The sequence below is a fragment of the Pongo pygmaeus genome, chromosome 14 (assembly GCF_028885625.2).
Source record: "Pongo pygmaeus isolate AG05252 chromosome 14, NHGRI_mPonPyg2-v2.0_pri, whole genome shotgun sequence".
Classification (NCBI taxonomy): Eukaryota; Metazoa; Chordata; class Mammalia; order Primates; family Hominidae; genus Pongo; species Pongo pygmaeus.
Genome location: NC_072387.2, coordinates 78,050,226 through 78,122,314, shown reverse-complemented (window position 1 = coordinate 78,122,314; position 72,089 = coordinate 78,050,226). Strand labels below are relative to the sequence as shown.

At 34.3% G+C, this 72,089-nt stretch overlaps 1 long non-coding RNA gene across 1 annotated transcript; it reads left to right on the top strand.

Annotated features, from left to right (window-relative positions):
- The first annotated feature begins 26,431 nt into the window (after window positions 1-26,431).
- Window positions 26,432-30,523, top strand: LOC129011479 (uncharacterized). Its single transcript, XR_008493336.1, has 3 exons — window positions 26,432-26,836; window positions 30,025-30,075; window positions 30,184-30,523. It is a non-coding gene; the product is annotated as an uncharacterized LOC129011479 (long non-coding RNA).
- Window positions 30,524-72,089: the final 41,566 nt, after the last annotated feature.

The following is a 72,089-nucleotide window of genomic DNA, read 5'->3' as shown; positions in this document are numbered from 1 at the left end:
AGTACAGTAAGAATATATTATAAATCTTACGAGACTACCATCATGCATATGATGAGTTGTTGACCAAAATGTCATTATGTTTTGCATGACTATACATGAATGCCACTGATCATCTAGTCATACTCAGTGATTAACAGAAACCTATGCAATATTGATTTATCTGATATTATAGGTGAATCTCAAATGTATTTTGATGAACCAAAGACAAGAAACTAGCTTAATATAGATTTTTATTTATATGAAACTCTACAAAAGATAGATGTAAACTATAGTGAGTTAAGGCAGATTAGGGAGTGTTTGTGGTTTGAGTCAGGCCCTTAAGTTGGATGGATACAAAGGAGTTTTTGGCATGATGACAATTTTTTGTATTTTTTATGCTAATTTATAATTGTTTCAGTATTGAAACAATATGTAAAATGATTATATTGTTGTAATATATAGTAAACATTAATAAAGCTGATTACAAATTCAAGGCATTTTAGATAAGCATATTCTATAGCTTATAAGTAAAACAATAAAAGGGTAAGTGTGTGTGCGTGTGTTTGTTTATAAAATTTGAGCACCTGTTAGCAAACAAGTATTATTGAATAATTCAAGAAAACAAATAAAGATGCACATAAAAATGTTAAATTTATTTATGGCAATAAAGAATATTTTATTATCGGATGCACATGCTAAAATTAATTTAATGAAGTAAAAATAAATCTAGATGTTATTTAATTATTTATGGATACATTGTCTGAATTACTTTCATCACAAACTAATTTATTATGGAAACTTAAGCCAATTATTTATCGTTAGCCTATACACAAAGTCTGCAAATTACTGAAAATACTGCAATGAATGATAAATCTGAACAGTAAATGAATGAACCATTAACACTTCATTTACTTTGGACAATAAATTTTATTCAGAGCAACAATGAGCATATGTCCTGTAAATGGAATAAAAATTATTTTCTACCCTGGATTTAAAATTCTATCCTTTCAAAAAGAGGGTTATATGTGAAAGTTTCATTTTCTTTTTTTTCATAATATTAAATTTAAGGAAGACTAACACTGTTATTCGTGGTTAATTATTTGATTCCTATTTTGTTATGCCCAGTACCAAGAGCAAGCTCCAAAAATGTGAATATAATCCCCATTAATTCTTCAACTGAATGCCTACTAAAAAATAACAGAGACTGGAAAAACAATTGTAACAAGTAATACTCAGAACAATACTAAGATTCACATAGAGTTGAGAATATTTTATTTTATTATTTAACAGACAAGATGGAAAAACTCCTAACAAACAGGCATCACATAGAGTTCTCAGAATGGTATTTAAAAAATAAAAGAATAAAATTAACACCAAAAATCTATTTTGGATCTAACAAAGCTTAAAATAAAGCCCTGAAGGAAAAAACAAACAAATTATTTCCAATGATTGACCTCAGTCTAAAATCCAAAGTGTAGAACCTAAAAACAATATATATTACCATGACTATGGTCCAAAAAAAAAAAAAAACTAGACATGAAAAGAATTATAGAAATATTGCTTAGTGTAAGAGAAAAAAATAGGTAATAGAATTAGACCTGGAAATGACAAAGATGATAGAATGGGTGGTCAAGGGCATTAACAAATGGTCTTATCAATATACTTATGTTCGAGACTACAGAGAAAACCATGAAAAGCAGAGAAAGAGAAGGTTAAAAACACACACATAATAAACTATAATTGAAACATATAATATCTGAGATTAAAAATACAATAGACATATTAACAGAATATTAGACATTGTAGACAAATACATAAATTTGAAAACACAGAAATTAAATTATTCTAAATGAAACATATATAAATAAAAGACTAAAAAAATTAAGCACAGCATTAATAAGCTCTAGAAAAACACCAAGTGGCTTACTATTTACCTAATTTGAGCCTCAAAAGGAGAGAAACCATTTGTGGTAGAGAGGGCTAGAAATATATTTAGTAGGGTAATGACTGACAACTTTTAAAATGTTGTGAAAAGTATAAATCCAAAAAGCCCATGTAAATAAAGAGTCATAAATAAAACCACATAGGTACATAATAAACAAATTATTTTAACCAGTATAAAGCAGCCACATAATGAAAAGACATATTACTACAGGAACAATTTTAAGAATGACACAGCCTTTTATTATACAGTGAAATTCAGAATATATTGAAGTAATTATTTACTTAACTGTGTATCATTTATATGGAATTCTATGCACAACAAAATATAAAAAAAAAATGATGAAATACCTCCAGATATACAAAAACAAACAATTCATGGTCAATGTTAGAAACAAAATGCTTGTTCCTCGGTGCCACAAAGAAATAGCAAAGAATATAAATATAATTTTCTCAGCAAGGCAATTTTCACTTCTATAGAAGGGTGCGACTTGCAAATGGAGCAATGGCAAGAGCACACCTGAACAAGGGAGGGGGAGGGGTTCTTATTCCTGATGCAGGTAGTCCCTACTGCTGTGTGGTTCCCCTATTGGCTAGGGTTGGATCGCACAGTCTAAGCTAATTCCAAATGGCTATTTTAAAGAGAGCAGGGGTATGAGCCAGAGAGGCACGGTGAGTAGTTTGGCAGGAAGGACGGTTAGGAACAGGGAACTAAAGGTGACTTAGGTCTGAGCAGGTGACCAGGGGTGACTCAGGTCAAAGCAGGTGACCAGGATGAGTCAGGATGGAGTAGGTGACCAGGGGAACAGATGTGAACTACTGATTAAACTGGTTGAAAAGGTTGTTTACTGAAACTACGAGGAAGTTAAACTTTAAAATGGAGGACAAAGAACTGAACATACTAACATACTGATTCTTTGAAGAGAAATCTAGAACTCACTGTATCCAATTGTCAACATACCAGTACTAAAAGAAACACCAAATTATTAGATAAATAGAAAATAGGGTCCAGATTTATATCTATACAAATTAATCAACAGCAACAAAAATGATAAATATGTGGGTAAAAGTAATTTGCTTTCTAAAAATTTAAACTCTCATGTAAAGACATTTAGAATAAAATTAAGAAGCTTCCAGCTTCAGAGAACACAGAGTGAGTCCACAGACCTCTCCCCTACTAATAATTACAAATAGTAAACCCTGAACAAAATGTACAAAAGACTAGAAAGACTGTGAAAGGAGGGAAAGAATACAGATTAACTAGTGACTTCAGTACTTGAGGGCTTTCTTGACATACTTTTACATTTGTATGTTGGTACATTTTTACTTCTTATATATCCCAACCTAGGATATACAACAGTTACAAATGACTTCCTAGAAACAGCAACAGATTCAGAAAAAACCAACAATACAAACAAGAAATTACTTCATTCTCTAACCAAAGTACAGGGATTGGGAGGTCCAGGAGAACAAAACACTTTTGACAATATTTGCTCTATATGCTTCCCATTTTCCACAGGGCACTGCTGTCATGGTTACTGTAAGACAGAATCCTGCTGCCAATTCCTGCCCTGTACTAATGAATAAAGGTAGTGCTCCCCCATTACCAGATAGTGTTGCAAGTATTCTGAGATGAAGCTCCAACAACCACCTAAAGTAAACAACTTCAAACAGGGACCACACCCTAGCCTCTTTCAAACAGAGTGGGAATAAGATTACAGAAAGGACAGAGGAAAGAAACTTTAAATTTAGTTTTGAAATTCTTTGCATTGCTATTCTAGTCTTCCCAGCAGTGTGCTACTCAAGTGTGAATAGAACACCTGAGAAGTGATCCACACTGTCATTCAGTTCTCAGAGATGTTTCTATGTAGTTTCTGGTCATTTTAATGCCTGGGCCACATGAGAAATGGACTAGGACTTCATACACAGATTTAAACTTGAGCATTGTCAACAAATTAGGATGGGTGTGCATAATGAACAAATAAATTATACTCTTATACTCAAAACACTTCCATAAAAACATGAAACAAATAATAATATTTAAGTAGCCCACAAGAGGAAATGAAAGGGAAAACAGAAAGAAAATCTCTGAAAACAAACAAAAAAATTGATAAAATGGCATATATAAAGCTTACAGCAATAATTACATTAAATTAAAAAATATAAATAATTACATTAAATATAAAAAGAAAAGAGATTTTCTTAATGGAAAAAAAATATGACCCACCATATGCTGTCTACAGGAAATTAATTTCAAATAGATTCAAAGTAAAGACAGATGAAATTGATGGTGTAAGATAGATGATAAATATAAGGCATATATAAATAAAAGAAAAGCTTGAGTGACTTAATATCAGGCAGTATATTTTACAGACACATCTTAAAGTTTTATTAGGGTAACATCATTTTTATTTTAAAAATTCCCGTTAATTTGAGTCACTCTAAGAAAACCTTTTGATTTTTAAATTTTAAATCAATGAAACTTGTCTTTACGTTTTAGTTAAAAAGGACCAGACAAATCACTTAAAGTAAGTATTATCTTGTTAGAGGATAAACAATCCATGTTTTCCATAATACTGACATTAACTTTAGGGGAACATTCAAGAAAACTGCATATTATTCTTATCTGCACAGTAGAAAATGATCTATGGGCATTGAGGCAATATTTAGTTGAAATTTTGAATTCTCTAGGAAATTTCCAGATATATTCCAATATATATTCCATTAACTGGTTTCTCTTGAAAAAACATAAGCATATTAGCAACATATAATTTTCTTGTTAATTAAAATTCAAATTGATTGAATAAAATGTCAGGTTTCCTATTTGACAGCACTTTCTCAGCATATTTCACTATTATATATACTCTTACTATGATTTGTGTAATGTATACATTGCAGCATATCTATCATTATCATAGGTTCTAATGTCCTATCCTAGTGTAATTTATAACAGTAAAGTTCTTTTCACTCTATAGGTATCTAACATGCTTTAAATTTAGAAATCGTATGATTACATAATACATTTAAAAGGCAAGGCAATCATTTGACCGACTTTTTATTGTAGACATCACTCCATAAGAATTTTTACCCTGGTAATCATAAACATGAAGTCACACTTCTGTCTTTATTCAGAATCCCTGAAACTTGTTACAACCTGATGGATTTTTCTTGCCTACTGTACAGAAGGTGACTATATACAAAGACAGCAGATATTGCAGTAGAGAAAGAGATTAATAATCATAGGGCCAGCCAAGTGAGATGAGAGAGAGTTTTCAAATCCCGAGAATTCAGTGGCTAGGTTTTTTCAAAGATGGATTGGTTGGCAGGGGGGCGAGGGAATAGGAAATCCTGACTGGTTGGGTTGGGGATGAAATCACAGGGGTGTTGAAACTGTCTTCTTGCATTGAGTCAGTTCCCGAGTTGGGGGTCACAGAATGAGTTGAGTCAGTTTCTTGGAATGGGTTACCTGTTAAGGTGGCATCAGTTGGTCCACCAGCATAAAAAGTCTGAAAAATATCTCAAACCCCAGTCTTAGGTTTTACAATAGTGATATTATAAATATGGACAATTAGGAAAGTTATAAATTATATGACCTCTGGCTACATGACTCCTAAGCAGGAAGCAAGTTAGGAACAATGACTAGTTATTATTTATCTATGCCTAGGCCTTACCAGAAATCAGGCGCCTACTAAAATTCGAACCTTATGGTCTTTCATTAGTTTTACAAAGGTAAGTTTGGTCCCATAACAAAGAGGGGGATAGTTTTGGGAAGAGATCATTATTGTTCTTGCTTTAAAGTTAAACTACAAACAAAATTTCTCTGATAGTTAGCTTGTCTTATATGCAAGATGAACAAAGGCAGTTGGCCTGTGAGGTTAGAAGCAAGATGGAGTCAGCCATGTTAGATTTCTCTCACTGTTACAATTTTGCAAAAGTAGTTTGAAAGTCATCATTAATTGATTTACCAAGAAATGAGAAAACACAGAATTGGATGATTGGATGTTCAGAGAATGGATCTTGTACAAATCTATTAAATACTATGCAATCTCTCTGATGAAGTAGCTCATTCACATGAATTTGTGAGAGATGACTTCTAAGATAATGGTTCTGAGATCTTAGTCTACATTAGAATCTCCTTAGAGGCTTTTACATATCAAGATGCAAAGACTTTTATATCAGATGTCTTATTTAGTGAATATGTGATAAGAACTAAGAATACGAAATTTCAAAAGTCTAATTGCTAAAAACTTTTATAAAAATGTCATAGATGATACTTTAGAAGTTTAACATTATATTATACATATATATTTTTAATATCACAATAAAGATTAGTGAATCAATGATGATCCTGTATGGGTATACATAATGAGTTGGAAATGTTATAGCTGCTAGCAACCTTCTCTGTAAATACAAATATAAACAAAGTAGTGATTTATTTCCATGTTTGAGAGAGATTTGAGGAAGACGTAATAGCAACTTGCCCTCCTATTTGCTGTCAATTATCTTTAAATGTGACTTTAATCTTCTGATAAGGGGTTGATATCCAAAATAGATAAAAACTCAAACAACTCAATAGAAAAAAAAAATAATTCAAATATGGGAAAAGGACCTGAATAGAAATTTATCAAAAGAATATATGCATGTGGCCAAAAGATAGATAAAATAATGCTCAACATCACTAATCATTGGGAAATGCAAATGTAAACCATAAGAAGATATCAACTCATACCTAATAGAATGACTATCATCTGAAAGACAAAAAATAACAAGTGTTGGTGAGGATGGGGAGAAAACAGAACACTTATACACTGTTGATGGGAATGTAAATTAGCGCAACCATTATTTTAAAAAAATGAAGATTTCTCAAAAAATTAAAAATAGAACTACCATGTGATCCAGAAATTTGACTTCTGGGTATTTATCCAAAAAATTGAAATTAATATGTCAAAGAGATATGTATAATCTCATGTTCAATGCAGCATTACTCACAATAGCCAAAATTTGGAAGCAAACTATGCCTCCATCAACAGATAAATAAATTTTTTTAAATGTAGTGTATTTACACAATTGAATACTAGTCAGCTGTTGGGAAAAAGCTGAGTGTTGGGAGAAGCTGAGGCAGGACTTGCATGTCTGACATAATGTAAAAGAGTCTTGGAATATGTCCGGGGTCCAGAGCCTAAAACCCCTTGTGGTCTTTGGAACACCAAGCTCTGTGCTAAATTGTGGAAGGCTACCCTGACACACCATAATCTAAGCCCAGGGCATAAAATCCCCCATGGCTTGGATAGAATCCAGGGCTCATGGCTCTGGAATGTTACTAGACTTGCTGGCTCCTTGCTCCTTGCTCTCCAGGATCGATTGTATCTTGAGTTAAAAGAACCTGCTCTCCATTATCTCAAGTAGAAGAGCAAATGCTAAACCATCACAGCTGTAAATCATGTGCTTAATACAACGCACCCTTTTGACCTCCACATTCTCACCACCTGTTTCTTTGTTGGATTACCAATAAATAGCATGGGCTCCTAGAACTCAGGGCCTTTGCAGCCTCCACAATCACTATGGCCCTCTGGTCCCACTTCTCTCTCTCTGTCTTTTCTCAATTCTTTGACTCCGCCAGACTTCGTTGCCCCCACGACCTGGTGTTGGGTCTGATCACCCCAAGAGTCAGCCTTAAAAAAAGAAAACGTGAGCTTATCACCTTTTTAGTCAATTCAGGTGCTGCTCTCTCCTCTGTTTGTTTCCCCTCATCTAATGTTTCTCCTCCTCAGAGGAATTTTTAGTTTCCAGGGTAAAAGGGGAAGGAAAGGAGAGAACAGCATAAGAGGCTGGCAGAGGCAGGGAAAGACCAGCAGAAAGGATAAAGAGAGAGAGACAGAGAGGGAAGAGAGAGAGAAAAAGGAAAAAGAGAGAGAGGGTAAAGAGGGAGAAAGAGAGAGAGAGAGGAAGAGACAGAAAAGAGGGAGTCAACGAGAGAAACAAAGTCAGAGAAAGAAAGAGAGAAGTAGTAAAGAAAAAAAAAGTGTACCCTATTCCTTTAAAAGCCAGGGTAAATTTTAAACCTATAACTGATAATTGAAGGTCTTCTCTGTGACCCTATAACACTCCGATACCACCTTGTTGTCAGTGTAAACAAGGGTGTAGCCCCAAAGCCCTGAGGCCACTGACAACCTGTACCCTGCCTATCAAAAATCCTTAACCCAATAACCTGCAGATGACCCAAATACATTCAATCTGTGGCGACAACTGCTTTGCTAACAGAAGAAAGTATGAGGCTATTCTGTTAAAAAAAAAAAAAATGATTCAACATTAACCAATAAAAATTCCCTTAACCCAGCAGGTTTCCTAACAGGGGATCTAAATCTTAATTAATTACTATACAAAGGTCAGAACAGACCTAGGAGGAACTCGTTCAGGATAGGACGATAGATAGTTCCTCCCAGGTGATTGAGGGAGAAGGACACAATGGGTATTCAGTAAGTGATAAGGAAACTCTTGTAGAAGCAGAGTTAGGAAAATTGCCTAATAACTGGTCTGCTCAAACGTGCAAGCTATGTGCACTCAGCCAAGCTTTAAAGTACTTACAGAACCAGGAAGAAACCATCTATACCAATTCTAAGTTGATTTGGACAAAACAAGGTCTTATTAGTAGTAAAGAATAATTGAAATCCAAAACTTACAAAGTTTTCAACAAAAGTAAAGTTTGCTCAAAGTTAACAGTGTAACACGTATTATCCTAACTTCTAATCTCGTGGCCTTAGACAGTCTAGTCCACATACATGAAGGAAGTTCACTTTGGAAAAGAATGGTAATTATCTTTGAAAAAAAAGGGGGGGGGCAGAATTTAAATAAAAAGGAATGTTATATGGTAAATTCTTGTCCTAAAATAAATTAACTCGTTGTTTTAAAAAAGGGACGTTTGCAACAAGTCAGAAAGTTGAGGCATGTCGAAGAATTGTCTGTGAAAGTCATGAAAAAAAAAGTTATAAAAGGAAATTTATGCAAGAAATGTTGTATAATTTAAAAGTAATTAGGCATCCTGAATGTAAAACTATTGAAGAAACAGTTTATGTGCAAGATGTGTAAGGAAAGTAAAATATAGTTTTGGTAAAAGGATTATAAGGAGGCATATGTGGATTTTTACATACATTAAAAGGTTAAAATATATATTTTGTTTTAAAGTTTCAAGCAAGTTTTAAAACATTAATTGTAAAGGAAATTCTGTGTGTAAACATATTGGCTACATTTAAAGGGGTATTATCCAGTTTTTCTGTGAACTGGACGTTAAAAGCACAACAGATTTTTCTTAAAGCATTAACCTTCTCTTTAACAAAAATTATAAAAGGTTTAAAAAAGTCTGTAAAAATCTTACCTTATGGTCAGACATTAAAAATTGGATAAATATGTCTACAAGGTTTTATTAAAATTAAGTTTAACATTAATGACCCACTAATATAAAGGTGAAATTTAGCTTATTTGGTATAAAAATCATACAAGAAGCATTGTCAAATATAAAATGGGGTTTGGCTTTCTTTGGTCTAAAAACTAATAATAATAGGTTCTAAAGGAAATTTCTCAGTAAGAAGGCACCAACGACTATAAAGTTTGCTGCTGATGTCCCCACATTTAAAACAAAAGGTCAGTTTCTTAGAAATTATATACTTGGTTTATCCTCCACCTTCCTTTCCCTCAAAACTAAAAGTCTTTTAGCACAGGTACCACCACTTGATTTTCTGGTAAACCAGCACCAGCCTAAGGATCATGTTCTCATCAAAGGGTGAAAAGAAGGAAAACTCGAGCCAGCCTGGGAAGGACCCTACCTTGTGCTACTAACCACTGAGACTGCTGTTTATACAGGAGAAGGGGATGGACTCATCACACCCAAGTCAAGAAAGTGCCACCCCCTCCAGAGTCATGGGTCATAGTCCCAGGGGAAAACCCTACCAAACTAAAGCTAAGAAATTTAACTCCCTTTCATCGATTCTAGTACTCTTTCTTCTTTCCTCGCTCTATTGCTGACCATCTAGTTATTAACATAACCAAGTCAATTTTGCCTCAAACTATTGCATTTAATGCTTGCCTTGTTACACCCTGTAGGGACGTGCCAAGTCAAAGACAGCTCTCTACTTCAGAAAAGCACCTCTGTCTCTCCTGACTCTCCTCAGACTGGGCATTAGTGAATTGGGACCATTTAACCAGGGAGATTTCGATAAAGACCCCAGTGTCAGCCAGGAGTCTTGGCCCTGCCGAAGTAGAGCTTTTATGCTGTAATTGGTCCAACATTCTGTGGACCACTAAAGAGCAAGAATGGACTTCCCCAAACAGTTTTTGTAATTTCCTAAAACCATTCATTCATTTTACTAAAGGGACAGCCATCCCCACTAACTGTCAGCTAAACCAGTGTAATTCTACACAGGTTGTTATCTCAAACCCTCAAAGTTCTTCCCCTTTTCTAAGCCAGTTCCCTTCTTTAAGCTGGCTTTATGGTATGGGGGCTGAGGTTTCAGGGACAAACCCTATTAGATGCTTTGAAATGCATTTCTTTGATTCCCCACCAGCTGCAACGTCCTCTATGCCTTCTTCCAAAACCTCTCACAATGGAACAATTGCTCCTCCTCCAACTAACAAAAAGAACAAGATAACTATCTTAGAAGTTAAAGACTTAAAACAAACTTTGGCAATTAAGACAGGACAGCAAGATGCAAATGCCTGGTTGGAATGGATCAAATATTCCATCTGCATGTTAAACAAGAGCAATTGCTATGCTTGTGCTCATGGCAGGCCAGAGGCCCAGATAGTCCCCTTTCCACTAGGGTTGTCCTCCAGTCGATTGGGCATGGATTGCATGGTAACTGTTTTCCAGGATTCTACAGCCTGGGGTAACAAGTCATGCCACACTCTCTGTCTGCTATATCCTGAAGTCCGGCACCCTGCGGGTCAGCCCCTGAGGGCCATCCAGCTTCCATCTCCCAACACTAAGTTCACTTCATGTCTCTCTCATGACAGGGAGGAAACTTAGCATTCCTTGGAGACCTGAAGGGATGCAGTGAGCTTAAAAATTTTCAAGAGCTTATCAATCAGTCAGCCCTTGTTCATCCCCAAGTGGATGTGTGGTGGTATTGTGGTTGGACCTTTACTGGACACTCTGCCAAATAACTGGAGTGGCACTTGTGCTTTAGTCCAATTGGCTATCCCTTGCCTCTCACCCTGGCATTTCATCAACCAGAGGAAGGAAAAATAAGACATCATTAAGCAAGAGAAGCCCCTTATGGGTCTTTCGACTCTCATGTCTATTTAGACGCAACTGGAGTCCCACGGGGAACACCAGATCAATTTAAAGCCCAAAATCAAATAGCTGCAGGATTTGAGTCAATATTTTGGTAGGTGAAAATTAATAAAAATGTAGATGGAATAAACTACATCTACTACAACCAACAGTGATTTATTAACCACACTAGAGATGCTGTTAAAGGAATAGCTGAACAATTAGGGGCTACTAGCCAGAGGGCTTGGGAAAATAGGACAGCCTTAAACATGATATTAGCAGAAAGAGGAGGAGTTTGCATCATGATTAAAACTCAATGTTGCACCCTCATCCCAAACAACACCACCCCATTGGAAGTATAACAAAGGCATTGCGAGGTTTAACTGCTCTGTCCAGTGAGTTAGCCAACAACTCAGGGGTAAATGATCCCTTTTACAGAATGGCTAGAAAAGTGGTTCGGTAAATGGAAAAGAATAATAGCCTCAATTCTTGCTTCCCTTGCAGTCGTAATGGGTGTACTTATTCTTGTCAGGTGCTATGTCACACCATGCATCCATGGGTTGGTACAGAGGCTCATAGGAATGGCACTTACTAAAACCTCCCTTAACTATCCTTCACCTTATCCAAAGAAGCTTGTTCTTTTGGAAAATCAAGCAGAAGAACTAAGCCAAGACATGTTTAAAAAGTTTGAAGAGAAAAATCTGTAAGAAAATGCAAGAGGAGGGATTGTTAAATATAAGTTCTAAATTTCTCTTCAAAGAATCAATATGTCAGTATGTTCAATTCTTTGCCATCTACTTTTAAACTTAACTCCCTCGTAAAGCAACCTTTTTCGATTACCTACTCCACCCTGACTCATTCTGATTACTTACTCCACCCTGAATCCTTTTGATTACCTGCTCCACCCTGACTCATTCTGATCACCTGCTCCACCCTGACTCATTCAGATTACCTGCTACCTGCTCCACCCTGACTCATTCTCCACCCTGCATAACCAATTATTTTTTCCCCACCAAAGCACTCACTCCAGTCACTCTCTTTAAATTAGCCAATCAGAATTAGGGTTTAGCCTGTGGGGTTTTGCCCTAGCCAATAGGGGAATGACACAGCAGCAAGGGCCACATATGTCGTGGATAAGAACCCCTCCCCCTCCCTTGTCCAAGTGTGCACCCACCATTGCTCCATCTGTGAGAGCACACCCTTCCATAGAAGTACCTTGCCTTGCTGAGAATCAAAAAGAAAATTTTATATTCAAGTGCTATTTCTTTTGCAGCACCAAAACTTTATCTATAACAATTTATATAAGGAAAAATACAATTATGTTTACCACTATAGTTCTGCAAATGCTGACAATTTTGAATTTTATTACAATTGATTTTGTCACTAAATTTCAGATTCTACCATTACATTACTTTGCCAATAGCTTGAGTTTTATTTCAAGTAATACAGTATTTTATTTGCTGCTTCCATGTAGACATTTGGGCCTTCAGTATGTAGATTCAGCACTTGTAAGTTAAACTTTCACTGTAGCCACATGTGTGCTATATCTTTTCCAAGAACACAAAAAACCTTTCTACACATATGTAGAAAACTTATTTTAGTCTACCTATATGCACCATGTTTAATTACAACCAATGGAATAATTTTCCATGGGTTTTATTCATTTTTTAAATAGCTTGAATGTTAACAAATTATCTTAATGGGTAACATCTATACACATTGCAGACAAAATATTTGTGCTTAATCAAACTGAATGAACCTGTTTTTTTTTTAACTCATACAGGTGAAAAAAAAATCTTTAAAAAGTACTGATCAATGATGACTAGTTAGACCTACTATGATGTAACAAAAGTTTGTCATTTAACCATTATGTTGTGGAACTACCATCTTTACAAGTACTGCTTGGCTGACACCCCCCACCCCCTGCCAGAAGAGCTAGAAATGGTGGTGATCACTAACTCTGCCTCCCTTGTACCAGAAATATATGCACTAGCTTCTTTTATTGAATTAAGAATTACTAATAAAAAAAAAAAGATAATTGTTTCAGGGACAGTAGTAATGACCTGTAGGTTGGAGTTGACTACAGACTTTTGAGTGGCAGAGAGTGTCATCTAGAGTTTTTTAGAGGCAGCAGCTCTTTTCTATCCAAACCAGAGCTATTTTTTTTAGAACAGTTGGGGAAGCCTAGGCTCAAACCTAGCATTTCTTGCTGTTCTGAACTCTTTTGGCTCCTTTTCTGCTTTATCTGGTGGAATCAGTTTCTTTTACACACAGCAAATAATTTATCCCATTTAAAACAGTTGCATTTTGTGATAAACCACAATGTGTCATCTAAAGCACAAAAAACACTATGAATAAAATTACCAAGTGTTTATATTTATGAATGTAGTAATCTATTAAAAACAACAAGCCTATAATCCAAATCAATGATACATAAATTTATAGATCTTCTTTATTAAATTTATATGGGCATATCTAGTACTGTTTGCTACATCAGCCTTCTATCCTGAGATTATTGGGGAGAGATAATGTGAAGAAAAAGGGAAAATTTTCATGGAAATAATGTGTGTGAATGCATACTAAAGTGGTGGTGATATGTATACCCGAGTTCAGATGGATATGTTTTTACTTTTCAAATGTCTACAGAATATTATCTGTCACTATAATCAATGTTTTTTAAAAATAAGAGTTTAGATTGGACATTGAAAATTCAATACACATACAAAACTGAAGTATTTATTTTTTAGCAGCTTTGTAGAATTAGGTATTCTCTTGCCTTCAGTGTCTTGTCAACCCGATTTCCTCAGCTGTTCTCTCAGAGGAAAGAGTTTTCCCTGGTATGTGTTAATTTCAGATATTTACAAAGCATCACAATGCTTTGGTGCTGATCTTGGGATTTGGTAATTAACAACACATAGAAATTTATAGACAATCTTGACATTTGAACGTTGTAGGGAGTCATTTTATTCCACATTTTTCATATAGACTTGCTATAAGGTTATCTTCTTTTCTTTTCTCACATCTCCATGCCACTTTGGCTTTGTAGGGACAATATTTGAGATCAAAAATATTATTACTATGAATTCTCCTAGAACTAAAGTAACTAGATGTTTTCTTAAAAATATTTCATTCAGAACAAGTAAATATGCATTGCAGAGAAAATTGTGGCTTGAATTGCAGGAAGAAAGGCAGAAACACAAAAAAATAATACTTTGTAGCAGTGTTTCAGTTTTTAAAAATTGAGCTTGTATAATGAGAAACAGTAATGTAATGAGTGGGGTAGATGGAAGAAAGCCATTCTAGGCTATAATCCTAAAAGGCTTTTGGATTAAATAGGTCTACATTCCGACCTTTGCTCAGTAAACAATTCAGTCTTATAAATGTTCACTCTTGTTGGTGTGCTTTACTTCCTTTCATAACCTGTATACGAGAAATAAATGAACAAACAAAAATCTGTCTATCGGTGTTGCTATGAGGACCAAGTGAGTTTGCAGGTGTGAATTGCCTAGCAAATTGAAACATTTCCTTGAAGGATTGGGACAGGTTATATTATTTTTCAATAAATATTCAGTCTCCCTTTTCTTGTCAATGAAAAGTCTAGATTTCATCCTTGACCATGAGTACTTTGGCAATGGATGTTAGCTGCTTTGACTTAATATCTGAGTAGAGGCTTCAAATGTGCTCAAGATGTTTTGGATTACGCTTTCAGTACCCTGTCCTTCACCACAAAAAGAACATATCTATATTAGTTGAGGTTCTCCAGAGAAAGAGAACCAAAAAATATTTATTTTGAATAATTTAATCATGCAGTTATGGAGGCTAAGTCCCACAATCTGTCATCTGCAACTGGGACTCCCAGGAAAGCCAGTGTGGTTCAATTTAGTCCAAGCAGGAAGGCCTGAGAACCATGGTAGGCAAAAGTGTAAATCCCAGACTAAAAGCAGGTGAAAACCTATGTCCTTATGAGGCAAACAGGCAGAAGACAAAAATAGCAAATTTATCCTTCCTTCACCTTTTTGTTCTATTGAGACTCTCAATGGGCTGGATGATCCCCACCCCTCCCCTGGGGAGAGTGAAATTCCTTGAGTCCACCAATTCAAATGCTAATTTCATCAGGAACCACCTTCACAGGCACACCTATACATGTTTTATTTGGGGGACACCCCATGGCGCATGGAAATTGACATGTAAAATTAATCATCACAGTGCCCAAATACTCACTCTCCGCTTTATAGTCTGGAGCCTAAAAAGAGAGACAGGTGGAACAGATTTAAGCCAGATTGTTTTCTTTCTCCGTAATTTGTGCTTGAGGTCTCTCTCTTGACAGTGGGTATGAACGCTAGGCCTGCCCTGACAGGACTTCAGAGGATTTGGTTGTGGATGTTACAGTGTGCCTTTCACAGTATCCTCCTTTACCCTGGCAGAAAGCCTATTCCTCAAGTGTCCAACATGGGGCTCACGAGGCCTATTGATCACCGCCCCTTCCCCCGCTCCCTGCATGGACTGGAGACCATTGTTCAGTCACAGCAGTGTGGGAATCATGTTAGACACTTGGACAATAGGCTGTCTGCCAGTGTCACACTACTGTGACTGAGCAATGGTCTCCAGTCCATGCAGGGGGCAGGGTAGAGGGGGATGCGGTGGTGATCAATGGGCCTAGTCCAGAAGACTCTGTCTATATGTCCCATAGGGAGGTCACAAAGAAGTCCTTATTGGGGGCAGATATCTGGACTGACCACATTCAGTAACTGGGAGGGAGCTGAGAACTGGAAATTTGGTGAGTGATGTCTGTGTTCTGCTCCTGGTACAAGACAATTAATCTGATACTCAAAATAGATGCCCAGGCAGCATAATATTATAAGTATTCACTGTAAATCCATAGCCTAGCAGAAAGCCACAGCCAACCTGCAGATTTAAGAAAAAGAATTAAGAGTTTGTTATTCAGCCGGGTGCGGTGGCTCATGCCTGTATTTCCAGCAGTTTGGGAGGCCGAGATAGGCAGATCACGAGGTCAGGAATTCGAGACCAGTCTGGCCAACATGGTGAAACTCCATCTTTACTAAAAATACAAAAAATTAGCTGGGCGTGGTGGTGGTCGCCTGTAATCCCAGCTACTCAAGAGGCTGAGGCAGGAGAATTGCTTGAACCTGGGAGGCAGAGGTGGCAGTGAGCTGAGATTGCACCACTGCACTCCAGCCCGGGTGACAGTGCAAGACACTGTCTCAAAAAAAAAAAAAAAAAAAAAAAAAAAAAAAAAAAATTTGTTATTGTAAGTCACTAAGATTTTATTTTATTTTTATTTTATTTATATTACAAAATGTTGACTGATATAGGGGCCAATAAGCACTATATTTTTCTTGCTCAAGTTTCAGAGATTTTTCTCAAGGCCAACCCAGCAGGAGGATCCTTTATTTACTTAAATAAACCGTTAGAGTCCAGTTATGTTTTTCTATTATGGAACAGGTTAAACATGTGAATCGAACTTTGTTTTTTAAAAGCTCTGAAACAAGAGACTTATAACAAGCTTACTAATGAAAAGGTAGCATTTGCTGTAACTTGACTGTGTAAAGTAAGGCCTGATGAAAATGAAATATTAATATGCAGGTTATGTTAGATGCTGCTTCGGAATTTCAGAAAAATGAACAGTAATCAAATGAGGGTGTCACATAATACACAGCAAGCAGAGAGCCAATTATGTAAATGAACACCCAAGGTTAGCGTGATACAATGCTCTTTAATTTGACAAATATTAAAATCAACTTGTTCTTAATGTAATAGATGGCTGTGACAAAAGTTAAAGAGCACCCAGTGTTTTTGTAATCCCCTGTCAAATTAAAAATGCTAATGTGAGTGAGCTGCTTTCATCAGTACAATAGTTGAAAGGCCCAAAATGTACAACATTTCCTGGGTTTCAGTAACATTAGACTAAAACGTTTCTGAGATAAAAGTCATAATGACCAGTGTACATCTACTTCCAACAACTGAAAATACATAACGGTAAACTCCTGTTGCCTCAGTACATTTACAAAATAAGAAGAGCTTCTCCCATTTAGCTGATTTTCTTTGAATAAACTGCAGACACATTTTCATAATTATGTGAATTTTATTCATGACTCTATAAAAATTATTCGGCAGAATCTATCTTCCTTTTTTATTTTCTTACTTACTAGTCTACTTTCCCAGCTAGTCTACTTTCTTTTCTTTATCATTGCTAATAATATAAATAGAGAATATTGATTTAATTTTCTGAATAAACTAAATGCATATGTATACTTACATTTATTAATGTGTGTGTGAAAACATCATCACATATGAAAAAATATATAGCCATATGATTTTCAACACCAAAAGAATACCATATTTACAAAATCACTGGGGTGTTTAATATTATTTAATTTTTTTATTTTAAATTTGATAATAATTGTGCCTCATTTGGGGAAGGTAATATTTATTTTTAGTGTTTAGTGATTTATATCTGAAATTTATTTCTTTCTATAGAACTATGAATATATGATTCTCCTAAGCTTTGATTATTTTCTAAGAAAAAAATTACAAAATTATTTTCACCTTGACAGTGTTCCACTAACAGGTGTCAAATTGTTTTTATGTTAGCCTGCAATTTTCACCAGAAGAAAAACAACAGAATGAGGAAAAGAAAGGGTTTAGGAAAGTAACAAACTTACTTACATACTTAGACTTTTATCTCTAGAAATCATTATAATTAAACAAAAAGTGTGTGACTTTTCTTTAAATTAAATGTACTCATTTCGTGTCTTTGAACCTGATGATAAAAATAGATAGTGGATATTTCAGAAATATATTCTTAATAATTAAAAAGATGAGCTATTAATTATTCCTTAGTTTATGTACTAGGGTTTTATGAGACTGGAGACTATAAAATCTGTGTAAACTGTTTAAGTGAAAGAATGTAAAATTTCAAATACAAAATTCTGTATACAGAGAATACAATATAAATAAAGCATAGAAATGGTTCATGCAGAGTCCTGAAGTCTACAGTTTATTTCTAAGAAATCCATTCTTTTTTATATATAATAATTGACAAAGCCTTTGTTCATATTAATAAATACTCCCTTTTCAAAGAAAGAATAGCATTTTGAAATAACAATGTGTAAGAGACACAAAACAAGGTTAAATATAAGAAAGAATATATGCAGAAAAATATATATTAATTGACCATTCAAAAATACTATAATGCTATACTCCAATAAATTTTGATTATAAAAATGTTTTCAATATAAGCATTTATGACACTCAAGAAGTTAGGCAAAATAGGTTAAAGTACATCATATGATTTTGCCATTTTTGCTCTTTGCATTGTATTACATACAGGATAAAAATATTTATTACATTTTAGATGAAAATCTATTGAAACGCCATACCTAGTTTCTTCCAAACTCTGAAGACATTAACGGAAAATAAATCTCAATTAATGATGTTCAAGAGATGTATTAGTAACAGGAGCTCATAGGATCTCCCACCTACACACTTCCTTTTGAAAATCACAAATTAAATTATGTAAACGAAATACACAGGTTTTCTTTGATGATCATCATAAAATAATATGAAAGCCTGTATGAGAACTTCAGATATTTAGAATAAACAGTTTCTCATTGTTATATTAGGTAATAATAATATGTTTTTTAGTAAAAATAATGTAAGTTTTAACTTCAGCTATTCTATGTAGAATAACTAAAATTTAGAAAGAGTAATGATTTGGATCACAGTTTTGTAATCACAATGTTCATTACTTAAATACAATAAGATAACAACTGGCTAATAAAATACTCAAATTACCTCTATAATTTTGTGCAGCGATTGCAAAGAGTATGCTATAAAAGCTCTATGAGCTCTAATGTCAAATATGATAGCTAGTAGACACATATGATAGCCATTAGATACAAATAGCTATTTCGGTTTAAACATCAGTTAATTAAATCAAATTAAATTAAAAATTTAGTTCTGATGTCAAACTAGCCACATTACAACAGCCACATGTAGCTGATGACTACCATATTTGGTAGCATATGGACAGTTTTCATCATCATATAGTTTTTTTTAATCATATAGTGTTACAAGAAAGACTCTGGGAAATTGCACCACAAGTCAGTCATTTATTGATCTACTACTAACGAATTGAAAATCTCCCAGGCACCACCATGACGTTGCTTTATCTTGTTTTTTTTCAGCTCTATCTTTACTTGTTATATACTGGTGATTTTTGTTTCTTTATTTTTCAAAGTTTTGCTATTTTAAGAAGTGTGGAAATCAATGAACTTATAAATTAACATATTTAGATATTTTAGGAAATGAAATGTTTCTTTTTACTCAAACATTTTATTACAAAAATTGTTAAAATACATAAACATTGAAAAAATAGCATATAAATCCAATATAAACCTTTCCAATGTTTGAACACTCCTTTCTTAGTAATTGATAGAATGATAAACAGAAAATCACTAAGGATGTTAAATATTTGGACAATATGCTTAACAAAATTTAACATTTGGTATCTATTAAACACACCCCACAACTCAAGAATATATGTTATTTTGAGTGCAGCAGGAACTTTTACCAAGTTAAATGTTCAAGTTAAAACACAAATTCTTGTCTAATAAACACTCATGAAAAATGCCAACTATTAAAAATATACTAAATGAGTTTTCTCACTAAAATTGCTTTAAATTAGAAATCAAAAAGTACATACCTACAAAATTACCAAATGTTTGAGAATGAAGTGTAACATTTCTAAATAACTCATGTCAAAAAATAAATTAAAATAAAAAGTTGTAGAATATTTCAAACAATAAAGCTACAACATATCAAAATATGTGAGATGAAAATAATGCAGTGTTTTGATGAAAATGTATGGCCTTAAATACCTACATTAGAAATACAAAATGTGTAAAATTATTTAGAAAGTAAAAGAAAGTAAACAATATAAACAAAATAGCAATCATACATAGACGAACATTTCAGAACACTAAAAAAGCGAAAATTTTGTTCTTCAAAAAGATTAATACAATTGATAAATCAATCCAAAGCAATGTCAACTAGGAAAATAAAAGATAAAAAGGAAATCAACAATAGTATAGTTCTTACAACATGAACTATATGTAAAAAATGACAACTTAGATTAAATGGAAAAAATTCTAAAATAACTTGTCTTACCAATACAGAAGAAAGATGGAAAATATAAATAACATTCTTTATAATAAAAAAAAAATTTTCTACTAAAAAAGTTCCTGCAAATAAATCTTCAGGCACAGATGATGTTCCTGGAAGAATTCTATCAAACCTTTCCTTCATAAATAACATCACTTTAATATACATACATACTTTCAGAAAATAGAAGAGAATGAGAGCCTCAACAACTTGCTATAGGAAGGCAGAATTACCCAAATACAAAAATATGATATTGACATTACAAGATAAGAAGAACACACCACATAAATATCCTTCAGGAACATCAACCCAAAAAGGCCTAACAAATATTGGTAAATGAAATCCAGCAATATATAAAAAGTTTTATAATATCCATGACCAAGTGGAATTTGTCTGAATAGCCATATAATAAATAAATCAATTTAATAAGTACATAAACATCTTTTCAGAAAGGAAGCCCAGACCCAGATATTTTCAGAACATGAATTCATTGTTTATTCTTCAGCCCATAAGATGTGAAGGTGAAGGCCTGTTGACTTCAGCAGTGAAGTTTCATCATCTCACTTTTCTGATTCCTACATCACAGCTTTCTGTCATCACGAAGAGGAGAACAAGAAGTCAAGTATTCTTGAACTCATTGTTTCATTAGTGACTTCGGAGGTAGTGGCTTCCCTGGTAGGTCTGTTCTATATTGTTCTTATAATCATTCTATTAGGCTTAGTGAGAACCTACTCGTCAGCCTTTCCAACAATTTTGTAAGCATTTAGTTATCTGTAGCAATTTCCTTCTTAAATTACATAGGGTGGTTTCTGTTTCCTGAGGCACATTCTGTCTGACAGACTCATACTATTAATATTTGAATGTCAAATACTATGTACTTGCTTAAAAGTAACACCAACCATTTAGTATAAACTTTGAACACTTAAATTGGAATTTTGTTTTACTAATTTTCTGATTATTTTCTGTATATCTGACACATTGCAGAGGTTATACTCCATAATTATATGAAGCATTTTGTGGGAATTTCCAGAAATGTTAAAATTTTGTAGGAATTTAGTTATTTCTCTTTTCAATATAACCAGATTTAATATTTTCAAGACATTCAACAATATTGTCACCATATTTTTTGGGGGGCATTTATATTCATAGATTAACAGATTTTCACATTTGCTCAGTCTTCCTCATTCTCAATCTAATGCACGGGTTTATTTTTTTAAAAATATCAAGAAAAAAATCAAAGACATAAGGGGGCTGAGGTAAGAAAGATAGTTCAGTGAATATAGAATTATAAGTAATCGTAATTTCTTTATTTCGCATTTGAGTTTTGCAACTGCTCATCGTAGTCATTTTTAAGCCACTGGCATGCCTTAGCCAAATTAAATGAGTGTGATTGTCTCCTTTTTAAACATTCCTGCTACCACTTCATTGTTTTTGGTTTTTATCCTTTTGTTTCTGGTATAGTGTCAATTTTCTTCACATTACTTTAGATATTTGTAGTCAACCCCAAAACCTTACATATGAAGAGTAAAGAGAAATTTTCTGCTTTAATAAAATTGAAATTTAAATGTTGGATTTTACGTAGGGTTGTGATTTGACCTTGTCAGTCTTGGTTTACATTTATGAACCTAGCATGTTTATTCAGGGTGATTTATTATATTCCCAAGATTGTCTTGGCTTTGTATGCTATTTGTGGTCTCCCTACTTACACCATTTATGCAATATAGACATCTCCTACTCTTTCAAACTCTACTTTTATAGGCATTTGTTTATATATAATGCACAGTTTGCCCAGACTGCTCAGTTGTTATGTTCTTTAAAACATCAGTATCATTTGTGTCGATGCATTTTAAACATGCCACATCCTATGTCTCATTAAACACACCTAATATCTTATCTTACTAATGCGATTCATCCTTTAGGTCTCAGCTTACATGAAATTTCTACAGAAAGGACTTTTTGAACAACCATTAATAATTTGATTACTCTTTTTCTCTTTTATAAAAATCTGTCCATTTTTCACATCTTCAAATATCATATTTAATATTTATTTATCTTCTCTAATACTCTGTAAACTTCAGATTGGCAAAAGAAAACAAATGCTTTGTGTACCACTGTGTACACAGTGCCCAGAAGACTTCCTGGAATACACAGGTGGTGTTCAGTATTCAAAGAAATATAAGACTACTCTAATGCAAAAATGATCACCCAGATAATTTGCCTCTCAGGATGATTTCACTGTAAAAAGTTATGCATTAAAAATAAACTCATAAAAATCTGATTCTATTAGCAAAGTATTGAAACTGACCTCATAGAAATGTTGTGAATGTTGATAATTCTTTAAGAAATGTCATTCTTGGGATTTATATATTTTTATGGCTTTATGGGCAAAGGTAACTGGAAGGAAGAAGATAAAGACAGAATTATTCATTTATGCTAACGCCAAAACTTATTTGTAATTAATTATTGCCTGGATTTTGATTTAGTGAAAGCACTACTACACTATTTTACATCAAGAATAATAACATCGTTGGAGTAATAGCCTCTCATTCATTTTAATTTTAGACTTATTTTTGTTTATATCTACAATCTTACTTATTTAGTATAATATGTCTATTTTGTATCCTTTTTATCTACCTTTTTGTTTTAGTTTTAATTGATTATTCTAATTTCCCCTCTATTAGTGTATTATTTATATAATCTTTTACCATTCTGATAGTAATTACCATAGAAGTATCTAAATTTATGATTGATTTCTTACAATGTAATTTAAATTATATCCTTTACCACTTTCAGGATAGCTTAAGACAATTTGACTACTTTTGTCTTTCACCTTTAACATTGCTGATATCATATTAGCACTACATACATTTTAAATTTCATGTTATCATTTTTATACTGTATAGTAAATATGTAGTCAACATTTATTTTCATTTATCCCTATATCTAAACATTCTATTGTTCTTCTTTTTCATGTCATTCCATCTTTCCATCTGTGATTATATTCTATCTTAATAAATTTTTAATGTATTTCTCTTAAAAGTCTGATTGAAATGGATGTTTAAACTTTTGTCAGATAAAATGTTTATGAACTCTTAATTTTGAATGGCATATTAACAGAATTTAAAAGTTTAGTTTGGAAGTTATTTTCTTTCAGCACTCTAAAAATTCTATCCCACTTCTTCTAGCTTATTTATGTTGAAAACTCAGTTGTTAGTCATCTCACAGCTACTATGACACTAATGTGTGTATTTTTCTCTAGGTAGTTTTAAGATTATCTGTTTTATTTATAGTTGTCCTACTATGATATGCCTTGATACTTTAGTAACTATGTTATTTATGGCTAGTAGATAATTTTGATTCTATGGGTTGATCTCCGTATCACCTATTCTTTTCTTTTTTTCTTTGTGACAAAGTCTTGCTTTGTCACCCAGGCTGGAGTGCAGTGACACGATCTTGGCTCACTGCAAGCTCTGCCTCCCGGGCTCACGCCGTTCTCCTGCCTCAGCCTCCCGAGTAGCTGGGACTACAGGTGCCCGCCACCATGCCCAGCTAATTTTTTGTATTTTTGGTAGAGACGGGGTTTCAACGTGTTAGCCAGGATGGTCTCAATCTCCTGACCTCGTGATCACCGCGCCCAGCCCTCACCCATTCTTTTCTATTAGCAGCAGTGGTCTTGAATTCAGCTTGACTATGCAGTTTGTAAAAACAGTAGCTTCACCTGAAACCACATTTACGGGCCGGGCGCGGTGGCTCACACCTGTAATCCCAGAACTTTGGGAGGCCAAGGGGGGCGGATCACGAGGTCAGGAGATCGAGACCATCCTGGCTAATAGGGTGAAACCCCGTCTCCACTAAAAATACAAAACATTAGCCAGGTGTGGTGGCGGGCACGGGTAGTCCCAGCTACTTGGGAGGCTGACGAGGGAGAATCACTTGAACCCTGGTGGTAGAGCTTGCAGTTAGCTGAGATCGCGCCACTGCACTCCAGCCTGGGGGACAGAGGGAGACTCCCTCTCAAAAAAAAAAAAAAAAAAGAAAAAAAGAAAAAACCACATTTACTGAGTTTGAAGAAAGGAAACAGCAAAGAATATTCACTAACAGCCTAGCAATGATCTCCTGATTCTCATGCATAGCATCTGATGTCCCAGTCATGTGTGTTCACTATGTGTTTGTTGACAACCTCAGCTCCAGAAAGGTATCAATTATGGGATTGCTTTGGCTTAATTACATTTCCAACTCAGGAAAATAATTACTCAGGACAATGAGATTAGCTTCCATTCTCCAGGTAAGCTGTATCTCATCAGTCCCGGTTATTTATTACTCAGTCTCAACAAGCAATTACAGGTGCTTGGTTTCACACTCTGTTCAGATTTTCATTTGTCTTAAATAAAACATGTTTAGTCAATCTTGAGTAACTCTATGAGTAAAAGTTATATGGAGTATCCAAAAATGCAAAAATCTTTAGGTATCTCTAAGGTTATAATAAAAATCTTAAAATCTTCTAACCCTTTTCTTTGGATTTACCTCCATCTTAGTCTCTGGAATGCTTGCTACAGTTTACACAGACATTTTAAAAAATAATACTTAGGGGAAACATCTCCAATATTTGATATGTTAAGACTATTAGGAATTCCCTCCTTGAGCACATTAAACATAACCATAACCCCAATGCTTACTCATAGTCCTTTACTACCTGGACTATTTGTCACACAATTTTACCTACCATTACTTGAAAATTTCTACAGATGTTAATAGAAGCATTTAACTGTATGTGTAACTTTCTCAAAGCTAAATTTCTTTCTTTCTATTAGTCTCCATGTATATCATATTAGTTTGAATTTTACATCAACTATTCAAAATATTTTTCTCCTAGGGATTGTTTTCTGTAGACTTTAATTTTTATTTAACTATACATAGAAACCAAAATAATTTGTATTATACACATAGCTATTGAAAAAGTATTCATGTAGAGATTAACACACCAACCGTTAGTTAATACTAATGTAATTGTTAATACTAATGTAATTGTTTTATACCTTATTTGGAGAAAAAAAAGCCACAAATGTTCCTTTTTGAATTACTTAAAATTAATGTAATTGTTTATATATTCTTGGAGAGAAAGTACTCTTTTCTTATATACTCTACATTTTATGACTTAGAATCCTTAGAGATCACTACTCAGCAAAATCTTCTTCCTATCTTGGGGAATAACTGTATGACTTGGGGCAAGTCATAAAGAACACATGTTCTTTGGCTCAAGTTTCCAGGTATCACTAGGGAAAACCATTCATTCATCTTGCATTCATTCAACATGGCAATTATATTCATCTGACTCTTCCAGCCAATTGTACCAGAGGAAACATGGGTTTCTTTTCCTTCACTGGCACAGTGGCTAAGAGGAAGCAGAGGTAAGCCCCACAATTGACAGTGATAAGTTTGCATTATATACACAGACCATAGGAGTCTCAAAAACTGACCTCACTGTTCTGAGCTTTCAGCATTCCCAGTCATGTCCTTTAAACATACCAGAGCATATTGGAATTAATATGTTAAAAATCTTTCTTTAATGGAGGTTTATAACCTCACCAAGATTTCTACTGAGTTTAATACAATATTAGTGTTGAAATATTTGAGCAAAACATCTCCCTCTGCCAGAAAAACAAATACTGTTCAGACCTGGTTTGATTGTATCTGGCAAGGTAATGGCAAATGTTTGTGACTTAGAAGAGAGACAGAATTTTGTGATCTCATGATTTACCCAACACATGCCCCAATTCCCACTGAATCACATAAAACTTTCCCAAAAAGATTCCTCATTCACTACTTCTCATATTCAAATGAAAGACAGATTCACTCAGTTGAGGCAGCCAGCCCTTAATTTCCTTACCTTGCCCTATGGTAGTTTCTTTGGCTATATAGCGAATTACTTCAAAGCATACTTCAAAATTGTGAGCAAATGAACTCATCATCAAATAGTTATTATGGTGCTGGATTACACAGGTTAAGAATTCAAATAGGTCATAATGAGGATGGTTTTTCCCTGCTCCATGATACCTGGGGCCTAAGAGGGATGACTCCAAGCCTGGAAGCTAAAATTATTGGGTTCTCATTTCTTCAAAAGAATGCTGGCTTGCAGTGGGAATGAAGGGCCTCATTTACTTTCTACCTGGGCCCCTACCTGTGAACTCACCATGCCCCCTTCCTAACAGGATGGTGCTTGGATTCCAAGGGTTTGTATTCTTAGAGTGAGCAGGAAAGAAGCAATGTCCTTTGTATGGCACATATATCCCTTTTGCCATATTCTAGGGGACTAACAAATTACAAATTAACTAACATTCAATCCAAGATGAAGCTATGTGTCACTTTTCGGTGGGAGGAGTGTCCATAACATTATAAGCAGGATGTGCAAGAGAAGAGACCGAGAGAGGAAAATAAATTGTGGAAATCAGTGAAAAGTCCGAAATACAGGTAACTGGAATCCAATAATGTAACGTGATAGATAATAAAGAAAAGTAATATTTGAAAAGATAATGGATACAAATTTTCAAAACCTGATGAGTGTCATTAGAAGAAAATGTTAATGACTAGTTGTGTAGTCTTTTCCTCTAGCATCAGACACACCAGAGAATTTGATCTTTCATTAAATCCACCTTACAACATTAACTCAAGGAACAATTAGGAATCTGTATGGGATCAATGATGAATAAGAATTCAGCCTAGGTTATGTACTGAACAAAACCCTTGTATCTCATTGTCAACATTGTTTAACAAGTAATGAATGACTGGATTTCATGAGATGTAACTGAAACAGAAAATGGGGTTATTTATGAATCCTTTCAGAATTTTGTAATTAGCCAGTCCTATATCCTTGAGGGAATAATGTGACCAGCTAAGGGCATTCTTTGAAGGGTATTCTCTATGGCTTTTTTGAAATGACCACTTTCTCAAACAGGCTCACCTCTCATGTTTACACACATCATGAGTGGCATCAAGTCATATCCTTGACTTTAGGTTATCTGAACCTTTGGAAATGGTAACTAGAAGTCTTAAAACATTAGCTACGCATTGATTCTCTCACCTTCAGAAAAATGGAATGTCCTCTTTCATAAGGTAAATCAATCTGATATGGTATGAAACCTGTTTTGTGTTTTTTGTTGTTGTTTTTGGTTTTCCTAATGAAGCAGATTGTCAATCCAAACCTATAACCATTGTTGTTTGAAAGCATGAACATTGCAGGGTAGTATCAGAAGTGGGGTTGACTGTTAGTCTCCAAAATCTATTAGTTAAAGAAATTTTAAGTTAAAAATATATATGTATAGAAAAGACTTAAAAATTTTTGATGATGGCATGGTGGTCCTCCTGTCCTTGGTTTGAAGAACTGAAAGCAGCAGATATTCAGTGGTGAATCTTATCAGTGGAATATAAATGAAATACCTTTATCTCAAAAAATTGATAAACTAGATTGCAAAAACGGGGTGTAAAAAGTAGATAATGGCTACGAAATACCATTTTCTGAGTGTTGCCAACCCTTAGCAATAATATGTCCATTGATATGAGAAGGCAAAGTAAACAAAGTTGAGCAAAGAAAAATTTCAGGCATATTTGAAACTATGGCAGGAAAAATAATGCCTCCCCCAAAAGTTGCCGCATCCTAATTGCCTAAATCTATGTATACGTTAATTTAAAAAGCAAAAGTAACTTTCAAGACATAATTACAATAAGGATATTCAGTTGGAGAAATTTTCCTTAGTTATCTGAGTGGACACAATGTAATCACAAGGGTCCACATAAAAGAGAGTCAGGAAGGTCAGAGTCAGGAAGTTTAGAGTCAAAGAGGGTCCATATAAAAGAGAGTTAGGAATATGACAACAGAATAGGAGATCTTTGGAGTAAAGCAGCCAAAAACCAAGGAACACATGCACTTTTCAGAAACTGGAAAAGAAAAGAAGATGTTTTCTTCCTTAGAATGTCGGGAAGGAATACAGGTTTGCTAACACCTTGATATTAGCCCCATAAGACCATTGGACTTCTGACTTCCAGAACTGTAGTATAATAACACTACATTGTTTTAAGCCACTACATCTGGGATAATTTGTTACAACAGCAACAAAATGTTTAGGTACCAGCAACGTAAGTTTGGAATATGCAATGATGAGTAATGAGGCAAGACAAATGATATACCTCTGATCTAAACAATGGTAGATGCTATGACACAGATAGTACTCATTCTCCGTATGGACTTTAGTCAAACCTCCTTTTAAGAGGGAAAGAGACTATTTTGGAATCTGGGCCAATTCGCTACCATGCAAATATGCTCTTCATAGGTATTAGCAATGTTAGAGTCATTCGAAAGAAGGAGAATGGCTGACAGAAAATAATGATAATTGAGAATAAGAAATAAATAAACTAAACTAAGTAGTACCATAATATTTAATAAATAATGGGATAATTTAAATAGATGAAATTAATATGGTTGCCATAAAAGAAAAAGAGAAAAAAACCCTAGTGGTGCATTGTTGCTATCTGGGTGGAGGAAAACCAATCCCTGGGTCAGCTAAAACAGCCTGTCAAATATGTTCCCTTTATTCTATCTTGAAAAAACTTAAATCCAATGATGCAAAAATGGATTGAAAACAATATCAAAAACCAAAGCTATATAAAAGATGAGATTAAACTGAATCTTTTAATGTGGTAGTGGTAAAGGATGAATGATTTGAGGCTTAGTGTTATCTCACCAAACCTCTATCTAAGACTCTTAAGACTGCATGCTATGGTTAAAGTTAAATAGTCTGCAGTAGAAAACAATATATTTTGAGAGGAATAGATTTTAATGCAAAATATACTGGAAGACAAGAGGACACAATTAGATGACTTAAACTGAAACATGGAGGCCACATTCATACTATGGCAGCAGTCACCAGGGTTATAGCATAACTATAGATTAACCTGTACCATGGTATGGTAACATTACCTGCAACAGCATGCCTAATTGGGAAGAAGGAGAGTATAAATTGTAATAACTACCATTGATGGCCTATAGTTGAATATTGGGCATTTCTGAAATTTGTTATATTATTATAAATAATAGGAAACTTTTAAATAGGAAAATTTTAGAACAGTTGAAACTAGAAATATAGTATTTAATAAAAGAATGGTACAAGTGGGCACACTTACACTCAAAATACCTCCAATTACAAGAATCCTGTGAGATTCTAAGGAAAGTTAGCACAGTAGAGTGGCTATCGTTAAAAATAATTTATTATATATGCCAAAATAGCTAGAAGATTTGCAATGTTCCCAACAGAAGGAAATGATGAACGTTTGAGGTGAAGGATTGATTATCCCAATTACCCTGATTTGATCATTACACATTTGCATGTAAATATAAAAATGTCACATGTACCCAATAAATATAAAAATTATTATGTATCAGCTAACAAATTGAAAAAAGTATATAGTTCCTGAAAAGCAAATGTTCACTTTATGGCTTAAATTAATTCCACCAATGGCCTCTCTGTTTCTAGGTATGAGTACACTAAATATAAAGTGGATTGTTATGCTGTCATACAGGTAGCTAAGGTTTTCTTTCATTTTGTATCTTAATTTTGAAGAACACTGAACACCTATTCTTTCTTTTTTTTTTTTTTTTTTTGTAGAGATGGAGTTTTCCCATGTTGCCCATGCTGGTCTGGAACTCCTGAGCACAGGTGATCCACCCGCTTCTGCCTCCCAAAGTGCTGGAATTACAGGCATGAGCCACTGTGCCTGACCCATTTCCTTGTTTCTCTTTTCTTTGTTTATCCCACCTCCCATAGAAACAACTGAAGAGTAGCAGAATACAACTATTCATCCCCTAGGGCGCCTAAATTTCCCAGCGTTCCTTTAGAATCTGATGAGATGAGGTTTAGATCTGATGACCATCAAAAGTAATTTAATTCTTTACATTGATTATATTATAGAATTGTTTTCAGAAAAGATAGTCAAGAAATTTTAGGAAATGTAATATATAACTAATTGGTATAGGCTATATGCTGTACCAATAGGATATATAATAGGGTATATAAGCAAAGGTTAATTAAACCATCTAAAACTTAGGACTCAGGCCAATCTTTTAAATCATTAGGGATATTCTCGGCATGGACCTCAAGAGATAGTAAATAAAAATATGAAATATATACTGGCTTTACTGAATTTTTCTGACTATAAAGTTCTATAATGTTATATGAGACTTTTTGTGTTTTTATTGACACATATTCTTCCAATGGGTATCTGATTAGTAACTACAAATATCGTTCCCAGAAATAAATATGAATATTATGTGATTCAGAACAAAAAGAGGTTTCTGAGAGACTTGCAGACAATAGTAGTCCAAGGGGTGGCATTTGGGATATATGATGCTAAAGCTGGTTTATATCATCGATGATAATATATCATATTAGATTAGTATGATTAAGAACTTAATCATACTAATTAATAATAAACTTGTTATGCTGAAGTGCTAACCCGCTCCTTAAGCCTATTCTGTTTCCCAACACATTTAATTTTGCTCTTGCTAAATATCCACCTCAGGTTGGCAGAGATTCAGACAGAGTATCTATCTTGACGAGCCCTTTCAGAAACAGTAGCAGGGAGAAAGTGGATATAGAGAATCATGCACTAAGCCTGGAAAGTTTATAAGCAAAAGTGCCCTGGGTTTCTCCTACTCAGTCTCCAATGTCCAGGCAAGTCATATGGCCACATGTAACATTATGGTGTGCAGGAAAGTGCAGTTTTATTGTGTGCCCACAAAGAGGAGATCCAAAATATTTGTAGTAATTCTAATTATTAAAATATGCAGGCTTATTAACTTGGATCTATTAATAACAGTTGCTAGGAATTAGAATTTGCTATATTGTATGTACCATATTTCTTTTGAACATGTTGTAAAGTGTGGGCACAAAAATATATTATTTTTAAAGGTGCTATGCATCTCACATATGTATATTTTGAAGTTATATTCTAATTTCTCACAACCGTTAGAAACCATTCCTCTTTTGTCTGAGTACAATTATATTTAGATTTAGTAGTTTAACACAGAGTCTAAAATGTTTCTTTTAATTTATCGAATTAGATTATGATCATATTAAAGGAATAAAGATATTGAGCATGCTCTGATGCAAAATTGTTATGTGCCCACTTGAATTACTATATTAACATGTTCAATAATTAAGATGATAATGTTCAAAGGCATTTGCAACAGTAAAATATCCCCTTTTGTGAAGGTTCCTTATTCTCTGAATTCTCCTGAATAGCTAAAAATAATTATTTCGCTGTTGATTTTTACACATTTATTTTATAAATACAATGTACACATATGTGTTTATATGACTAGTTGTACATTGTATTTTGTTGATGCAGAATGGGTGATTACATTTTGCTAAAAATATGACAGTTAATTTACAAGTCCCCTATAATAAACAGCGTAGGAATTAGAAGGAGAGGCACACAGGAAAACATACGTATAATTATCTTCGTTCATTGATTTTTCCCTAGTAGGTTGTGTCGATAAAAAGCTTTTAGCTTTCTTAAGTTTCCTTATCCTAGTCTCAGGTGTTAGACTTTTATTTTCTTTCTCATTTTCTATTTCCCTTAAGTTCTTATCTGTCTATATCACCTTGCTTCTTTGCTTTGGATTCTGCCAGCATAACTTTACAAATCTTTTTAGGACATATGGGAATTGGGGTTCTAGAAATATTTCTGAAGGTGAGTTTCTTACCTGTATTCTTCTAGTTAAGCTTTCAGAGTACTATATGGAGTTGTCCTCATTTTAAGTCCCCGTTATCATACCCTGGTATCTACTTATGGTTTAGCTTCCACCTCATTCTATTTAGGATAAGTGTACTTTATCTGATTTTCTTTCACACTCATGAATCCTTCCGTAACAAACTATTAATCTATAATATTACTGTTCTGAAAAGTGGAGTACAGCTTCAGCATGATTCGAAGTATTATATTGCAAGAATTTCCTTCATTCCACTATAAAATTTGTAAATGCAAAATAATTCATCCATGTTTGAGAAATCAGAATTAATAAAATATTAAAAAGAAAATAAAAATAAATGTAATTATAATCTCTATAAAATACAAACAATATAAAAATGTAACTAAATATTACATAACAATTTATAAAGGTCATTTAAGTCCTTACTTTACATATATATGTATGTGTGTGTATATATGTATGTATATACATACATATACATTTACACATACATACATATACATTTGTACCAGTTCTTCTCTGTATGTCTGGTAGAATTTGGTTGTGAATCCATGTTATCTTGGGCTTTTGGGGACAAAATAATTTTTATTATTGATTCAATATCACTACTTGTTAGACGACTGTCTGTTTAGGATTTCTATTTCTTTCTGGTTCTTTATTCATTTCTTCCAGGATGTGTAATTTGTGAGTATAGAGATGTTCACAGATGTCTCTGATGGTCTTTTGTACTTTTTGTAGTATTGATTTTAATGTCTCTTTTTTCATTTCTGGTGGTGCTTATTTCAATCTTTATTCTTCATTTTTGGTTAATCTAGCATGTAGGTTATCAATTTTGTTTATCTTTTCAAATAACCAATATTTAATTTTGTTAATATTTTGTATTGATTTTTGTCCCCTCAACTTCATTTAGTTCTGCTCTTATCTTTATTGTTTCTTTTCTTCTTCTCTTTGGATTTGGCTTGTTCTTCCTTTTCTAGTTCCTTCAGGTATGACATTGGGTTGTGAATTTATGATTTTTCGTTCCTTCGATGTCAGCAGTTAATGCTATAAATTTTCTTCTTAACACTGCATTTGTTGTATCCCAGAGATTTTGGCATGTTACGTCTCTATTTACATTTGTTTTACTATTTTTAATTTTTAGATTAATTTTGTTATTAATCCAAAGATCATTCAAGAGCAAATTGTTTAATTTCCATGCATTTGTATAGTTTTGAGAGTTCCTTTGGGAATTGATTTATAGTTTTATTCCTCTGTGACCTGAGAAGATACTTGACATAATTTAGATTTTAAAAACTTTGAGACTGTTTCGTGGCATAACATATGGTCGATCAAATATGACATAATATCTATCAATAAGATAGACCATATGTTTGTGGCCCTACATATGATCTAATATCAGCACATGGAACAAGTCTAAAGAATGTTTCAGCCAGTAATCCCAGCACTTTGTGAGGCAGATGTGGGCAGATCACTTGAGGTCAAGAGTTTGAGACCAACCTGGCCAATATGGTGAAACCCCATCTCTACTAAAAATACAAAAATTAGCCAGGTGTGGTGGCACACCTCCAGTTACTCAAGAGGCTGAGGCAGGAGAATCCCTTGAACCTGGTAGGCAGAGGCTGCAGTGAGCTAAGATCACACCACTGCATACCAGCCTGGGTGAAAGAGCTAGACTCCATCAAAAACAAACAAACAAAAACAAAAAACAAAAAAAAACTTCCATGTGCTGTTGAGAAGAAGGTATTTTCTGCTGTTGCTGAATAGAATGTTATGCAAATATCTGTTATGTTCATTTGGTCTAAGTCCAATTAAAATCCAATTGTTTTGTTAATTTTATAGCTCAATAATCTGACTAGTGCTATGAGTAGGGGATTAAAGACCCCTACTACTATTATTGCGTTGCTATAAATTTCTTTTCTTTCATCTAGTAGTATTTTTTTTTTTATGAATCTGGATGTCGAGTATTGGTTGCATATATCTTTAGGATTGTTAGGCATTCTTACTAAATTGATCCCTTTATCATTATATAGTGATCTTCTTTGTTTTTTATACTGCTGTTGATTTAAAGTACGTTTATCTGATATAAGTATAGTTATTCCTGTTGACAGTCAGTTTCTGTTTACATAGAATATTTTCCCTTTTACGTTGAACGTATAATTTAGTGTGGTGTCTTTAAGCCGCATATGGTTTGATTTTGTACTTTTTCTCCATTCTGCCAATTTATGTATATTTTTTATTTATTATACTTTAAGTTCTGGGATACATGTGCAGAACGTGCAGGTTTGTTACATAGGTATACACGTGCCATAGTGGTTTGCTGCACCCATCAACCTGTCATCTACATTAGGTATTTCTCCTAATGTTATCCCTCCTCTAGCCCCACCATCCTCTGACAGGCCCTGGTGCTTGATATTCCCCTCCCTGTGTCCATGTGTTCTCATTGTTCAACTCCCACTTATGAGTGAGAATATGCGGTGTTTGCTTTTCTGTTCCTGTGTTAGTTTGCTGAGAATGAAGGTTTCCAGCTTCACCCATGTCCCTGCAAAGGACATGAACTCATCCTTTTTTATGGCTGCATAGTATTCCATGGTTTATATGTGCCATATTTTCTTTATGCAGTCTATCATTGATGGGCATTTGAGTTGGTTCCAAGTCTTTGCTATTGTGAACAGTGCTACAATAAACATACATGTGCATGTGTATAAATGATCTCTTCTTACTTTTGAATTTGAATTTTCTTTCATTTGGATGGGATTTTTAAGTTTCCTTTTTGGAACATGGCTACAATGTATGCTGTCTAGGGTTGTTTGCCTTTGGTTGTAAGCGCTTTCAGTGTTAAAGACTCTCTGTATATATGTTCCTTGGTTATTGATAACCTTACTGTGATGGTTTTCTCAAGTTGGTTGTAGTAGCTAGCTATGTACTGGGCTTGTGAACAGGCTCACAAATTCCTGCTGGGCTGGGAGGCAGGAGGTGTCAGAAAGTTTGTTTTCCAGTGCTATGTAGTCATGTCAGCAGATTTTGTATTGGGTCATGAAGTTCAACCTTCAGGCTAGTAGGTCCCCTCTACTGCAGACACTCTGCTACTTTGTGTAGAGAGGGAAAGGGCAAAACCTTTAATGCAAGCCTTGGTCCAGTTGGGATGCTGTTGCCCCTAAGAGCCCTAGAATGATCCTCCTCTGGCATGCTTGTGCCAGGCCCCTGTTGGAGCAGCCACAGGTGTTTCTGCAGCAGTGGGTGGAGGTGGGAGGAGAAATGCCTATCCCCAAGGCTGTTCTCAAATATTGAGGTCACTTGGCCACAGGGAGAGAATTTCACTACTCCTTTGAAGACCCAACTAAAGCACCCATATCTCCATTGGAAGTGCCACAGTCATTCTCAGCCCTTAAGCAGGGAACTCTCAGGCACAGTAAATTATATGCTGTGGTTTCTTTTGTCCCAAAAGCTGCTCCCTTGGTGCACTGCACTCCACCTTCCCTTAGAAGCAACACTCCCTAAGGGCTAGAACACTGGGAACCCTGTACTCCTCTGTGTTCGGGGAGCCTTGTGTGGTTGTTGCAAGCTGAGTGGGTGGTGGAGATGGTCTGTGGGGGCTTTGGTGATGTGGAGACACAAGGGTAGAGATTCTCTAATTAGGACACAGTCCCCTGATGGCTGTACTTTGCAGTATAATGCCCCCCACCACGGCTTATGTCCAGAGTGAGGGTGAGTGACCTGATACATGTTGGTGGTCTGGTGTAATGTCCTCAAGAAGAACCCAAGTTGCTGCCCACACCAGTGATGATTGGTTTATGAGAGCAGAGGAGCTCTCTGTCAGTTCAGATACTGGCAGTCTGCCACAGAGATGAGGGGATAAAAACATTCCCACTCAGCCTTTCAACAAATTACCAAGTCCCTCGTGGTTCCTATCTGCCTTCTGCCAGCTTCATGCTTCCCTCTTTCTCTGTACCCTAGTTTATTCCCATTAGCTCTTTACTAGGCTCCACCCTTCCCCTGACATTCTATTTGAGATATAATTATTCCCCTGGAACTTTGGTTCTACTTTTTGAGAAAAACTAGTATCCAACATCTCTACTAAGTCATCTTGACAAAATATAATTTTTGTTATAAGTAATTTTGCATAAATTCATAAAAGGCACCAACCAAATATCAAGCACTAAAATTAACTGCTACCTCGAAATTATGTTTATTTTGTGTGCTTTTAGATAAATGTTCAATATCTTAAAACTTATAATTTCTAATACACATAGAATCTATGTAATGCAGATTAAAATGTTTGAATAAAACTTCAAATGGTAAAAAATATTATAGCTTAAAACATATTTTTCTTTAAAAATTTTCAAGGGGCTTTATGATGGCTAACAAGAAGCATTTTGTACTCAACTCCTCCACTAGAAGCACCAAAATTATGAATAGATTATCATACCTCAAATAAATGAAAAAAGAGAACATGGAAATTCAACGGAAAAATGACAGACAATAATTAAAGCAAAGGAGAAGGAAGCAAGGCAGCTTGCATGGCCAGCAGTGGCTGAGAGCTGAGAGATACTCCCCAGTATGGAGAAAGAGTAAGTGAAATACCCTCAGAGGTTTACATCTGCATCATGTACTCTGGCAATCCTAGCCGTAGGAAAGACCCTTAACCCTTGAGGACCCTGAAACTAACATAAGGAGCAAGAAGAAAATTGTGTGAAGGCACTGCACCAATGAGGAAGGTAACACTGAGTCCCACACATTCTCTGAGAGCAGAGCAGCTACAGCAAGGCACCATTTTAGAGCCCCGTCCTCAACAGACTGCTCACCGTGCTAGAGTCCAACATCACTGGGGCTGAGGCGCAAGAGACGTGACAGCTGCTGCCACCAGGGCTTAGGTGCAAGCAACCATGGTTGACCACACCTGGGACTGGGCAGCAAGCAAGGCTCCCCAATAACTGCACCTCGCCTGTAAAGACACATAAAGTCTGAAAATAAAGGAATGACAATAGATATTTCACGTAAATGCAAGCTAGAAGGACTAGCTATACTTAGATTAGATAAAACAGACTCCAAGTTAAAAGCAGTTGGAAAAAAAAAGAAAAGAAAATGAAGGGCATCATATAATGATACAAGGAAAAATCTGGCAAAAGGATATAACAATTCTAAATATGTATGTACCCAACACTGGAGCACCCAGATTAATAAAGCATATATTCCTAGATCTAAAGAGAGAGACAGACTGCAATACAATAATAGTTGAGGATGTCAACAATGCACTAGTAGCATTAAACAGATCATCTAGACAGAAAATCAAAAAAGAAACATTGAATTTTAAACTGGTTCTTGGACCAAAGGGACCTAACAGACATTTACAGAACATTTTATCCAATAACTGCAAAATACACTACACATTCTTCTCATCACTACACGGAACATTCTCCAGGATAGGCCATATGTTATTCTTCAAAGCAGTTTCAACACATTTTTAAAAATTATATTTAGTATCTTCCAAGAGCACAATGGAATATAACTAGAAATCAACACCACATGGAACTTTTGAAACTGTACAAATACATGGACATGAAATAACACGCTCCTGAACAGTCATTGGGTCAATGAATAAATTAATATAAAAATAGAAAGAAAATTATCACAAATGAAAACGGAAACACAACATACCGAAACCCATGGGATTCAACAAAAGCAGTACTAAGAGGGAAATTTGTAGCAATAAACATGTATATCAAAAGAGTAGAAAATTTTCAAGTAGTATAACAATGCACCTCAAGGAATTAGAGTAGCATGAACCAGACAAAGCCGAAATTAGCAAAAGGAAAGAAATAATAAAGATCAAAGCAGAACTAAATGAAATAGGCATTAAAAAACACACAAGTTCAATGAAAAGTTGATTCTTTGAAAAGATAAAAAAAATGATTAAATGTTAGCTAGACTAACCAGGAAAAGACCCAAATAAACAAAATCAGAAATGAAAAAAGCAACATTGCAACTAATACTACAGAAATACAAAATATCATCAGAGATTATGAACAACTATGTATTAAAATAGTGGAAAACATAGAGAAAATGGGTGTATTTCTGTAAACATGCAACTATCAAGATTATATGAGAAAGAAATAGAAAATCTGAACAGATCAATAATGAGTAGTGATATTAAAACACTGATAAAAAATCTTTCAACAAATAAAAGCTCATGGCTGAATGGATTCACTATGGAATTCTACCAAACATAGAAAAAGGAAATAGTACCAATCCTTCTCAAAGTATTTCAAAAAACTGAAGAGGAGAGAATTCTTTCTAACTCGTTGTATGAGGCCAGCATTCCCCTGATACCAAACTAACCAGAGGCCTAACAACAACAAAAATACTTAAAGGTCAATATCCCTTATGAAGATAAATGCAAAAATTTTCAACAACATAATAGCAAATAAAATTCAGCAGGACATCAAAAAGATAATACATCATGATCTATTGGGATTTTTCTTAAGGATTCAAGGATGGTTTAACATATGCAAATCTATTAAAGGGATATATCACATCATGAAAATGAAGACAGAAACATATACTCACAACAGATGTAGAAAAAGCATTTGATAAAATTCAACATCTCTTCATGACAAAAACTCTCAATGAACTAGACATCAGAGAAACATACCTCAGAATAATAAAGGCTACATATGACAAATCCACAGCTAATTCATCCTGAATAGGGAAAGGTTGAGAGTCTTTCCTCTAAGCACTAGAATAAAACAAGAATGTTCACTTTCATCACTCTTTCAACTTAGTATTAGAAAGTCCTAGCCAGTGCAATCATGCAAAACAAAAAATAAGAGATATCCAAATTGGAAAAGAGAATGTTAAATAGTTCCTATCTGCAGATGAAATAATGTTATATTTAGAAAAACCTAAAGACTACACCAGTGCTTAAAAATAAATTCAGAACAGTTGTGGAAGACAAAATTAACATATACAAGTTAGTAACATTTCTATACAATAATTAAATAGTTGAAAAATAAATCAAGTTGGTAATCCTATTTCCAATAGCTACAATAAAAACAAAATACCTACGAATAAAGTTAACTAAGGAGGTAAAAGATCTCTTCAAGGAAAACTATAAGACATTGATGAAAAAATTGAACAAACAAATGAAAAGACATCTTATAATCATGGATAAGAAGAATGAATATCATTGAAAAGACCATACTACCCCAAATAAAATACACATACAATGTCCTCCCTATCAAAATACCATTGCCATTTTTCACAGAAATATAAAAGCAATCCTAAAATTTTTATGGAACCAAGATGTAGTCGGAATAGCCAAAGCAATCCTAAGCAAAAAGAACAAAAGTTCAAAACCTCACACAACCTCACTTCAGAATATAAGGCTATAATAATCAAAACAGCATGGCATTGGTATAGAAATAGACACAATGGAACAGAATAAAGCACCCAGAAATAAATCCAAATATTTAAGATTTTTAACAAAGGAACCAAGAACATACATTAGGGAAATGATACCCTCTTCAATCGTGTTGGGAAAATCAGCTATCCATATACGGAAGAATTACCTGGACTCCTATCTCTCACTATACACAAAAATTAACTTCAGATAAAATAAATAATTAAATGTAAGATGCAAAACTATAAAACTAATAAAAGAAAGCATAGAATTAACACTTTAGGACATTGACTTGGCAAAGATTTTATGGCTAATACCTCAAAAGCACAAACAAAAATATACAATTGGAACGATGTTAAACCAAAGGGTTTCTTTACAGCAAAGAAAATAATCAACAGAGAGTGATGAGAAAACGTTTTTCATAGGAGAAAAAGTTGCAAACTACTTATCTGGCCAGCAACTAATATATGGAATATATAAGGAATTCACACAACTTAACAGTAGAAAGAATAATCCAATTAAAACGTAAGATAAGAACACGCATAGTCGCCATTTCTTAAAAAAAAAAAACATGCAAATGGCCCACAGGTATATACAAAAATGCTCAACATCATTTATCATTCGTAAAATGCAAATCAAAACCCCAATAAGACATCACCTTACCCTAGTTAGAATGGCCGTTATTAAAAAAACAAAAAAAAAATAGCAGATGGTGGCAACGAAGTGGCGAAAAGGTAACTCTTATACACTCTTAGTGGGAATGTATGTTAATACAAGCACTGTGGAAAACAGTATGAAAATTTCTATGAAAAACAAATAAAAGAACTACCATACAATCTAGCAATCCCACTCCCAATTATCTATTCACAAAACAAGCTTTCTTATACAGGTATCTCAAAGAGGTACCTGTACTTGTCCCTCCCCTGACATGTGGGGATTACACTTCAAGATGAGATTTGGGTGGGGAAACAGAGCCAAGCCATATCAGTGAGTGAATCAAATTTATAGCTATATAGAAGCAATAAAATAAGTCCTAGTGTTTAATAGAATAATGGAGTGACTGTCATTTGCAACAATATATATTTCAAAGTAGCTGGAATTGAAGACATGTTACAAACACATAGAAAAGATAAATACTCAATATGATGAATACCCTCAATAACCTTTCTTGATCATTACATATCCTTTGCTTTTAAAAGCATTCATGTTACTCCATAAACATGCAAAATATTATCTATCAATAAAAGAAAAATAATATTTTCAAGTATGACTATTTCAATTATTTCCTCCTCAAATAGTCATAAAATATATAGGTCATGGAGCACAATTTAGTGGAATAATAATAAGTAGCTTGGGTATCATAAAAATTATGTTTTAAATTTTCAGTTCCCCACTTCCTTACTAGTTGTATGATCTTAAAAAGGCAAAATAGCTTCTCTGATTCTCCAGGTTTTGGTGTGTAACACAATGTCAATACGTTCTGAATGGTCCATGAGGCTTAAAACTGAAAATGGATAGAAAATATTTCTACGCTTTCTGCTGTAGAGTGAAGCATTATTAATACACACAGGTATGTGTGTGCACATGCACACACAGACACACACACAATTTAGTATCACTTTCCTTGAGTTGTCTTCTCAAATGGATTATTCCTATTTACTCCCCACAGGGAAAAGAGATAGGATGAAAAACAACAGGGACAATCAATATGTAATTATATTTTTTATGATCAACATTTTATAATTTTTCTATATTCTTGCCTAAAGTTATTTTGCTATGTTCACTAACAAACTTTATTAGAAAAATACATATCAGAACTAAAGCATTCTTTAATTGAGATGTTGTGTTCAAAAATAAGTTGCATATGGCCGTGTTTTTATTGTTTGTCAAAATTTAATATGTTCTTGTAGTATATCAAGTAAAACAACAAAATACAGCATTTTATCATGCAGTGAAATTATACTAGAAATGAGAGTGCAATGATCTTTTACCAAGCCAAATAAAAAGATGATAAAAGTTTATATGGTTTCTGTTGATTCTAAATGTCTAATTATCTCAGAAAGTTATGATGGAAAAGTTCTACCTCAGACTTATTTTAGTGTATATTATAGGATTATTGGATGAATTTCTTCACTTTTATAGAGAATGAGATGCATAGTAAACTTTGAAACAGTTGATAAGATGTCTATCTTTTAAAAAAAATAGAGATTATCTCTTTCAAAATAAAAGAATGCACATGAAAAGTACTTATAAAATGTTTATAAAAATATATTACTTCCACAGAGCAGTTCTCAAATCATGGGTGTGCACTAGGTTTTTATACCTTTTTAAATCACCTTTAGCTCACTCCCACTTTTCCGTCCACCCCCTTCTTAATTACTGCATTTGCCTCTCTCTCACCAGCAATTATTTCTACTATGTGATTGCAATATCATTTTTTCTTTAGTTTTTCTGAACTTTGGCATTTTATTACTGTGTTAAATCTCAAGTTATAGTTTTGGTGTAATAGTCTTAGCATATTGTTTGATTGGAAATTTTTTCTTGATCTTTTTTTCTTTTTGATGTTATTTGATTAAGTGAGATGATGACAAGAATAGGTAAAACAGCTGGAGTTGCAGTAGATTTAAGTACGTGGAGAAGAATGAGACCGACTCCTAGGAGAAATGCCAATAGGTAGAAGACAGAGAGTGATTCTCCACACACCTAAATTAAGTTAGTTACACTTTGTATTTTGCAATAATGTAATTATAGGGAGAATTCAGAAACATATTAATACAACATCTTTATGTGACATTAACACAAACTCACCCAACCTGTAAAACATGTCTCAGTCTACTTGTAAATCAGATAACACATCCCTGGATAGCATAGCTTTCAGAGTCATTCAAAAAGTGCCTATTGATTTTTTCCCCTTATTTATGTAAAAATTGCTGTGAATATGTTTCAATTTAAAGGCCACTCTCTTTGTTTTTTGACATATTGAAAACATTTTCCTACTTATAGTATTTGAACATTTTGACAATAAATTGTTATTTGACATATTATAATTTCCATAATGCATTTTAAGCTAGCCACAGAGATACTGAGATACAGTTACATAATAATGAATCTGGGTGGATAAGTCATAACTTTCACACGAATAAATGGTTCGGTCTCTAAAAATACCAAAATGCCTATTGATTCAAAATTTCAATGCTTCTCTATAGGAATAGTAGTATCTATCTCAAAATATGGCTACTGTTTGAAAAAATAAAGTACAGGAGAAAAATTACTCTCTAAATTGAAAATACAATAAGTACCTTGATGATTTTATTTAATAGTTAACATTTTAGTGAATTTTTCTGATCATTCCTTGAGTATAAGCAGTATTTTAAAATACCTTCTCTGTATCTTTATTGTAAATTCTCTTAAAAGAGTTTGATGTTTTCATTTGAAATTATCAGGACTTCCTGACCCTACTTATTCTCCAAATGAAATAATATTATATTTTAATGTTCTAATGAATTTAAAGGAGATAAGTCCTGCATTTTTAACCACAAATATTTGCTTGTTTTGAAAGATGCCTCATGTTTCTAATATTCTCTCGTGCCAAATCTACCTTTTGAAAAAATGCTCAGAAATTGATTTTTGTATAAAACAGTATTATTTCTTATTCAAGTGTTCCTGAAAGCATATATATTTGAACCACATACATATAGGGCACTGTTGAGGAAAAATACCACTAAAAGAGTTTTTATTTTCACTTTAATTCAAAAAAATTCTTTTCATTGTTTTTAGCATAAGAGATTGTATTTGACATTGTCTGAGTGCTCTCTGAATAGTTTATTTAATAACAAGCATTTTGCATATTTTATCTCATTTATTTGTCAAAACAATTCTTTGAGCTAGACATTATTTGTCTCATTTTTCAGGAAAGGAAATTGAGGTGTTAAGAGTTTTGAACAACTTTACCAAATAGATAGCTCATTAATAATTACAGTTGAAAGGTTTATGATACCCAAGTGTGTTTTACGCACATATAATTTTTTATATTAGTTGTGTCAGAGTCTAATCAAAATCAAAATCAATAGGTGGTCAGGAAATTGGGAAATAGGAAAATAGAGAAGGGGGAAAATAAAACTGTGATCATTTGTGGGATCACTGAAGATAGATTGGAATCAAAATTGTTTTCTTCCACTTTGAGGTTTTCAGCTTTGATTATGAGGGGATTATGAGTGAAAGTTGAAACTTTCACTGTGGGTCTGATAATTCACATAACTGCAGAGTCAAAGAAGCTGAAGGAGGAGATTCAGCAGGAGCTGGGCTTCCAACAGATCTTCTGGGTCTACTAAGAGGGAAAAAATGGGAATCCAGAGGGTAAGTGGCAATCGGCGTCAGCTAAAACATTTTTGCCCTGCCCCAAATTGGAACTGTAAGAGTTTGGCTATTTCATTTGCACCTACCAAATCTCACAGAAAATGTCCCTTGTAACTACGTGAATTTAGACATACACAGGGCAAGGAATATCAGAAAAATATACACCCAACTTAGCTATGCTGACACACTGTAAACCTACTACAGTCCACGTATATACAAGTCTGTGGGCTTGTATATATCCCACGTATAGCAATGTTTAACTTCCAAATAAAGACATGGGTACAATTGTACCTCTACCAAAGAAAATGCATCTTTTCCTCATAACCAGTAGTTCCTCCTTATCTGTGGGGGATATGTTCCAATATCCTCAATGCATGACTGAAACTGTGGATAGTACTGAACTCTGTATATGCTATGCATACATTTCTTTTTTCTTCTTCACAATTTCTTGGATAGAAGATTCATTCTTAGTGTAGATTTTAGCAACTTCAGCATACAATTTTTTTCTTTCTTTGTTAAGTCAAGAACTTTCACTTTTCACTTAAATGAAGAACTTTATGTCTTCTCTTTGGCCTATTCAAACTGCCAACATCTTGTGTTTTGGGGCATTACTAGGTAAAATAAGGGCAATTTGAACACAAGCATTGCAATACTGGGGTAGCTGATCTGATAACCGAGAGGACTACCAAGTGACTAACTGGCGAAACTATACAGTGTGCAGGTGCTGGACAAAAAGAGCTGGGCACAGTGGCTCATGCCTGTAATCCCAGTACTTTGGGAGGCTGAGGTGAGAGGATCACCTGAGGTTGGGAGTTCAAGAGCAGCCTGGCAAACGTGGCGAAACCCCATCTCTACTAAAAAAAAAAAAAAAAATTAGCTGGGCACAGTGGTAGGTGCCTGTAATCCCAGCTACTCGGGAGGCTGAGGCAGGAGAATCACTTGAACCCAGGAGGCCAAGGTTGCAGTGAGCCGAGATTGCACCATTGCACTCCAGCCTGGGCATCAACAGTGAAAGTCTACCTCAAAAAAAAAAAAAAAAAACAAAGACGATTCTCGTCCTGGACAGGGTGGAGTGGGAAGACATAAGATTTTCCCACTCAGAACAGTGACAATGTAAAACTTATAAACTGTTATTTCTGTAATTTTTCATTTAATATTTTCAGACCACAGTTGACTGCAGGTTACTGAAATTACCAAAAGCAAAACCATGGATAAGAAGGGGCTACTATAATAATAAAAAATAAAAAGTGTGCTCATTGAAAGATGCCTTAAATCTCTCTCCCAAGGTCTCTATATCCATGGGCCTTGTGTTTTACTCTAGGTTAATTATGTGCTACCCCTCTTTGATGTACATTAACTTAAATACTGAAATTCAAGGTTATCTACTAATAATAGTATTCATGTTATGTGATAGGGTTATGGAAGAGGAGAAAATAAAATTATTAATACATATGATAATATAACCATATAAAATTCAAAATAAGGGATATTCATAATTATTACAGTTCTGCTATCTTCAGGTGGTCATGTGGTTATGACCAGTAATTAAATCTGCCTTCCCTGACTACCCATTTATGTTTTCTTGCACTAAGCAAGCAACTCAGCTAAATATGGTTCCTTGCATGTTGGGTGGTACACATTTTTATTCCAAAAGTTTAAGACTATCAATAAGTTTGCCTGTATTGTGTTGCTATTATTTTCGTTTGGCTTCATAACCAGGTATTGAAATACAATAAGATATCCAGGAGATCCCCTCCATTTCAGACATACTCCTACTTATTCTCATTATGCAGTAGGAACCCAATGTCACTTTGAAAATCAGAATAAATCACTCAAAAATGTGGAGTAATGTCTTTTTTTTCCTACTGATTCACTGGCATTGTGGCTCCTCATCTTCCAGTTAGGAACCCTATGAAATATTTTACATGGGTTCTGAAGACCCATGCAGCTGAACTTTATGCATAGTTTAAAATTTAAGAGCATGATAAAATGATGGTGTTCAGAATATTTTGTAGAATAATTATTTTGAAAGTAGGTATAACTGTCCTTTCTTAGATGATAAGTCAATGAAGGTATACTTTTGGCTGCTTTTCCAGGAATTTGAGAAGTCAGATAAAATACATGTTCAATTCTGTTTCAAAGTAGAAGGGCAACTTCTTTCATTTCCCATAGTTGAAAATTATTTTTTAAACTTGGTACTATTGATATACTAAGACTATGTTGTATAATGCATTCTTGCCACTAGCTACTCTTTTGACATTTCAGAATAAGAATACATTCAAATGCAAAAACATTTGAAAAATTAATTATATACCTAAGTTGAAAATTCCTGAAACACATTCATTTATTCAACCTAAAAATACTTAATTTCCCTTTTTAGAGCTATGATTTGTGTTAATATAGTGTATAGAGTTGTGCCAAAAAGTGAACTTAGCAAGCCTGAGATTGACCATCCTTAGAAAAAACTACAAGTTTGGTATTTGTTTGGTCTCTGGGAACTTGGCTGATAATCCATTCCCTACACTGATATAAAATGCTGATTAAACAAGTGTGTCTGACTGTCCCTAAACTGTTTGCATACGTGGTGTGTTTTGTGCTGAGCATGCTTTTCTTCTTTCTTCGATGTGCTAGGCAGAGGGCGCCTATGTGAGTGGGCTCAAATAAAAGCCTTGGATCCTAAGATTGCATTTAGCTAACCTACTAGCCAACACTTTGCAGACATTGTCACATATCTTTTTCAGAGAATTAAGTACTCTGTGTGAAACAACTGGGAGAGGACATGTAAAACCTTGTGTTTGGTTTTCTCCAGACATTACTCTACCTACCTTTCCTTTTGCTAATTTTGCTTTGCATTTATTTACCGTAATAAACTGTATGAGCATAATGGCTTCTGAGCCCTGCAAGTCCTTATAACAAATTGTAATAATTTCTATAAAGAATAGCCTAGAATAATAAAGCAGAGAGTCTTGTGAGGTCAAATTTAATTTGGAGGTTACGTTAAGCTTTTTGAGTAACTTTGCACATTAAATTTCTTAGTGTATGAAAAATTACAATTCTCTGGATTCCATTTTCTAAATGGTAGGAAAAAAGCATGGCATTCTCCTGTTAATGCAGATATTGGAGAATAATGATATTTCTCATTGGTTCTATTTTTCCGGTTGAGCTAGGCCTATTTTTTCTACACTATATTGCTCACGTCCCTACTTATTTCTGTAAAATCTCCTATATGAAATCTTTCATTTAATGAAAAAGGCATGATTTTTCAACCAGTTTTATGTGTCCTATGGTGTGATAGAAACTAAACATACAGAAATGCTACAAAGAATTCTTTGTCTTACAAGAGCTATTCATAAGCCATAGTCAATTACAGTAGGACGTGTTAAGTTTTGTCATAATATGAAGTATATAGTGTTTTAGAAGCACACAAGAAGTTTGATTAACCACATATTACATAGCTATGGGAGTTTTACCAGAGAAAGTTGGATCCTAAAAGACAACTAGCAGTGAGTCAAATGTAGGGAAGTTTATAACATGTGAAAAGAACAAAGCTCAGTGGTAGCCTATTGGAAGGTTTTAATCTATAATGAGAGAGAGAAGCAGAGAAATGATCATAAGTAATTTTTAGATTGACAAAAAAAACTGGAACCTAAATCTCTAGTTAACTTACCTATGTATTAACTGGAGTTGGATACAGAATATTAAACAAAAAACAAAATCAAATACTTCACTCCCATATATCTTATTTTTTAGTGATCAAAAGACTAATGAGGCTGGGCGCGGTGGCTCACACCTGCAATCCCAGCACTTTGGGAGGCCAAGGTGGGTGGATCACCTGAGGTCAGGAGTTCAAGACCAGCCTGGCCAACATGGTGAAACACCATCTATACTAAAAATACAAAAATTAGCTGGGAGTGATGGTGCACACCTGTTCTCTCCACTGCTTGGGAGGCTGAGGCAGCAGAATTGCTTGAACCCGGGAGGCAGAGGTTACAGTGAGCCAATATCGTACCACTGCACTCCAGCCTGGGTGACAGAGGGAGATGCTGTCAAAAACAACAACAACAACAACAACTAAAAAAAGGCAAATTAACCCAGGTTAGTGTGACCCAACGTGTCAACTTCCAACAGATGCTAGCTTAGAGAATATTTGTTTGTACATTGTAAGTATAGAAATTGAGAGTAGAGGGTGAGATACATTTACCACAATTTTAATTTACTATAATATCAAATAACATAGTCAGTGGATTTGAGTCATTGAAGAGGATATTGGTCACTTCAGGTGTTATCAAAGTCGTGATATCACAGTAAGATCCCACAAATAAGCATGGTATTTTGGTTTATTATTTAGGATATTTGGGTTTGTCACAGTTACATCAAAGATGATTGAAAATCTGAGAAAATAATATTACTCATATAAGTTACTTTCAAAATTATTTTAATTTTATTCAACTTTTATTTTTAAATTCAAATTTTATCCTCAATTATGGAATCAGAATTAATATTTTTACTTTAATAAGATAAGCATCACTTGATTCACATAGATTTATGAAAATACACTTTTTCATAATGCTTCAGTAGTTATCAATGATAACAAAATTAATTTAGAAGAAAGGACCGCCTATGGAGTTCTTTCTAGTCTTACTCAGAAAAACAGTGTTGTACATCTTGAGTTTAATTTTTTAGCCATAATTGATGGTGAAGTGGTAAAATCATCATTCAGTGTTTACAGATATGTATGGACTTATTAAACAAAAATCTTCAAAATGTAAGCATCTTCTATTTAACAAGTCCAGGAAAAAATAAAATCCCTAAAAGTTTCATAAATAAAGACTATTTGGACTAAGAATTGGACAAAAAGAAATGTCCAATATTCCAAAAGTTAATATGAGTTTTGTGGATTCACAAAGTAGCATTCTAGGACACTAAAAAAAGGTAGACAGACAGAGATAGATGATAGATAGATAGATAGATAGATAGATAAATAGATAGATAGATAGATGGATAGATAGATGATGTATAGAGTCTGATAATAGATTCATAATACTTAGATATGTTGATAATATACAGTGGCTGAGGTATTATGGAAAGACTTCATCAAAGATGTTTGTTTGAAATACTGTGTCTTTCTGCAACAAAGAACATAGCTCAAGCATCAGCCTTCCTATTACCTCATTAGAACCATCACATCTTCAGAAACTTGCTATGATATGGAAAGCCAACTCATAGAAAAAATCATCTGACAAAGTATTTTTATTTGCAATTCGCTCAAATTTCTTAGTATCAACATGACAAGCCTCTCATATATGTGTAATTTTAAGGCTTGATTTTTTGATATGAATACAGCTATATTCAAGTCATATTTAATACTTAAGATAAAGCAGAAAAAGAGTGGGCTATATTTGATAATAAAAGTAGACATCTAGAGAGTTAGGAAGCAAATCAGAAGTGTTAGTATTCCCAAATTCTGAGTGAATTTAGTATTTCAATCAAGAAGAAATGAATTGCTTATGGTGATACATGATGAAAAAGGACTCTAATTACCATGAGGTAAGTCAGTTGGTAATAAGCATTTCACCATGTGTGCTCTTGGTGATAGAAATCAGATTACAATGTTTACAGAATAAATAAGATATTCAAAACCGAAGATGAAAAAAGGAAGTGGTTATGTAGAATTCTGTCTCATGTCTGCCCAAGGTGGGATGGAGAGTGAATAACCTGATGGAGCAAAACAGTGAGTTTAGACAGCTCTTTCTTCATGCTATTTCATATTTGATAAAGGAAGTATGTTGAGAGGAAAATATTAAACATGGGTGTAGTTGATAATTATAAAGAAAATCTCTTGGATTTTAATCATGAACTCAAGTGTAGGTTTTTTGTTGATTTTAGAAAGGAATGAAATGACTAAAATGAGAGAGAAGGTTGAGTGAGAACAGATGCAAGTGAATGTAACAATGATAGTTAGCTTGATCCCAATTTCCAGGTTTTATGTAAATGTTTGAGGGATTTCATATACTCATTCCCTGTACTTTCAGTTGAAAGTCACCTTTCTGTCAGAGTTATATAGGTCTATAATTTTTGTTTTCTATTTGAATATAAACTATCAAAGCAAGACTTCAAAAAATATTCTGTATCTAATATCCAGTAGAAGGTATAAGACAAACAAATGCTCAGTAAGACTTCACCAAAAGAATCACTGCAGGCGATTGCTGGTCATGGTGTATCATGTCCATGGAGACTGAGCTAAGAGTCAAGAGAACAAACAGTGACAAAATATACTAACATGTATATTTGGCATCTGTTCACTGTCTAGAAGTAGATAAAGTGGTTGTAATGGAGAGTGAACTCCACATATATTACATGCACATATGCAACACTTACTTTTTCCATATTACAGCTCTTTCAACATTTGAAGCATATTAGAGAAAGATTCAGTAGATAAGATGTTTCCATGACGCACTCTAATAAATAGAAATGACTCCAAGTATTAAAGTGGAATCTGAAAAGTAGCGATAACTTGGAAACAATCAAGAAAATGAAAGGAATGTTGTGATCTCATTGAGATATGAATAAATATGTGGCTGAGGTAGAGTGGAAACTTGGCAGCATGTGCAGCCTCAGGTCTGTTAGATTTTAAGTAGATTTGAAATTAAGAGTTTGAAGTCTTATAATGTTAGGACTCAAGGATGCATTTATAAACAAGAAAAAAAATAGCCTGTTGTACAGATAAGAGCCAGTCTTACAGATAAGAGAGTTCTGGCCATTTTCAAAACTCAAAAAAACAGTGGAGCCCTATCAAAACAAAGGAGATAAAATAAGGAAATAACCAAACACTATATTTGCACATGCCCATTTAGGAACATGAAAATAGGTTTTGAGACCTATAAATGTATTTTTTCTTAATGAAAATTCCTGAGAATTAGGTATTTATATAAATCTATCCTTTTTTAAATTTAAAATATTTATATTTAAAATGTGTTATTTTTTGATATTTAACTGGTGCAAATTTCACACTTAAGAGTTCCAGAAGTGCCAGGAAAAGAAAATATGACACCTGGACACATTTCTTTACCAGAGGAGATTAATGATAAACTACACACATAGAGATGCTCATCATGGGAGACCAATCCAACATAGGATGTAGTAAAATGTTATTAATATAAAAATAATTGAATAAACTCGATTGATTGTCCCTCTGCATAATAATGCACCTAGTCTTACAAATAAACTTCAATTAACTATGTAATTACATAATTACACACTGCATTTTCATATCCAGAAAACAAATGTTTACATTCATAGATTCTCTTTAAAGTTTACATGGTATTATTGATGGAAAGGCACTGGATTTAGATGGATGAATATGACAAATTCTTTCCTTTGAGTAGATACAAACCAATAATAAAAAGATGAATACAATCAATAAACTACGATGTGGAGATTTTAAGTCTTCAAAATCTGTGGATGTGTTTTCAAATTGTTATAAATATGTGGTGGCTGGTAAATAGATTTTAGTCCACATTTTTAGAATAACTATTATTGTATTAGTCAAAACCTGGCTACAAATTATTTTGGCTATTGCAGAAATTAAATAAAACTTGAAAGCTCATTATTTGTCCCAAGTGAAGAAGTTATGTTATTATTTGTATATATGTAGTGAATTTTGAGCGCAACTTCAACATAAGGCATAGGAAAGATTTATAATAAAGACAAATTGCAACAATACTTAGAACATCCAAATAAAACTGATAACATAAAGAATCCATAAAACTTATGAACATTTTATAACATGTGTAATGGAAGTTTAAAAATATGCAAACAGAAAAGAGAGAAGAATAAAACTAGTAATCATTAAAAATCATAAACTGAATAGCAAAAAATAAAAATTTATCCTATAGACATTAAATGGCAAAAATTGCTGCAATGGGAAAATTGCTCATTGGAATTGCTCTCCTGGAATGCAAAGGCTAAAGAAAAAAGAAAATAAAACATAAAAGGATAGCCTTTGGATATATTTAGAGAGTAGAGAAATATAATTCAGCCTATTAATAATTGAAATTTCTGAAGAGAATGCATTACAATTGTAATGTTTGTGATAATAAAAATATAATGAGAAAATTGTCACGTTTTAGACACTGCGATTGTCAATTTTTTTAAAATAACCTATAAGTATTGATGTCATATTTTAATCAAACATCATGTTTTTTCACATGGTAGAAGTATTCTAAATACTATCCAGAAAAAAGAAATTAATGCAAATGTCAAGTATCTTGAAATAGCATTGAAATGATAGGAAATTTACAATGATAGTAAACTATAACAGTTCCTCACACATGAAAATAATTTATGAGATATTATTTGAATGTTAAAATGAATTACTTGTTTAAAGATAAAATAATTTGAAATTAATATTAGAGAATAGATAGTATTTAACCATACATTATAACCAGTTCTATAATAAAATATGACACCTTAAAGAGTACCAAAGACAGGAAACTACCTCAATAAAGGAAAAATTATTTTGTGAAAGTCAGGAAACATTTTTAGGAAATGTAAATGTATTAACTCTTCATTATGCATTAAAGCAAACTAAATTCCTAACAATCCCTATTTATCTAAAGATATATTTAAATTTAGTCTTCCTTAGTCTTCCTTTTCAAGTCCTTGCTAAGTGATTTAAATTGATAAATGAACTTTGTGTGTGAGTGTGTGTGCGTTAGAATCAGTTTGTGTTTGAGCATATGAGTGAGGTGGGATTGTGCAATCTCATTCAGAGGCTTGGGGACAGTCCATACATCTTTGAGGTTCTGGGACTCCAAGGAGGCTTTGCAGTTATTTGGGCTGGTTTTTGGCTACAATGATGCATTGCTTATGGAGCTGAAAGGACATAACCCACAGGTCTTGTTATGGGGAAGTACAGGAATCCTCTGTCCTTAGTCTTCTTGGGGTGAAAAATTCAGGCAAGAGACCAATTAGTAATGTAAGCAAAAGGTTTATTAAGGACATAAGAGTATACTCCAAGAGATGAGTGGGTTGACCTGGCTAGAAAACAGCTCTTGGCTGGTTTGGCTGGAAAACAGCAGTGGTAGGAGCAAGAGTTAAGCAGTAGCACAGACAGTACACTCGGAAAGACAAGGCAGAGCAGGCTGCTAAAAAGAGAATGTAATGAGCCAGCAGCAACTCAGAGCATTCTACCTTGCAGCTTTTTATATTGGACTCTTTAAGTTCCGGCCTCTGTCTCAAGTCTCCACCTTTGTCTAGATTCCCCCTTCTGCCTTAAGTCTCTGTCTTTTGCATGCCTAGTTCCCACCCCAGGTTTGCGGGATTCTCTCTGTCAGGTGACGTGCATGAGCAAACACAGTGTTGAATATAAATTCTACCAAATGACAGGCTTGCTCATTACCACCACCAGGAAGGTTGTATTGCAGTTAAATCTGTACTTATTGTGCCTGCATAGCTCTTAGGAGTTTCTCCGTGGTGCTCCTTTCCTTTTTGTCAGCCTGTAGCTAGCTAGGTTAACTGCAGAATGAGCAATTACTGGTCATCTTAAAGGGTATTTCTTTCTGCACAGGTGTTTCCCCTCCTCCCTGATTATATATAGCCTGCATATTTTGGGTGGTCTCTGGGGTGTGAAATATTTCATACTTCATTTTTTCAGAGGCTTCTCCTCTTGCTCACATCAAGCTATCTTCCTGTTCTAACATTCTGACAAAAGACTGGCCTATCTCAGGGTCAGATCCTGAAGTGAGGACCTTGAGAGACTGCATTCGTCCATTTTCACACTGCTATGAAGAACTACCTGAGACTGGGTAATTTATGAAGAAAAGAGGTTTAATTGCCTCACAGTTCTGCAGGCTGTACAGAAAGAATGGCTGGAAGGCCCCAGGAAAGATACAATCATGGTGAAAGGCAAAAGGGAGGTAAGCACATCTCACCAAGTTGGAGCAGGAGAGAGAGAAAAAGCAAAGGGGAAGTGCTACACACTTTTACACAACAAGATCTCATGAGAACTCACTCATTATCATGAGAACAGCAAGGGGAAAATCCCCCCATGAGTCAATCACTGCCCACCAGGTTCCTCCCCCACCATTGTGAATTACAATTCTACATGAGATTTGAGTAGGGACATAGAGCCAAACAATATCACTCCATTCCTGTCTCCTCCCAAATCTCATGTTCTTCTCACATTTCAAAGCACAATCATGCTTTCCCAACTGTCCTCCACACTGTTAAGTCATTCCAGCATTAACTCAAAAGTCCAAGTCCAAAGCCTCAACTGAGACAAGGCAAGTTCCTTCACCTATGAACATGTAAAATAAAAAAACAGTTTGTTAATTCCAAAATACAATGTGGGTACAGGCATTGAGTAAATTATTCCATTCCCAAAGGGAGAAATTGGGCAAAACAAAGGGGCTACATGCCCCATGGAAGTCTAAAACCCAAGAGGTCAGTCATTGTATCTTAAAGCTACAAAATATTCTTTGACTCCATGTCTCATATCCAGGCATGCTGATGCAAGGGTTGGGCTCCCAAGGCCTTGGGCAGTCCCACTCCTGTGACTCTGCAGAGTTCAGCCCCTGCAGCTGCTTTCACAGGCTGGTGTTGAGTGACTGTGGCTCTTCCAGGGGGATAGTGCAAGTTGTCAGTGGATATACCATTCTAGGGTCTGGAGGATGGTGGCCATCTTCTCACAGCTCCACTAGACAGTGTCCCAGTGGGGACTCTGTGTGAGGGCTCCAAACCCACATTTCTCCCATGCAATGCTCTAGTAGAGGTTCTCCATAAGGGCTCTGTCCCTGCAGCAGAGTTCTGCCTGGTCATCCAAGCATTTTTGTACATCCTCTGAAATCTAGGCAGAGGCTCTCAAGCCTCAATTCTTGCCTTTTGTGCACTTGCACACCACATGGAAGCCACTAAGGCTTGGGGCTTTCACCCTCTGATGGCCCAAACTGTACCTTGGCCCCTTTTAGGCATGGCTAGAGCTATGAGTAGCTGGGACACAGGGCATCGTGTCCTAAGGCTGCACAGAGCAGCAGGGCCCTGGGCCTGGCTCACAAAACCATTTTTCCTCCTAGGCCTACAGGCCTATAATTAGAGGGGCTGCTGTGAAGGTCGCTGAAATGCCCTGGAAGCATTTCCTCCATTGTCTTGGCTATTAACTTTGTCTTCTCTTTACTTATGCAAATTTCTGCAGCCTTGAGTTCCTCTCCAGAAAACTGGTTTTTCTTTCATACTGTATGGTCAGGCTGCAAATTTTCCAAACTTTTTATGCTCCACTTCCCTTTTAGATATAAGTTCCAATTTCAGGTCATTTCTTTGTTTATGCAAATGAGATTAGGCTTTTAGAATCAGCCAGGCCACATTTTGAATGCTTTGCTGCTTAGAAATTTCTTAATTGACTTTTTCTAAATTAACTCTCTCAAGTTCAAAGTTCCACAGATCTCTAGAACAGGGGCATAATGCCACCAGTCTCTTTGCTAAAGCATAGCAAGAGTGACCTTTACTCCAGTTCCCAGTAAGTTGCTCATCTTCAACTGAGACCACCTCAACCTGGACTTCGCTGTCCATATCACTATCAGAATTTTGGTCACAACCATCCAACAAGTCTCTAGGAAGCTCCAAACTTACTTCATCTTCCTGTCTTCTTCTGATCCCTCCATAGTGTTCCAACCTCTGCCCATTACCCAGTTCCAAAGTTATTTCCACATTTTCAAGCATCTTTATATTAATGCCCACTTCTCTGGTACCAATTTTCTGTATCAGTCCATTCTCACAGTGCTATAAATAACTACCTAATACTATGTCATTTATGAAGAAAATAAGTTTAATTGACTCACAGTTCTGCAGGCTGTACAGGAAGCATAGCAGAGAGGACTCAGCAAACATACAATCATGGCAGAAGGCAAAGAGGAAGCCAGCACATACAGCCATGGTGGAGCAGGAGAGAGCAAAGGGTGAAGTGCTACACACTTTTAAACAATGAGATCTCATGAGAACTCATTCACTTTTACAAGAAAAGCAAGGGGGAAGTCTGCCCACATGATCCAATCACCTCCCACCAGGACCCTTCCCCAACACTCAGAATTACAACTAAAAATGAGATTTGGGTGAGGACACAAAGCCAAACCATATCAGTGACCCTCCTAGCTGAGTAAAATGGCTTTTTGGATTTAAATAGGAAAAATCTGTTCCTACCTGCTAGCTCTTTATTGCAGTGAGGGAATCCAACTATTGATTAAGTTCTACTTAACAAGATCATTTTATTTGTGGCCTTTAATTTTCTGCAAAGCAACATAGCTATAATTTTAATCAACACTACCTCTCATCATTAATGTCAAAGAGACCATAATTTGATTAGATTAAATGTGTAAATTGAAGAGGGAAAACTGTATTAGTCCATTGCTGATAAAGACATACCTGAGACTAGACAATTTACAAAAGAAAGAGGTTTTTTGGACTTATAGTTCCACATGGCTTGGGGAGGCCTCATGATCATGGCAGAAGGCAAGGAGGAGCAAGTTACATTTTCAGTGGATGACAGCAGGCAAAAAAAGAGCTTGTGCAGGGCAACTCCCATTTTTAAACCCACCAGATCTCATGTTACCCATTCACTATCATGAGAACAGCACAGGAAAGACCCATTCCCATGATTTAATCATCTCCCACTGAGTCCTCCCACAACATGTGGGAATTATGGGAGTTATGAGATGAGGTTTGGCCAAACCATATCAAAAACTATGTTAAGCAAGTCTACTATATGGCCTCTATTAAAGGAAATAAATGGGATAAATATAAATTACTTTGAAAAGTTAATGAGATTTTCTATGAGATAATGCCATAGTCCATATATATACATATACATATACATACACACATATAAATATATTTTTATATGTATACACACACACACATATATGTATATATATGGTATTTTGGGTTAAATAAAATATAACATCCAGTTTGTAAAAGTCAAAACTAGATATTCACATGAATGTTTTTATCAGCTTCATTAATAACTGTCAAAATCTGAGAGTAACTAAGGCATCCTTGAAGAGATGAATGAATATAAAACACCAAAAACTGATATCAAAATTTTGAAACTAACTTCTACCCCCAAAAGATGAAAACATTCAAATAATATTAATAAAAGCACCAATGTAATAGAGGTGAAATTGAACTCAAAGTACAGAAAAATCATTATCAGAATTTTTAATATTAATAGAAATAAAAGTATTAAGCACATGAGACTAATAGCAATGCAGTAAAATGAAATAATAAAGAAAACAATAGAAATGTATTAGACATTTGTATATCAGAATAAAAATACAAAGAAATAAATCAATACATAAGATCACTTTTTAGAAGTTTGAGAATTTTTTCAAAGCTTTATCTAACATAATAGAGAAAATAAGGAAAAGTCACAAATACACAAAACAAGCTATTTTAGGGTAACTAACAACAGACAAATAGCCAATTTATTTTCAAAAAGCATCTGAGCAACCTTGTACCTTTTTGTACTACTTTGCTCTCAACCCTATTTAAGTAAATAAAACATTAAAAAAGAAAAAAAGTAGAAAAATTTAAATTATGAAAACTGACCCCAAAATAGGTCATCCAGATAAAATTACATCCATAGTAGGGGGAAAAATGTGAGTTTTAAAGGAATTGTCTCTCTCCTTTAATTAACTTATTAACATAATAAGTTAGTTAACTTAACATAATAAGTTAATTAACTTATTAACATAAGAAGTTAATAAGTGATTAATCTACTTTTTGAACAACAGATAATATTTTACATACTGAAACCAGAAAACAAAATCCACAATTTTTGGAAACTTTTAGTGAAGTGAGATTATATTAATCTCACACCTGAAAAAGATTTTTTAAAAAAGAAAGAACAGTTTTAATTAAGACTGATGCAAAGGTCATAACGAATTCAGAATCCACCATGCATTATCTACACAGTAGATAAAATTACCTACCCCTTGCTCCCCCAAAATGGAATTCTAGTTTATTATTACAATATGTATTCTGTACATTAAGGCATTAATTAATGTCTTAATTCTTGTAGACTTAAGTAATACAATTATGTTGATGCTAAAAAGAACGTCAAAAAGTCAGCACTCAACTTGGGAAAAAATAAAAATTAATAATAACTTTAACCAAATAAACTTTATAACTCTATAATGTTCTAATAGCATCATCTGTCCTAACAGGAATATAATAGAAGCAGTTCATCTATAGTCAGAAAAAGGTAACAATATTTTAGTAGAAGGAAATCCTAGCTAAAACAATCTGAAATTCATAATATCATTATTTTCAGATTGCAGATGATGCAATTGTATGCCTAGGAAAATATAATAATTAAATAATGGTTACTAAAGTCAATTAGAGGATTTTTAAGATGATAGTGAATAGAATTAAATGAATTAATAGCATTTGTTTAAATATAAATGAGTTAAAATGTAATATAAGAGAAGACTTCATTTAAAATAGCATCCATTCTTAGGGGCAATGCTTTCAAACGTTTCCCCATTCAAGATGATGTTGGATGAGGGTTTGTCATAGATGGCCCTTATTATTTTGAGATCTGTTCCTCCCATCCCTAGTTTGTTACCATGAAGGATGCTGAATTTTATCAAATGCTTTTTCTACATCTATTAATATTATCGTACAGTTTTTGTTTTTAATTCTGTTTATATGGTGAATCACATTTATTGATTTAGGTATGTCAAACCATCATTGCATCCCTGGAATAAAACCCATATGACTGTTGTATATTATATTTGATTTGTTGTTATATTTGATTTGCTAGCATTTTGTTGAGAATTTTTGCATCTATCTTCATTAGTGACATTGGTCTGCAGTTTTCTTTTTACGTTGCGATTTGTTTGGCTTTGGTATCATTTTATTGGATATTGGCTTTGTAGAATGAGTTAGGGAAGATTCCCTCCTCCTAGATATTTTGGAACATTTTCAGTAGTATTGGAACCAGTTATTGTTTCTCCAGTAGATTTTTACTGTTAGTCCATCTGGTTTTGGCTTTCTTTTCTTCTTTTTGGGAGATTTTTTTAAATTACAGTTTCAGTTTTACTGCTTATTGTCAGCCTTTTCAGGATTTCTGTTTCTCCCTTGTTCAACCTTGGGAAGTTTGTATGTTTCCAGGAATTCATCAATTTCCTCTGATTTTCTAGTTTGCAATGTGGAAACCAGAAAATGTTCATAGAAGTCTCAAGGTGGAAATGTTCATAGTTGTCTCATAGGTTCTTTTGTATTTGTGTGGAATCATTTGTAATGTCTCCTTTTCATTTCTAATTGTGCTTATTTGAATCTTCTCTCTTCTGTTCTTGGATAGTCTAACTAGCAGTACATCAAGTTTCTTTTATCTTTCCAAAAAACCAGCTCTCATTTAGTTGATCCTTTGTATTTTAGTTTTTGGTCTTAATTTCATTTATTTGTGTTCTGATCTTTGCTATTTCTTTTTTTCTGCTAACTTTGAGTTTTATTTGTTCTTGTCTTATAGTTCCTTAAGGTACAACACTAAATTGTTATTTTATGATCTTTCTATCTTTTTTATGTAGGCTTTTTTATTTAATGCTATACACTTTCCTCTTAGTACTGCTTTTGCTGTATCCCCGAAGTTGTGGTATGTTGTGTCTTCATTTTGATTCATTTCAAAATGTTTTTATTTCTATCTTAATTTCCTTATTGACACAAAGATCACTCAGGAGCATGTTTAATTTCCATGTATTTGTATAGCTTTGAGAATTACTACTGGAATTGACTTCTAATTTTATTCCACTATGGCCCAAGAATATACTTGGTATAATTTTTATTTTCAAAAAATTCTTGAGTAGTTTCGTTGTCTATAGTCTATCTTGGAGAATGTATGTTTTCTGGTTGTTGAGTAGAATATCCTGTAAATGTCTGTTAGGTCTATTTGTTCTAAGGTCTAATTTTAGTCTAGTATTTCTTTGTTGATTTTCTATCTCAAATCAGTGTAGTGCTGCAAGTAGAATGTGGAAATCCCCTACTATTGTTGTATTTCTGTCTATTTGTAACATCAAATTATATTTCAGGGCTATAGTAGTCAAAATAGCATGGTACTGACACAAAAGTAGACACATAGATCGAAAGAACAGAATCGAGAAGCCATAAGATCTTTGAAAGATCAGCCAACTGATCTTTGAAAAATTGACAAAAACATACACTGGGAAAAGGAGATCACATTCAATAAATGGTGCAGAAACATATGTCACCAGACCTCTGTCTCTCACCATATACAAAAATTAACTCAAGATGAATTAAAGATTAAATGTAAAACTTGAAACTATAGAAATACTAGAAGGAAACCTAAAATCAAAAACTCTTCTGGACATTGGCCTTGGCAAAGAAGCCATGAATGAGGTTTCAAAAGCAAATGCAATAAAGACAAATAGACAAAAGAGACTTAAATAAACGAATTTTTTTTTTTTTGCATGGCAAGGAAATAATCAACAAAGTGATCAGACAACCTGAAGAATGAAAGGACATATTTGCAAATAGTACATCTGACAAAAGACTAATATCCAGACTCTACAAGGAATTCAGCCACTGAGCAAGCAAAAAACAAATAACTAATTTTAAAAAGTCGGCAAATACCAGGAACAGACATTTTTCCAAAGAAGACATCAAATCACTCACAAGTATATTTTAAAAATTCTCAACATCACTACTTATCACAGAAATGCAAATTAAAATCACTAAAAATGACTAATATGAAAAGTTTTTAAAAATAACAGATGTTGGTAAGGATGCAGGAAAAAAGCAATACTGCTTCCTGTAGCGATTTTACTAATTTACATTCCCAGTAAATTACTAAAATCGCTGCAGGAAACAGTATGGAGCTTTCTCCAAGAACTGAAAATGGAAGCAACATTTGATCCAGCAAATCCACTACTGGGTATCTACCCAATGGGAAAGAAATAAACATACCAAAAATATAACCTGCACTCATGTGTTTATTGCAGCACTATTCACAATAGCAAAGATGTGGACTCAACGTAAATGTCTATCAGTGGATGATTGACCAGAAAATGTGGTATATATATATATGGAATACTACTTAGCCATAAAAAGGAAACATTTTCTGCAGCAACATGATGGAACTAGAGGCCATTATTTTAAGAGCAACAACTCAAAAACAGAATGTCAAAACATGTTCTCTTTTATAAGTGGGAAGTCATTTATAATCATGTACAATGAGAGTCAAATAATAGACATTGGAGACTTAGAAGGGTGGAACACAGGAGAGAGATGAGAAATGAGAAATTACTTAATGAATACAATGTACACTATTTGGGAAATGGCTACACTGAAATTTCAGACTTTACCACTATGTAATATATCCATGTAACAAAACTGCACTTATAACCTTTGAATCTATAATAAGAAAATAGCATCAACACATAACATTTTTTGAAGTAAACTAAAAAATGTAGAAAAATATGAGTATCAAAAATATCCTGATGGATAAAAAATAAACTTGAAGACATTAAAAAAGTTATACTCAGAAAACTCATAATTAGAAATATATCAATTCTATTTACCTTGCATACAATTATGATATTAAACCATAAAATTACTTAAAAGAATTAGGAAGTAAATCTTTAAAGTCTTGGAATAAGAAGGTGCTTTTTTAACTATGACATAAAATATAGAATATATAATTAGAATACTGTTGATTAGATTGTATTTCTAAAAAAATTTGCTGCTAATAAATATTTGAAAAGTCAAAAGAACATATAGAAGCTAGTAAATACATTTATTAGCAATTCAAAGAATAAGAATTAATCTTCCTATTATATAATGATCTCATAGAAAATGAATTTAGAATTTTTTTTAATTTTTTAATTTTTTTTTTTTTGAGACAGTCTCACTCCATCACCCAGGCTGGAGTGCAGTGGTGCAATCTCAGCTCAATGCAACCTCCACCTCCCAGGTTCAAGTGATTCTCCTGTCTCAGCCTCACTAGTAGCTGGGATTACAGACACGCGCTGCCACATCTGGCTAATTTTTTTTCCACCATGTTGGCCAGGCTGATCTCAAACTCCTGACCTCAAGTGATCCGCCCGCCTTGGCCTCCCAAAGTGCTGGGATTACAGGCATGAGCCATCGCGCCCGGCCGAGTTTAGAATTATAAAACCAAAGAAAAATAATTAGCAAAATTAATGAATTGAGTTTTGAGGTAAAAAAGCCCTTAAATATATAAAAATATGTTCAACTCCACCTAAGATAAGATAAATGCAAATTAAAAGTATAATGACTTGCCATTTCTTACTTTCAAACTAGTAAATATTCAAAATGTTGACAACACTGTATAGGAAAATAGGTATGGAATAATCTCTGTATCATGATACTAAGTGAAAAGTTTGAACTGCAGAAATTCAATCAGAAAGGTTAAGAAATTATAATACATATTTATATTTACTACTATAAAACATTTTTAAAAAGCAATAACATTGGTAACAGGTGTGTGGATGTTTGGGATGAAGATAACTTAATGGCATACTTCTTTTTTCCATAATTTTAAGTTTGAGCATAGTGAACATATAATAATCAGGAAGATAATTTTTATTATAAGACATTGAAGGCCTACGTAATCAAATTATTTTAAAAAAATAGTTAACAAATTGAATCATCAGTGCTGGAAACTGTATCTTCCAGAACCTGAATCAAATAAAAATATTATATTGCAATACAAAAATATTATAACAAATAAATGAAAAAAATGAGGGTAAGAGTTACATATTTTGGGTTTCTATTATGTTCATGGTATAGTACCTCACTGAGGTACCAGAAAAGATGGAGGAGATGCAATTAACAGATAATAGACAGTCACATTTCTTGGCTGAATAGCCACTTGGAGCTGCATATTGAAATGGTACAATGACTAGGGGTAATGAATAAGACACAAAATAAACATAAATATATATGTATATATAATTTGAACTTAGAAGGGAGGGATTTTTAGCACATTTTTATCAAAGAAAATTTACAAAATAAAGAAAAGCAGATATATTTTTCAACTGTCTCGGGGAAACATAAACGGCTTTATAAAAATGTGCAAATAGTAAAGTCTATAAGCCAAAATTTCTACACTCAACAAATATAGATACATGTATATATAATATATACCCATGTTAGAGAATATATACAATGTACACTATATTATATATTTCAAAAATACATTAGTTTTTTTAAAAAGACATTATTGGTTATACCAAGATTCAGCACTTGCATTAACTATTTATCACACCTGTTGAAATTTTACAAGGACATACTCTATATAAAACAAACTTAGGCAAAATACTCCCCCCCCCCAAAAAAAAATGAGTGGTATAAGAAACATAATCAACTATGAACTAAGAATATGCATGTGCAATTAAAGGGACTGATAGTAATGATTACATACTGAATATCTGTTAACAAAGTATACTCAATAAAAAGAACAGCACAAAGAAATTCTTAGTAATAGCATGAAAATAATATTACAAATGATTTAGAAACATGATCCCTGTGTTTGGATGGAGAGTAGCAGAAGGGATCTTAGTTACAGAAATTTGAAAACTATTGTTCAAACAAAAATATTGTGGTAATGACTGCAGTTGGTTCAAAGGATTAAACAGGAGTTCAAAAATTTAGAAACATAATTTCTATTGTTAAGAAGTATGATAAGGGATATACACCAGGCACTGTGGAGCATGCTTGTAGTCTCAGCTACTTGGAAGGCTGAGTCAGGAGGCTTGCCTGAGCCCAGGAATTCAAGGCTGTAATGCCCTATGATTAAGCCTATTAATAGCCACTGCCCTCCAGCTTGGGCAACATAGAAAGATTCCATCTGTTGAATATATGCATATATATATATATATATTCAGTATGTATATTTATATATATATATTAATTTGTCCTTGATAGTTACACATCAAAATATATGAACTACTAAATTACTTTCTAATAAAGTGATAAGAGAAAATGTAATCAACTGTTTCAGGGCAAACTTTCTACGTTTAGATTGAATGGAAGTCTTTTATTGAATGGAAGTCTTTTACTGAGAGGGAATATATTACTATGACTCCTATATTAAAAATCAAATAAAACAATAATAATAATAATTGTGTTTAGCATATAATATCACAAAATAAAAAGTAAATGGTATAATAGTAAACAAAATGTGGATAGGGATATAATGTATATGTATCAATACATGAAGTATTGTTGAAGTTGATTTCTAACACACACACACACACACAAACAGATAAAAGGTAAGGAAGAGATACATCAAGGAGTTTGGGAGTGCAATATTTGTAGTAAAGGACACTCCCACACTCTGAAATTAACAACTGACATAAGTACTTTTAAGATAATTACATGGGATATATTTTTAAAAGAAGGCTGATATCTCGTTCACCTACTAATTTCTGACTAAGGAGTGAATTTAATGAGCTGCAGGATGTAGCCCTGGTTACAGCCACATGGGTGGAAGAAAATTAGAGCAGTCTTAAGGTTGGGGTGAGGGTGAGAAAGGTTTTTTCCCAGCAGTAAATGTCCTCCAATCTTACCACCTGGGAATAACAAAGACGTGTCTTTCCCTTTGCAAAGTGCCTGCTCTTGAGCCATCTTGGTAAGTCAGAGAGGAATTCATTGGGACAGAAGATACTACTAGCAGGAGATTCTAAAACTCCCTGTGGCAGAATTTGAGGTGGAGAAAGAGGTTCGTTTGGTGACAGATGCTCAATTTTAATTGTGTTACTTTCAAACCCCACAGTCTTTCTTAATTAAAAATGCATGTACTCACAAAAGAGCCAAAACTACCAGTATTCAATACCCATAGTGAATAGATGCCAAAGTAAATCAGAATATCAGTAATAACCAACCAAGAATGTCTACACCACGGAAAGTTTATTAAATCAATGTTTGCCTTGTTTTTGTTTAATCTTTTTCTCCTCCAAACATTTCATGAGAATAGTAAAATCTAGAAAAAGAAATCAGGAGAAATTTCCAAATCAAAATATATCACTTATCTTTGCTCCAGAGGCCTGATATAAGTAAGAGGAGGAGTAAAAATGGAAATCATACCCCTTTTCACTGCAAATTCCTAGAGATCATATCTTTCCTTTGCATACGGAATGAGAAAAAAGACATTAATATAATGAAAAAGATGAACTTTTAATTTTAAAATAGAAAACTAAAAGTTATAAAATTTGCCAAAAATTATAGCGAACTATATGACATTTTATATCATATAAATTTAGCATTAATTAGAGAAAAAGAATCCTATCCTATTGGCACTCTTGAGTTGAATCTAAACTTGCACTGGCACTGTCTATTGATAAATATAATGAAGACAATTCTGGAGTATGAAGCCTCAGGGATGTATCTCCTCCAATCTTATGAGAAAGCAGTGACAGGAGAGGTAGCTGTTGTGCATTTGGGACAGGGGCTAAAATCTTGCTCTCCTCCAAGATATCCCTTTAAGATATCCAAAGATATCAATATAAATGATCACAATCTCCCCCAATTAAAAACTGAATTTCTTTGGGTTAAACACAGCTGTATCAGTAAATATGGAAAACAAATGGCTAAAACTTTAACAACCATGATTTGCAAAGTCTTTGTCTCTAAAATTTTAATCAGTCAGGAATACGTGCTTCACTTCAAATTTTACTAGAACGCCTTTTTTTTTTTTTTCTCCTGTATCTGGAGATAAAGCATCTCCAGATTTTTCAATTGAGGATTTAGCATTCATTTGCAATGTGTTTATAATCTGTGCAACATTATACAATCTATTCTTATTCTCCAAATCCTCAGCTTGTACAATTTTAAAACAAGAATAATATATTGGAAAATTCTAAATTACTTTCATCTCTTTAATTCATTAAAATTGTATGTATAATTTTATACAGAAGAAAAAGGAGAAAATCATTTGTAAGACATTTTGACAAGCTCAAATTATTCTTTATAAAGTTAATATATTATACTTATATTTCAGCATTAAGATTTACAAGTTAGGAAACACATTATTTTATCTGCTTGCATTCTTGCAAACTACCAAATTATAGAGCACTCACAAAAGAGCTTAGTCACAGTTTCATCCTATCTGTGACCCAGAACATTACAACAGCTTGTGCAGCATAAAAGGGCAAAAAAGGATAAACATCCTTTGCAATTATATAACAATAAATGAACCATAGCTGATCAGCATTATGATGAGATGTGTCCTGAGAGAATTTATTTAGTCAGTTAGTCATTGAGAAGAAGTGCACAGAATAAATCCATTGGGCATATGGGCAGCATGTGTTCAAGGACTCCCTGCAGCATTGAGATGACACATTATTATAAAATATAATGTACCATCTCTGCTATTATCATAATTCTTACGAGAAAAAATAATTCTATGTTTTTATGCACAAATATTTCCTGGGAATAAAACAACACAAAAAGGTGATGTGGAAAGCTTCTAAAGATATTTTTAACTGTGAAAAGTCGTGATTTATAAAAAAACTTGATAGAGGATGGTATACAATATAGAAAGACTTTTTTTTCCTTCCACTTACCAGATGCCTTATGGTTTCTTAGTATCATTTATTTTCTTTATTTCATACCTAAAGTTCATATTGACAATCTAAATTAGGTGTTTTCTTTTTCATACCTAAATTCCAGAATAATATCCATGACTAAATATATTAATGTATTTTTTTCAAGAATAGTAACTTGATAGTACTGCCAAGACTTCTGTGTATGGGTATCATCTATATTTTTCTAACATATTATCTTTTCTTTTCTTGACATGTGAATATATAACTAGTATAATCAACATTATTCAAATTAACCAATATTTTGTTTTCAAAATAAATGCTTCCAGAAAAATTACTGAAATTTCCAAAGTTCTTTCCTCATTGACCAAGAAGAATGGAAGAAAGACTATGAATGTTCTTGTATGTACTAGATTTTAGGAAAATCTAGCTTCAAAAAAAAAAAAAACAGCAATAAAACAGAATGAAAACAAAAGAAAAGATTTGTGAACCCAGATATATCTTTGATTCTATGTCATAAAGTCATCTGTTTGATAACAGAGGTCAGGCAGGCAGTGATATTACATATTAGCAAATTGTGCTATGAAGAAGCTAGCTCATACCAGCTGGCTAAAGCCAGTTGTATAACACAGCTATGAATAAATTTATTCTATATTGTTTAAGTTAAAAACAAAGATAATACTACTTTACTCTCATTACTTCCTAGTTCTGCTAAATTTTAATATTATCTCTGGTTTCAAGGTTATTTATGTCTATTCTAGCTTTGTAGTGAAATTACCATTTAATTAGTGGTACCACACATCTCTTCTAACTCCAAGTGACGTGAAGTTAGTAGCTTGAAATAGGTTCATATAAAAGTATTTGCACTATGAAAATGGACAAGTTGTACAAATCAGGGTAAAATGTATGATTTTGTTAATTTTCTTTTTTTTTCAATTGGTAAGGACCGTTTTATTTTTGTTTCTTTCCAATTAGTGCATCTTTTATTTTTATCCTGGCTTATTGCATCAGTTAAAACTTCCAGTGTGATGTTGGAAAGGAGTAGTGAGAGAGGATGTCCATGCCTCAGTCCTGATCTTAGCAGAAAAGCTTTGAGTTTCTCATGAAGTATGATGTTAGCTGTACTACAAAAACAGACACATAGACCAATGGAACAGAATAGAAAACCTAGAAATAAGGCCACACACCTGCAACCGTCAGATCTTTAACAAACCTGACAAAAACAAGCCATGGGATAAGGACTCCCTATTCAATAAATGGTGCTGGGATAAGGGGCTAGCCATATGCAGAAGATTAAAACTGGACACTTTTTTTTTACACAATATACAAAAATGAATTAAAGACTTAAATGTAAAATGAAAAACTACAAAGCCCTGAAAAACAACGTATGCATTCTGGATGTAGAACTAGGCAAAGATTTCATGATGAAGACGCCAAAAGCAAAAGCAACGAAAGCGAAAGTTGACAAATGGGATCTAATTAAACTTAAGAGCTCTGCACAGCGAAATAAATTATTAACGGAGTAAACAGACAATGTAAAGAATGGGAGAAAATTTTCCAACTATGTATCTGACAAAGATCTAATATTCAGCACCTATAAGGAACTTAAATAAATTTACAAGAAACAAACGACCCTACTAAAAAATGGGCAAAGGACATAAACAGATACTTTTCAAAAGAAGATATACATGTGGCCAAGAAACACATAAATAAAAAAAGTTCAATATCACTGATTATTAGAGAAATGCAAATCAAAACCACAATGAGATACCATCTTACATCAGTCAAAATGGCTATTATTAAAAAGTCAAAAAATCACTGATCCTGTCAAGGTTGTGGAGAAAAGGGAATGTTTATCCACTGTTGATGGGAATGTAAATTAGTTCAACCATTGTGGAAAGCAATGGTGCAATACCTCAGAGAGCTAAAAGCAAAACTACCATTTAACCCAGCAATTCAATTTCTGGGTATATACACAAATGGATATAAATTATTCTAACATAAGGACATAAATCATTCTACTATATAGACACATATATGTTCTTTCCAGCACTATTCACGATAGCAAAAAAAAAAATCAAATCAACTTAAATATCCATCAATGACTGATTGAATTAAGACAATGTGATACATATACACCAAGGAATACTACACAGAATGATATATTGGTCCATTTTAAAATACTGCTATGAAGAAATATCTGAGACTGAATAATTTATAAATAAAAAGAGATTTAATGGACTCACAGTTCCACGTGGCTGGGGAGGCCTGACAATCATGACAGAAGGTGAGGTAGGAGCAAAGGCACATCTTACATGGTGGCAGGCAGGACAGCAAGTTCAGGGGAACTGCTTTATAAAACCATCAGCTCTCTTAAGACTTGTTCACTACCATGAGAACAGCACAGGAAAGACCTGCCTTCATGATACCGTTACCTACCACTAGGTCCCTTCCATGACGTGGGAATTATGGAAGCTACAATTCAAGATGGGAATAGGGTGAGGACACAGCCAAACTATATCATTTTGCCCCTGGCCCCTCCCAAGTCTCATGTTCTCACATTTTAAAACCAATGATGCCTTCCCAATAGTCCTGCAAAGTCTTAACTCATGTCAGCATTAATTCAGAAGTCCACAGTCCAAAGTCTCATCTGAGACAAGAAAGTGCCTTCCACCTATGAGCCTGTAAAATCAAAAGCCAAGTTAGTTAGTTCCTAGATACAGTGAGGGTACAGGCATTAGGTAAATATATGCCTGTTTTGAATAGGAGAAATTGGCCAAAACAACAGGGCTACAGGCCCCATGTAAATCCAAAATCCAGTGGGGCAGTCAAACTAATGCTCCAAAATGATCTCCTTTAACTCCATGTCTCGCATCCAGGTAACACTGATGCAAAAGATGAGTTCCCATGGCCTTGGGCAGCTTTGCCCCTGAGGCTTTGCAGAGTACAGCCCCACTCCTGGCTGCTTTCACAGGCTGGTGTTGAGTGTCTGTGGCTTTCCCAGGTACACGATGCAAGCTGTTAGTGCATCTACCATTCTGGGGTCTGGAGGATGATGACCCTCTTCTCACAGCTTCAGTAAGCAGTACCCCAGTAGGGATGCTGTCTGGGGGCTCCCATCCCACATTTCCCTAGCAGAGGTTCTCTCTATGAGGTCTCTGTCCCTGCAGTGCATCTCTGCCTGAACATCCAGGCATTTCAATACATCCTCTGAAATGTAGGTAGAAGTTCCCAAACTTCAATTATTGACTTCTGTGCACTTGCAGGCCCAAAACCACATGCAAGCCACCAAGGCTTGGGGCTTGCACACTCTGAAGCAATGGCCTGATCCCTACATTAGCCCATTTTTGCCATGGCTGGCATTCAGGGAACCAGGTACCAAGACTGCACAAAACAGCAAGGTCCAGGCCCCAGTCTGGGAAACAATTTTTTCCTCCTAGGCCTCCCAGCTTATGATGGGAGGGACTGCCATGAAGACTTCTGACATGCCCTGGAGACATTTTCCCCATTGTCCTGGTGATTAACATTTGGCTCCTCATTACTTATGCAAATTTCTGCAGCCAGCTTGAATTTCTCCTCAGAAAATGGGCTTTTCTTTTCTATGGCATCATCAGGTCACAAATTTTCCAAACTATTTTGCTCTGCTTACCTTTTAAACATAAGTTCCAATTCCAAACTGTATCTTTGTTAATGAATAAAAAGGAATGATTTTAAGAGCACCCAAGTCACCTGTTGAATGCTTTGCTGCTTGGAAATTTCCTCCACCAGATACCCTCAATCATCTCTCATGTTCAAAGTTCCACAGATCTCTAGGGCAGGGGCAAAATGCTACTAGTCTCTTTGCTAAAGCATAGCAAGAATCATCTTTATTCCAGTTCCCAACAAGTTCCTCATCTTCATCTGAGACCACCGTAGCCAGAACTTTTTGGTCAAAACCATTCAACGAGTCTCTAGAAAGCGCCAAACTTTCCCACACCTTCCTGTCTTCTTCTGAGCCTTCCAAACTGTTCCAACCTCTGCCTGTTAAACCCAGTTCCAAAGTCACTTCCACATTTTGGGGGATCATAATAGCACTGCCCAACTCTACCTGTACTAATTTACTGTATTAGTTCATTTTCATACTGCTATGAAGAAATATGAGAATGGGTAATTTATAAAGAAAAAGAGCTTTAATGAACTCACAGTTCCACACGGCCAGGGAGGCCTCACAATCATGGCAGAAGGCAAAGGAAGAGCAAAGGCATGTCTTATACAGCAGCAGGCAAGAGAGCGTGTGCAGGGGAACCGTCCTTCATAAAACCATCAGATCTCATGAGACTTATGCACTATCATGAGAACAGCACAGGAAGAACCACCCCCATGATTCAATTACCTCCAACCAGGTCCCTCCTACGACACATGGAGATTATGCAAGTTACAATTCCAGATGAGATTTTGATGAGGAGACAGCCAAACAGTTTCAAAAGGGATCACGTCTTTTGTGAGAACATGTATGTAGCTGGAGGTCATTATCTTTAGCAAACTACATCAGGAACAGAAAACCAGATGCCACATGTTCTCACTTGTAAGTAGGAGCTAGATAAAGAGAACACATGGACAGAAAGAGCAGAACAATAGACACTGGAGCCTACTTGAGGTTTGAGGGGTAGAAGAGGGAGAGGGTCAGAAAAAACAACTATTGGGTACTAAGCTTAGTTCATGCATGATGAAATAATCTCAACAACAAATCCCCATGACATAAGTTTTCCTACATAACAAACACAAAAATAATATAATAAAATGCAAAAAAAGTTTTGAAATTGGGTTATATGAATCTTCCAATATTGTTCTTTGTTTTGAAGATTGTTGTTTTGAAGATTGTTTTGGCTATTTTAGGTCCTTTCTGAATTTCATATATATGTTATAATCACCTTATCAATGTATATAAAAAGCCTGCTGGGGTTTTTTATTTTAGTTTGATTTCTTTATGTTTTTGAGACCAGGTTATAAGACTGGCTAATTTGTGTATGTATTTTAGAGATGGGGTTTCCCCATGTTGCCCAGGCTGGTCTGGAACTTCTGGCCTCCTGTGATCCACCCTCCTCAGCCTCCCGTGATCCACCCTCCTCGGCCTCCCGTGATCCACCCTCCTCAGCCTCCCAACATGCTGGCAGTACAATCACGAGCCACTGTGCCCAGCCCCTGCTGGGATTTTGATTGAGATTTTATTGAATCTAGATTGATATGGCAGGTGTGGAGGGAATTAATTGAATGCTTTGCTGTATCTAGTATTGCCTCATTCATTGAGGTTTTGCCAATTTTCTGGATGTAAAAAGTGATTGAAAATTTTTAGTTTGTTATGTCAATAGCTATTACATTATGATTACCACGGAACATCCATTATTGGAAAACTATTATCTTTTTCAACAAAAATGTTACATCTTTGACACGTGAATTTCTGTTATGTTATCATTATTTTATGTTACTCATTAATTTAAACAAAAATAAAGAAATTCCAGGTAAAAACTATTTTAATCAGTCATTTGCCTCTATAGATACAAAAGCCTGGCAAAACACCTTAAGAGTTTGGTGTGATAATCGATTCAACATTAGGGATTTATCATCAAGAGGTTTATATCATTTATTGTTATTTGTAAA